The sequence below is a fragment of the Eschscholzia californica genome, unplaced genomic scaffold (assembly GCF_041429995.1).
Source record: "Eschscholzia californica isolate CP2 unplaced genomic scaffold, dmEscCali1.0.p SCAF_5, whole genome shotgun sequence".
NCBI lineage: Eukaryota > Viridiplantae > Streptophyta > Magnoliopsida > Ranunculales > Papaveraceae > Eschscholzia > Eschscholzia californica.
In genome coordinates this window covers 28479023-28551111 of record NW_028238472.1, presented here as the reverse complement: position 1 = coordinate 28551111, position 72089 = coordinate 28479023, and the positions used below count along the sequence as shown (strand labels likewise).

Here is a 72089-nt window from a genome sequence, read left to right as displayed (position 1 = left end):
TTTTCAACATCTTTGTGTTGTTCCCAATCTTCGTATGTTCTCTGCATACTGGACCTCAAAAACTTGTTACTCCCACTTACCTTCTTGTATTTCCGAGATTCAAGATTCTCTTCATTCCTTAGGAATCAAACGTTTTGATTGCCTTGTCGAATTGAAGATTCCAACTCTTGTCTGCTTTAATCCATCGACGGAATTCTGTAGCATGAGTGTTTTACTAACTTCTGAAGTCATTAACCCTTTACTTTTATAATCTTATTAGGAAATAAAGTTTTGACTTTCTATGTCAATACAGACAAAACTTAGATTGAAAAGGATTTCGTTCATAGTCTCATGGTATGAACTTGTGATCTTTATCTCTTTGTCTAGTTTTGGGAAACCCCAATGTTCCCATCTTTCTCAATTTTCTTCTCTGGAAAAACTAATTTCGTCGAATGGGTTTTACTCCACTAACTAATTATCAAGTTCTAAAACTTGATGGGATATGGATTCCATGATATTTTGGCTTCAACCCAAAATACAGAGTTGATTTCCGTCTCTGCGCAGGTCTATGACTTTTATCTTCTATCAGTAAGATCTCAATCTTCTGAACTTGTTAGATAGCTATCGTGACCTTAAGGGCTTATGAACAACACCTCGGAATACTCTCAACTTTTAAGATATATTTTCGTTTGAGCAACTTTCAACTACTTGAGAGTTCTCTTGCGAATCTAATTCGTTTTGTACGGTAGGTATTTAGAGTTAATCTATTTTTTTACCTTTTATTTCCTTTTAGGAACCGCGATTAACTGTTCTTAACAGTTTGTTGCTCTTAGTCGAACTTATTCGACCTACACTTTTCTCATGACTTCCTTACGAGTCTTCTCATGGTCGAACTAATTCGACTCGTACTTTTCTCCCACTTATTCTTCTAATAATTAACGAAGCACTAATTATTAAAATAATACCAATATCATGAGCAACAAACACTTTGTTCTCTGATCGGTTGTGAAAAAACCCAAATTTCTTCTTAAGAAATTGCGCCAGACTAGCTAATTTTGTATCTTTCTAAAACGTTTTTACATAAGCTTAGATTTTAGACGGATTTGGTTTTGTGTGGGAAGTTGTGTCTAGACATACTGTTTTTGGAGGACAGGGCTTGATCCATAGACTTCAACTTTATCCTTTTGGATGCTCCAATTTGGATAGGTTAGAAGTAACGATCAACCTCTGTGTTTGACTCAAGATTCTTTTTTCTTGTCAATCGATTCACCGCTTTGTTTGAAAGAAAACGGTTTTCTTTCATGAAGCATTCTTGATTATTTTGGGCACTTTGTCATTATCACTTTTGAGGATGTTTCTATTTTATGAGCCACATGTATCTTATGATGCTAGATCATTAGATTCGTTGATGTGTCTCTTTTAGAGTTATAATCAAGTTTGAATCGTCGGTATAAATTGTTGATACAGCATTTAGTAACATCTCAATATAGAAATACACTTCTTTATTGACTCTCCATAATACTTAGTACAAAGATGATGTTCAACGAGAAAATTAAAATTAATTTAGACTAGTGTCTAAAGAAGACTTCGATCTCTTTCAGCATCCTTAGCTTGCTTGGCTACTGCTCTCTCTTGGATCTTTTCTTCTTTAGCCAAATACTCAGTTCCCAGTCGCTTCCGCTCATTCACAATGATAAGAGCATTAGGTGTCTTATACCAAAGTGGGATATTACATTATTTGTCAAATCAACAGTCATTGTTTATACCTATACCGAAAACCATTATTCCGTTCTTCTTGTCTTCCAAGAACTTAGGGCAATTTCTTTTCCAATGTCCTTTGCCATCGCAACAAAAACACTTGGTGTCAGATAGGAGGACCTTTGTCCTTGGATTTAGCAACTTGTTTGCCTTTTCCTTTGGACACCGCTTTCTTCTTCTGTTTTCCACCTTTCTTGAACCCTTTGTCCTTCTGAACCATAAGAACCTCTTTCTTATGTTCCAATATCGCTACATTCTATTCGGTTGTCTGAAGCATCTCACGAAGTTCCTCCAATGTCTTGTCCCATCTATTCATGTTGTAGTTCATCTTGAATTGATTGAAACCACTATGGAGGGAATGAAGGATAGTACCGGTAGCCGATTCTTGACTATAAGGAAAACCCAGCTTTGCTAACTTGGCAATTAGCCTCATCATTTGTAGTACATGAGGCCCTACTGGTTTTCTATTCTCGAGGCGCAAACCTCTCCAATCTCGACTTCTTTTGGAACAAGTCCCTAAGTTGTTAAATCATAGTGTAGGCATCCATGTCAATGAAAAGCTACTGAAGAGTAGGTTCCATGATTGCCAACATCTACATGTTACTGGTTCTAGCCTCTTCCGAACAAGTTTTTCATGCTCATTCTTTTCAGTAGTCGAATTAGCATACAATATCGGAATTAGAGTGTCTTGAACATTCAGCTAGTTTTCCATCTTAAGAACTATTCCCCGGTTCCTCTCTCGTTCGAGGAAATTGTGCTCATCCAGTTTCTCCTTGTCGAGGAGTAAGCGAAAGTTGAACCCACTTTCTTTTGTCTCTTAAAACTACATGAAAGAATTGCAAAGTTTTAAACTCGTTATCTGTTTTGGAAAAATTCAGTTTTCCCACTTTATTCAATATAAAAGTGTCCCCAATTGAATAATGTGATTCCAAGATCCCATTTCTTCGGTAGTTAAGCGGACTATGCCCTTGACCCTGTTGTCCTGGGTGAGTGAACTACTTCACTGGTCATACTCTTATGACTCTTGGTTGATAAATTGCATTAATTAATGCCTAATCCATCCTTTTGCCTCGAGTATCCAAAACTCTTTTGCTGATCTCGTTGAGTAAAACCATTTAGACATTTAGACATCTGTTATAGGTCTATCCGCATTGTCCCAAGATAAAAGATAGTGCCCTTCCCCGACAGATCCACCATTCCATGATTGAGGGCTCAACGAGTGTCTTAGGCTGGGTAGGCTATTTACTCAAAATTACTTTTAGGGACTTTTACGTTTTGTCTAGTATGCGTGATAGTGAAATATTTAGCCTAACTAATCATCCCCAACACAAACTTAAACAAATAAGTAAATGCGCGCGAGTAAATAAATCAAGCACATATGGATCCTAGTATGACCCCTAGTCCTAAGAGATCTAATCTTCATAGGATTCTTCTTGCTTTCGCCTTTGTTCGCCTGGATCACCATCCTCGAACCTCCGTTGATTTCTCCCACTCGAATCAGGATCCTATCCTTGATCTTCTTCATCATAAACCCTAAACTCTAATTACAAGACTCCAACGATTCGCAGATCGTATAAAACTTGAAATTTAAATTATTACAACTTGCACTCATCCATGCTTAAACAAGAATGGAAGAAATAAATTTCTGTGGCCATACTAGTTTCCGCATTCACGTCACATGCATTCATATAATATTTAAGGTTAACAATTATATATGCATGATTATCCGGGAGATACTTTTGTCGACATCTCTATGTCACATGCGGACCTTAAGTCTATTTCAAAAAATTTGCTAATGATTTGGATGATCAATTTTAAGAAAAAACCTCCGTTTGGGCCTTCAGAGGCTCGGGTTAATTTCAAAAAAATTGGTTTGACTTTTAATGATTTGCAAAATCAATTTTAAGATAACCCCGTTTTGGGCTCGGAATAATTTCGGTAAAATTTGGTGGAACCGGGAGAAAAAATGGACTTTCGTCGGAAAAACTCTCACTCCGGTCAAGCCCAGAAAAATCTCGGCATGCAGTAGTGCATAAGGTCAAGGCTTAATAAGTTTGCCTGGGCCAATAGCCTAGGTAGTGCATAGATCCGGTCCAAGCAGTGTTCGGCTCAAGGCCAACAGCTTGGGCAGTGCCTAAGCACGGTCTGGCCGAGACCAAACGTGTATAGGCATAGGCCAGACGCATCTGAGTCTCAGTCTGGGCTTGGCCGCATCATGGCCCTAGGCCAGAACTAACCTATTGTCCAGACGCGTTCTAGACGTGTCTAGGCCAAGACCGAGCCTTCTTGGACGTCTCAGCCAAGACCGAGACGTCATATACCGTCCCAGACGCGTCTGAGACACACTTCAGTTTACCTGGGGCGTGTCCTGGATGCGCCCTTAAACCCAAGACGCTACTGTCTCGGACAAGAAGTCCGAGCAGCGTCCAGGACGCGTCCGACCAAAACTTTGGCAACTTCTATTAAATTTTTTTCTTGTGCTTCCATAGCTGTTGTTCCATTGGTTTAGAAACTTCCAACAAAAATCCCAAATTTTGGTTTTAAACAACTTCTAAAATTGATTAAAACGACTATTTTGAAAAACTTTTCAAACCCAAAATAAATCAAAATTGAACTTTTTCAATAATCAACTTTGAAATCAACTTGAATAACTTTAAATCATATTCAAAACTAATCAAATTGAGATGCCTAAAACACTTTTGGACACAACTATCTATCTAAACAAGCATAGATTGGTCCGAAACTTAGCAAAAATTAGCTACGTGCAAGAGGTTGTGACACCACTGTGGGTTATGGAGTCTCCTAGTGTTGGTAGTGGAATCTCAGACATCTAAATTCTAACACTAGTATCCCCAGGATCTCATGCATAAGCTAATGATTATAACTAAGTTAACTAGTTTAATGATTACCTTAATCGTTAGTTTTCCCTCGAACCTTTCCAATCGCTTTTGAGAAGACCAAGAATTCTAATTGTAGCTCCTCTACTTGGGACATCGAGGAATCATCTTGATCTCCCACCTTGTTGTTAGCTAGAACTCCAATGGTGGTTAGATTTAAGAACACTTTTTCTTTAACTAGATAGGTAGTATTGGGAATTATCTTTCTTTCTTTCTCTACTTGATGTTCTAGAGCTAGAAAGCTCTTGAGATTTTTTTCACCCCTTATTCAAGTCTAAAGAGACATTATATAGAACCCTAAGTTAGAGTACAACCACTAATTAGGTTTCCTAAAAAGCCCTTTTGCATAAGATTTAGGGAATAGTAAAAAATAACAACTAGTTGCAATTTTCTCCCTCCCTCTCTCTTGGCCGACCATAACATGCCCCTCTTGGGGAGATCTGGCCGGCCCCTATAGGGGCACATGACAGAGCATGGCCGGTCCTCTTTTTGGCCCAATGTATCCTTTTGGTGCCCGACCCAAGTTCCCCTTCTTTGGGCCTTTTGTACTATCTTTGCCTAAACTTATTTTAGGCGTTTTGGACATATCTACGGGTCTTACCCATCCATATATGTCTCATCCCTCTAGTCATATACTTCGATCAAGTTGACACTCTTTGTGTAACCCGATGTAGGATCCGGACGAAGTTAGCCGCGAATCGCTTCGTGATGCGATGATCGTACTTGGTTCTAACTAAACACTACGACCCCTAAATCATCCGGTCTTGATGATCTCCTTCATCAGTTGTCATATCCGACAAATTGTTCGCGTTGCATCTTTGGTCGAAGGACATCTCCTTCAGTTGGATGTTTTTGCTATAACCAAAATAATTATAGCAAATGCTCTGACTCTTATTGTTATTTATTTTAGATGATATTGATCGGTTGGAATAACTTTTATATGATAACCTTTTATCAGAAAATATATGACATAATTTTTTCAATGACATGCCATGAAACTTACATATTATGTTTTGTTGATAAATGAATCCTAATTTGTAATATTCTCCATATACAGAGACCATGACACCAAAGAAATACAGATCTGGGTATTCCAACCGACAAGCAAAAGCAAGAGATGTACAAATGAAACAATCACAAAGAGGAGCTCTTGATAGGTTTCTTGTTAGAGAACAACCAAGTTTAGTTAAAGAGTTAGTACTTGAACAGAATAATGAAGAAGTAAATGAAGATTGTGCACAGAATGAAAAGGATATCCATGGTAACGAATCTAGTGATGGCATAGACCATAGTAAGAGACTCAATAGTTACTTTGATGATGAACACTTAAATGATAAAATTCTTATTGATGAATCCCATGGAAAGGAAAATGATCCAATATTTGATAATATATATGATCCAAGACTTTAGGATACTCTAGCTGCAAATTAAAGATATCAATAATAGAAAAGGTCTTACAAGAGATCTATCAATAACGTTTGGTCCCAATGATGCATAAAAAGTCATTTTCTTCAAAATTTTACACTAGACACATATGAAATGAAAAAAAATATGACCAAATTGGCTTGTGATGAGGTCTAAATTTGGCTTTAGGTTATCATTCAGGATGAGAGACAACTTAGTTGAATCTCGAACTGCTCCTCAAGAACTGGAGGAGCAAAATCTGTAAGGAACTCGCAAAACCTCTCGAACGCTCAGAACAGTAAAGGTGCTATTGTTGTCGGCTTCCTTTTCCATTTCTCAATGATGAAAAATAAAAAATCAAATTCAACTCCTAACAAATTCACATTTGAAACGGATTGCTATTGCCTATGAGTAAAATATGGATGACTAGAAAACCTACAACTCTTCCTTCTATACGTCGACAGTAGGCATCGGATTTATGAAAATTAGGGTTTCATAAAGAACTAAAAGATTATGAACACAAGCTTGTTTACCCTTCTAAATAGAAAAGGAGGGCAAACAATAATTACAAACATACGCTTGCTTTCTTCTATATGGCATGGAAATCAAGTGACTCGTGTTGATGTCTTGTTTCTGAATCTCTTTGACTAGCACAAACTTATGAACAAAAAGAATAATATTTGAGGGCTTGAGTCGAACTCTCTATGTGGAAAATCATGACTCAAATCAAATAATAGGATCGATTGAGATGGAAATCAAATAACTCAAATCATAATTCAATAACAGTTCCAATAGTGAACGGATAAAAAATTAAGATGGATGGACAGAAGCTTCCTCGATGGAGATGTGGAAATGAACGACTTCTTCGATGGATATGTGGAGATGAATATCAGCTTCTTCGATAGATGAGAAGAAGGAGAGATGGAGAAGGATATCAGATCAAGATATTTAGTTGGAGAAGAGAAGGAGAGATAGAGAAGAGAGCGGATCGAGAGATTGAGATGGAGAAGAGAACGAGATGGAGAAATCGCGGGGTTGGGAAGAATGTGGAGGGAGAAAGTGAAGAAATAAGAAATTTAAGAAAATTTTGGAAGTGAACCGAGTAGGGAAATCTTGAGAAATCGCGGGTTTGGAAAAGTTTTAGTGGGAACTATTTTCCCAATAATGATGGAATTTCATTTTCCCACGCCATTAGTAATAGTAATAGGCGATGATTTTCAATCTGGCGTTAATACCTTAATGCAAACACCTGGTTTTTTCTTTTCTTTTTTCCTTGTAGTTCCATTGTAAAATAGGGTTCTTGCATGACAAATTTGTACTAAACCATTATAAAAAATGGCAATTGCAGACAGTTTTTAATATCCGTCGGTAATAATCCTTCACTAATAACCTGCTTTCTTATAATAATTTATATTAAAATCAGACTGCACACTTCTGTTCTAAACATATGATTCTAAAATGAAATCACTTGTGTATTTTTTTTTGTCTTTGACGAGCTCATTTTATATTACATTTTATATTACATAAGAACAACAAAAATATAAGAATACTATAACAAACCACTTCATTGATCATGGTAAAGATGCACAATTGTAATTACAATCAAAATTTGCACTGAAAAAGATTAATTAACGTAGTTAGAAGATTTTCTACTTTTTTCCACCATCTTTAGTTGAGCCAATGTTACGGTTTTGTCTTTCAGTGATGTGGAATTGAACGGAATTAAGAACTCTCACATCTCGGAGGTTCGACCCACATGAAAGTTGTGGGATGATCATTACTAAAACGACAATTCTAATACCTTCTTGTTGGACTTGCATTTGATGCAGATACTCTAATTTCCATGTTGCCACCACCACACGAAACTGTATATTTGAATTTCTCTTCTCCATGAACTATGATTCACTACATATGAACATTTTCAAAATCAGACAAATATATGAAACAATAAAATCCGGGACGAAGCAATATCAATAAAATTTAGGCACAATTACCATCCAAGGTAGTTATCAAATGGAGAAAGACAAATGGAGGTGACGATCAATGAAGAAATGAAGAAATATCAAATCAGAAATGAAGAAATATCAAATGGAGGTGACGATCAATAACCATGTGAAGTAGTCTATGCAAACAATCCTATATAATAAAATAGCTCAGTTGGTTAAGAGAGGTATAAGTTTGACCGTCTATTTTTATTAGAAGTTTCATAGAGATCACATCCACGGTTGATATAAATCATATTCATGTAAATTAAATCAAAATAGAAGAATATTAGTGTAAATCGACCAAAATCGGTTAGGATATCCCTACAATAACTACTACCCACGTATTTCTCTCTACCCACGATTTTGTCTCACCATTTACAACTTATTTATGAGTCAGGTAAATATCCTTCCCTATTTCTCCTACTTATCTTCTTTATTACTCATTGTTATATGTATTTTCAATCTCCAAAGGATTTTTATTAGGAATTTTGATTTAAATGTGAATGAGAATTAAATGTCATTTCCAGCGTTAGCCAAGAGGGATCTGTCGCGTCCGTAAGATGCGGCGGAAATCCAGTAACATAAAAAAGAAGCCATGTCAATGGAAGTCTATGCACAATAACCAAAGGAGGTAGTTTATGCACACAATAAAATCAGAAAAGAAGCATTATCAATCGACGTCTGGGGACGATAACCAAATGAGGTAGTTTACGCAAACAATAAAATCATAAATGAAGAAAATATACCTGGGTAAGAGCATCTACGACACTCCATCTCTAACACTTAGAGTACCACATATGACTTTTTGGAGTTTTTGTTAAAAACCATCTCCAATGGGACACTTTGTTAGACACTCTATTATGAGGTGGACACATTTATTATAGATTGTCTAGAGAGAAACTCTAGAATTAGAGTTTTTCTTTAAGACTCTCTAAGTGTCACTTTAAAATTTAAACCAATAGAAACATTTTCTTTTCAACTACTTTTTCCATATTCAATTTAAGAGTGTCTCTATATTGACACTTAGAAAAGAGAATCTTTATTTGACACTTGAGAACTAGTAAAGTTTTTGTTAGAGTGCCCCATTGGAGATGCCCTAAGTGCTTTGTTATCACTGTAAACTCAAAGTTTTGAAGCCTAAATCCAAAAACCAGCTTGAAATCATACTTAAACCCAAAAGAACTGTTCCAGATCTTACCGTAAACTAGAAATATTTTAGTGTCAAACCCTTAGAACAAGTTCAATGTCTTACCTAAACCAGAAAATTTTAACGTGAAACCCTGAAACTAGTTCGAAGTCTAATTAGAACATATTGATATACATGTCACAGAAAATGTTAGAAACTCACACATACTGTTGTATAAGTCATGAAAACAATAGAATTAAAACAACAGTCCGCACTAAATCTATATACTGGCCCTTTCATATATCGAAAAAATTAGAAGGCTATATTGATACAAATTGAAACAAACTTACCCTAATCTTATTGATTATAAGTGGTTCGACGTTGAACATTCGATTTTAGTTTCTACAAAGTAGAAAGGAAGTGTGAGTGTAGTGTGTGAAGACAGTTGCATGTTTTTAGTTTGTACAAAATAGAAACGGAGTGTGAGTGTGTGAAGAATACTTGTAGTGATATATACCACTCAGTGACGAGTCCTAACAGAGATCTTACGAAGAATATTGGAAAAGCTATGAGGGTTTCTCTTGGCTAAGGCCCTAAGAGCATCTCCAACCCCAGTCGGTTGAGGCCGAAAACCTGGGTTGGAGGCGGCTGAGCTGAGGCTCAACCCCGACTCTCCCCTTCAGCTGACCCATCATATTGGGTCGGCTGAAGGGGTGGTCACATGACCGTTGGGAATCCCAACTGTCATGTGACCATTCCATCTTGGCCGTTGGGTCACATCCAACGACCAGATCTTGTCTGATTTTTTTTTTCGAATTTATATTATCCTTGAATTTTATTTTTTAAATTAATTTTTTTTTAAAGATGATTACTAGTCACACATTAATAATTGAAATTACTAATTAAACTTTTGCATTAATAATTCAACGATCCAAAATACATTACTAATAGTCCAACGACCAAATTTTAGGCTTCAAACGAGGATAGGGTTGGATTTGAATTTTTGAGGCTTCTAGATGAAAACGTATTTTTTGGGCATAAGCCAGGATGGAGTTGGAATTGCTCTAAGAGCATCCCAAGGGTACACTAAAAGAACACAAAAAAAAGAATCTCCACCAAATCCCACCAAATTATTATTATGTTATATTTTCAATTTAATACTATCTTTTACTTTGTTGTTTTTGTATTACTATTTTGATAACATATTCATCACACGAAATTTCATTTTTATCATTTTTAGCTCTCATTTTTAAAATAAGGAAATCTGGTCAAAACTCCCTATAAATTGATTTGGTGAAAAAGAATCAGTCAATTTTTTTTGTCTCCAGCTCTCTGGGTATTCTTTTAATTTGCAACGCCTTGTGACAACTTTGCAACGCCTTGTGACAACTTTGCAACGCCCTTTGAAACGATGACTCTTATTAAGTGGGTCGGATTCTTGGTCTTAAATGAATTTGAAACCACCTTAGCTAGCTCTTTCTGCAAGGCCACGATTTTGGTGAATAAAGAAAAACCTTCGGAGAATAAATTCTCCGAGGAATCCATGTGTTTTTGTAAAATAACCATGATACTCTTTCCTATGGGGAATACAGAAAAAAATTTACAAGTTACAGTAAAAAAATTAATTTGTTTTATTATAAGTCTTTCCCCCTCCTCTATCTTCTTGTATGGAGAAAAACTCATCCATCTTATCTCCTCCATAACTTCTAGCCAAACTTTTTGTTCTTCCTTCTGTATCATTTCTCTTACTTATTCCCCAGATATCCAAGCCCTACTATCCTTAATTCTCTAAAAAACTAAAAACAAAGTTAGAGAGATAAAGATGAAAAAATACATTCTAAACCCTGCAAATCATCAAATAAAATCTCTTGCAACACTTAATACATCTTCAATGGGATGCCTAAGGTGAGTTTCTTCATTCATTTTTTATGTTAGTTTTTTCTTTTCTCCACGTCGTCTTGAATGGGTAACCAAGGGAGTAGAAAACGGAATAACATATCATTTTAGATACAAAACTGAGAAGAAGATTGGAAACTTTCACTCTTACAGGTTAAATCAAGTCATAATTGGGATGATTTCTAAAAAAAATAAATCATAATTGGGATGGACGACAGATATTTCAATCCTATATGTACCGCTTCAAAATCTAGATTAGTTGTCCACATCTATGTGGCGTCTCCTATGGCTCTGAATATTTAAAGAAGATATTAATTAGGTTGACATGACACAACTATCAAGAATTTAATCATTTTCTCTTAATCAAATCAAACTGCTAGTAAGTGTTAATCTGACGGTCTTCGGAAAAACTCCCAATAACCTTGATTCACAAGATCAAAACTTTCATCGGAATAAAGGGGATATCATCGCAGAAGAAGACCGAAACTCGAGATTGGTGTCCTACTCTCTTTGGATTTCTCAAATGTAGTAGACCTTTTCTCCTTATCATAAAAAAAGCCTAACAATTCACCATTCCCCTTTGTACTCGCAAAGTTGAATTTGTGAATCTAAAGATCATTAAAGTATAATCCATTTGGTACCTACCGCGTTAGACCCTAGGAATTAAGTCATCTCCTACTGTAATACTTTAAGAGGCAGTTTGTGTGAGAAGAGGCGGTTTGGTGAAGGCGGTTTGTGTGAAAAGAGGCGGTTTGGTGAATCCAAATCCTTTTCCAAATTGGATTTCCAATTTGGAAATTGCTCAAAATTGGAGCATAATAGTCGGCTTATACTATATATAAATATGGGGGTTTGAGTGCTTTGATAACATCAACAACAAACACAACAACTATTCTTTAGAGAGAGCTAGAGAGAGAGCAAGTGAGAGAGAAATTTTATTCATAGTTTTGAGCGGTGTTTAATTTCTCGGTCGTCGAAGATCTAGTATAGAAGGTTAAATTTCTATACGGTACCATCTTGGGACGAACTTGCGGGTTGTGTGAGTCGTCTTCATCTATCCTTCAATAAAGTTTTCTTGTTCCCCCGAGGACGTAGGTTTTAAGCTGAAGCTCGTTAAATTCTGTTTACATATTTAGTTTTGGCATAGCTTTTCGATTAATTTTCATAATCGGATCAATTTCTAGGACAGGTTTGATAGCTTCCGCGAATTTTTAGTACTAACAATTGGTACCAGAGCCTTGTTGAGATTGAACGAAGAGAAGATGGGATCGAGAAGTGGTACGGTCAATTCAGGGAAATATGAGATAGAGAAGTTCAATGGGAAAAACGATTTTTCTTATTGGCGGATGCAGAAGAAGAATCTGTCAATCTCGCAGAAATTACACAAGACGTTGACGGGAAAGAAACCAAGAGATATGTCAGATGAGGATTGGGAGGAGTTAGATCTCGAAGCACGGACAACCATTATGTTGTGTCTTGCGAGGGATGTGGCGTTCCTAGTAGACGGAGAAACAACGACGGCGAGTGCGTGGTTAAAGCTAGAAAACAATTTCATGACGAAAACTTTAACGAATCGGGTCTAATTAAAATTTCACGTAAAGAATGGAAGAGGGTTCTTCTATTCAGGAATATGTGAACAGGTTTGACAAGATTATCTCAGATTTGAAGGATATTAATGTTAAGGTTGAGGATGAGGACCAAACCCTCATATTGTTACTTTTATTGCCTAAATCTTATGAGAACCTTGTTCAAACTTTGATGCTTGTTGGTGATAGTCTAAGCATGGAAGAGACGCGAAATTCGTTATTAGCGGATGACCTTCGTAAGGTTGCTACTAGCAGTATGACGTCGGGTGGAGTAGACAAGGATCAAACACAAGGGTTGTTTGCAACAAGGGGGAGGAGTAATGAAAGAGGAAAGGGAAAGGGCGGGAAATTTAGATCCAAATCTAGAGGCTCTTTCAAGAAAACGTGCTTTAGTTGTGGTGAGCTTGGCCACTTTAAAGCAGCTTGTCCAAAGAGAAAGTTGAAGCAAAAGAACGAAGGCTACAAGGGGAAACAAGAGATGCAAGAGGCGGGATATGTGTCAGAAGACCCTGACGAATGTTTCTCGGTGACAGAGGTGTCTAAGAAGATCTCCGATAAGTGGATGTTTGATTTAGGGGCGTCACACCATATGTGTCCAAATAGGGAGTGGTTTACTACCTATAGGAGTATAGATGGTGGTACAATTATAATGGGTAATGATAATATATGTAAAGCTGTGGGACTCGGAACAATACGTATCAAGATGCACGATGGAGTGGTGAGAACATTGACGGACGTAAGACACATACCCGATTTGCGGAAACATCTAATTTCCCTCGGTGTGTTAGAGCGGAACGGTTGTAAGATAATTATAGAGAATGGCTCCATAAAAGTTGTTAAGGGTTCTTTGGTGGTAATGAGAGGTACTCGTTACGGTAATTTATACAAACTTTTGAGGACAACAATAACAAGAGATGTAACAGTAGGAATCAGTGGAAGGGATCCAACGACTAGTACGAGGCTTTGGCATATGCGCCTTGGGCATATGTCAGAAAAGGGTCTATCTTTGATGTGCGGGAAAGACTTTTTAAAGGACATGAAGAAGTCTTGCATGGAGTTTTGTGAGCATTGTGTGTTCGGAAAGGCACACAGGGTGGTGTTCTCTACAAGCAAGCACAGGAGCAAAGAGGTATTAGACTACGTACATACCGATGTTTGGGGACCGGCAAAGTTAGCTTCCAAGGGTGGTTCCAGGTATTATGTTACATCGTTGATGATCATTCGAGATTTGTCTGGCTTTATTTTCTGAAGCATAAAAATAAGGTAGTCAACACAATCCTGGAGTGGAAAGCATTGGTTGAGAACAAAACTGGTCGAAAGCTGAGGACGTTAAGATCGGATAATGGGACAGAGTACACGGGGGCATTCAAGGAGTTTTGTAATCAGGAAGGCATTGTGAGGCACTGGACAGTAGTAAACACACCTCAGCAGAATGGAGTCGCAGAGAGATTGAACCGTACACTATTTGAGAAGGCTAGATGTATGCATTCCAATTCAGAATTAGGCGTAGAATGGTGGGTAAAATCTGTTGCTACAGTATGTTATATTGTGAGCAGGTCTCCACATTCTTCTTTACATTGCGGCATACCTTACGAGGTGTGGTGAGGTGAACATGCAGATTACGGGAGACTTAGGGTTTTCGGTTGTACGACCTATTACCATGTTAAAGGTAACAAACTTGATAATAGAGCAGAGAAGGCAATTTTCTTAGGATACACTATAGGAGTCAAGGGTTATCGGCTATGGTGTACGGAAGACAAGAAGTTTGTAGTCAGCAAAGATGTGGTGTTTGATGAGTCATCTATTGTAGCTATGGCGAAAGCTACGGTGCCTAGTTGTGGTGATGTTGGATCTACTAAAGCTCAAGTAGTGGAAGTAGAAGCCGAAGACCAACGGATTTCTAAGAACCATGATCAGATGGAGGATCAGGATAGTACTCAGGATGAGGAAATTGATGAACACAATCATGATGAGGTTCAAGGAGAAGGTACATAAGTTTTACAGCAATAGCAGGATGTTTCGGTACACACTAGGCCGAAACGGTTATATAAGCCGATACAGTGGTTAGGGTCAGACAAACCTCTTAGGCATTACGGGCAGACAAATGTGGTTGAATATGCACTCTCAGTGGAAGACGACGAGCCGGTCACCTTCAAACAAGATATTACTGCGGAGGAAAGAGAGAGTTGGTTGGTTGCTATGCAAGAAGAGATGGAGTCTCTTCACAAGAACAAGACATGAGAGGTTGTCCCATTACCCGAAGGGAAGTCTGTTATTGGTTGTAAATGGGTGTACAAGAAGAAAGAGGATTCTTCCGAGATCAAGGGTACAAGGTATAAGGCAAGACTAGTGGCCAAGTTATGCACAGAAAGAAGGGGTCGACTACAATGAGATTTTCTCCCCGGTCGTGAAACATACTTCTATTCGAGTGCTATTGAGTATTGTCGCTCACAGTGATCTTGAGCTGGAACAACTCGATGTTAAAACCGCCTTCTTGCACGGTGATTTGGAAGAAGAAATTTATATGGCTCAACCTGAGGGATACAAGGTTGAAGGCAAAGAAAACCAAGTATGTCGTTTGAGGAAGTCTCTTTACGAATTGAAACAATCCCCTCGCCAATGGTACAAACGATTTGATTTTTTCATGCTAAAGCATGGTTTTCGCAGAAGTGACTATGATTGTTGTGTATACATCAAGAAGTTTCGCGAAGGTGACTTTATTTATCTTCTTTTGTATGTGGATGACATGCTTATTGCTTCTAGAAGCATGGTGGAGATAGATAAGTTGAAATCTCAACTCAGTCAAGAGTTTGAGATGAAAGACATGGGCGCTGCAAAGAAGATACTGGGAATAGAGATTAAGAGAGAGCGGTCAAGTAAGAAACTGTACTTGAGTCAGAAAGGTTACATCGAACGAGTAGTTTCTCGGTTCGGGATGCAGAATGCGAAGGCGGTGTCAACACCTTTGGCACCACACTTCAAGCTCACGGGAAGACAATCTCCCACTACTACGGTGGAGAAGGATCATATGAATCGTGTACCGTATGCTAGTGCAGTTGGCAATTTGATGTACGCTATGGTGTGTACTCGTCCGGAAATTTCACAGGCGGTCAGTGTGGTTAGAGCATGTCCAACGTTGGGGGGGCTGGGGCTCCCAATTCAAATTTTGGGAGCCCCAGCCCCAGCCCTCCAACCCGGGAGCCCCGGGGCTGGGCTCCCGGTGGGGCTGGGCTCCCGGTGGGGCTGGGAGCCCCATGCTCCCGGGCTCCCAAAAGGGAGCCCGGGCTGGGGGCTCCCAGCCCCCAAAATATGGCTGTTGGGGCTCCCAACGGCCATATTTTGGGGTGGATCCCCTAAAAAGGGGATCCACCCCACCTTATTTTATTTTTTTTTAATTTTTTTAATTTTTTTTTTAAACTAATTTTTTTTTTAATATTCTTATTATTTTAAATACTACTTGTTTAAGTATTTTTCTCTAATTTTTATTTTTGTGTTTTTTTTGTGTTTATCTTTTTGAAATTATCTCTCTCGAATAATATCACATTTTAATTCATAGTCGAAATCTAATAATTTATAGTCGAAATTTAAAATCAAAATTTCGCACACATACTTCGCACACGTATAATATATTGATTTGGGAGCCCCGGTTGGGAGCCCGACGTTGGAATTGAGGAAAGCCCCGAGGCTCCCAAAATTCAGGGGCTCCCAAAATTGGGAGCCCGAGCCCCACGTTGGAGTTGCTCTTAGTAGGATTATGGCAAACCCGGGGAAGACACACTGGGAAGCTGTGAAGTGGGCCTTGAGGTACTTAAAAGGTACCGTTGATACGGGTTTGTGCTTTGGTGGAGACACATGTCAGGTAAGCGGTTATGTTGACTCAGATTATGCTGGCGATCTAGATCGAAGACGATCTACTACTGGTTATGTATTTAGGGTACATGGTGCTCCAAATAGTTGGCGATCGATGTTACAATCTACAGTTGCGTTATCTACTACGGAGGCTGAGTATATGGCTATGGCCGAGGGTGTGAAGGAAGCATTGTGGTTGTGGGGTCTTCTGGATGATTTAGGGATTAAGCAGGATTGCGTAGATGTATGGTGTGATAGTCAAAGTGCGATCCACTTGGCGAAGAATCAGGTTCATCATGCTCGTACTAAGCATATCGATGTCAGGTATCACTTCATACGAGATGTCGTAGAGGAAGGTGATGTTTCTCTCTTGAAGGTTCACATAGATGAGAATTCCGCGGACATGTTGACCAAAGTGGTGATATGTAGCAAGTTTCAGCACTGCTTGGAATTGTTACAAATCGGCTCGTGTTAAGTTGCCCGAAAGGGCGTAATGGTGACAAGGTAATCTTTAGGTGAAGGGTTGGTAGAACTACGGTAGGCTTGATCCTGTAAAAAGGTACGTAGGCAGCCATGGTCATATGGTGCAGTCGGATGAAGTTACAAGAAGCAGATATATCTTACAAGGAGTATCTTGGTGTTCGTCCAAAATTTTAAGTATATCAAATTGTGTACGAGGTGGAGAATTGTAAGAGGCGGTTTGGTGAATCCAAATCCTTTTTCCAAATTGGGTTTGTGTGATAAGAGGCGGTTTGGTGAATCCAAATCCTTTTCCAATTTGGATTTCCAATTTGGAAATTGCTCAAAATTGGAGCATCAATAGTCGGCTTATACTATATATAAATATGGGGGTTTTGAGTGCTTTGATAACATCAACAACAAACACAACAACTATTCTTTAGAGAGAGCTAGAGAGAGCAAGTGAGAGAGAAATTTTGTTCATAGTTTTGAGCGGTGTTTAATTTCTCGGTCGTCGAAGATCTAGTATAGAAGGTTAAATTTCTATACGGTACCATCTTGGGACGAACTTGCGGGTTGTGTGAGTCGTCTTCATCTATCCTTCAATAAAGTTTTCTTGTTCGCCCGAGGAGTGATGAGACATGAAAATGTCCCATCTGAGTCTCTTAATTTGGACAAGTTAGTCTATCTAGGGCAAGCTACTCTCATGAATTATCTCTTTTTCTACTCAGGTACCTTTTTCAGAGTTATATGTGCAAAACGGATAAAAGTCGGAAAAACGCAGACGAGGGGTATTTTGGTCATTTGTTGATTCTGATATCGAGATTAGTGCTCGGATGGAAAGTAGAGATCAAGACGAACCCGTAGGCGAAAACGAAAGTCAAATCGGAGTCCGGATGAGCAAATTAGAGCAAGTCAAAGTTCGGGTCAAAATAGGTGGACCATGAGTCAAAGCCTCTGATGACGTCATCATGACGTCAGCATCATCACCTTCATCACCAATTATTCAGCTTAAAACCGAGACTTCCCATTTTTTTGGGAGTTTCCATTTTTTTTCTTATTCGACTCCATCAAAAACCGACTTCAACAATTCAAAATAAGAAAAAGGAAATAATGAGAAGAGAAAGGAATGTTTCACAAACCGAGATTTAGAGAGATAATCTCTCGGCTAAACCGAAATGGATAGAAGATATTCAGAGAGAGAGAAGATGAAATCTTTCTCTTAACAGTAGAAAGAGAGAGCTGTGTTGATGAAGACTTTCCTAACCGAGGAGATCAATGAAGGAAAGTTTTTAAATGTTTAGAAAGAGAGAATGAAAACCGACAAGGAGATAGTTGGGTTTATTATTTCTTACCATGTTCAAAGATTTGAGAGAGAGGGAGTCGGCCATGGAATATAAAAAAACAGAGAAGAACAACTGATGGATTATCTCGACTAGGGGGTCTTCCTCTGGTAGCTCAACCAAAACAGGAAATTACAGAGAGAGAGAGATAGAGAGAGAAACCATCATCAACATCTCGGATGGGATGAAGCTCTCGAGCTCAAATTGAATCGAAATATTAGAGAGAGAGAGAGAGAACAAATCATCACTCGGCTGGGGACAGAGAAGAACAGTACACCATTATCATAAAGGAGAAACTCAGCTTATCCATCATTATTGATCATCTCTCCACCATTGAAGATTAAAGCCGAGAGCTATAGAGAGAGAAAGAAATTTGCAGTTTTCTGTTTCTTTTCTTTTCTTCTTCTTCTTCTAGTCCTTCTCTTAGTGAGAAAGAGAGAGTTAGATTAAGAGAGTTGAGAGAGAGAGAGAGAGATATTGTAGAGAGAGAAAGATTGAATCAAAGTTTATAAAATCCATCATCATCTTCTTCTTCTTCTTCTTCTTCTTTCTTTATAATCACTCGGTTATAAACATTAGAGAGTGTTCATAGTTTGTTTAGAGAGAGAAAGAAACAGTATAGAAAGAGAAATAAAGAGAAAACAGAGAAGGAGAAGAAAAACCAGGGAAGGAAAATTATTTTCTCACCTGGAAATCGTTTCCGGGAAGACGGGAAAATAATTTTCCCTAAGGGTCTGTTTGGCAGAATTTTTTGAAAACAGAAGGAAAATCTTTCCCTAAGGACCTGTTTGGTTCTGAAATAGCAAAAAAAGTTAAGTTTTCTTCTCCCTCTCCTTACTTTATTTTCCAATTTCTTTTATTTAATGTCCATGAGTAAATAATTCTCTATCTAGGGTTTTAGATGAAGTTTCAATAATTATTCTAATGATTAATTTATTACAGTTTTTATTATTTTAACGATAATATCTTCCGGGTTTTTAGACCATCCATGGACTGAAAACCTGAGTTATACAAAGAACAATCGAATTAGACCAAATTAATTTGTCGTTAGAATTGTTAGGAAGACGGATTCAGAAAACCCTAGGCTCTCCCCCATTTGAGTTCCTTGTATCATTTGTAATTATTTTCTTTCCATCATTTTATTTTAATATTTTATTCATTTAAAAACCAATACCAAATTATTTTAAAATCTTCTTACTTCCAAGTCTTAGAATAGGTTTCACTTAGTCTCTGAGGAACGAACCGGTCTTACCGGAATTTATTATAACTTGACACCCGTGCACTTGCGGGTGTAGACCTAATTAGGGTAACCTACTAGGCTCATCAAGTTTTTGGCGCCGCTGCCGGAGTGTCAAGTTGTAATAGTTTCCGGTAAGACCGGTTCGTTCCTCAGGGACTAAGTGAAACCTATTCTAAGACTTGGAAGTAGGACTTGTTTGAAAATGGTTTTGGTTTTGGTTTTAAATTAAAATAAATAAAATAAAATTACAGAAAGAAAATAATTACAAATGATACAAGGAACTCAAATGGGGGAGAGCCTAGGGTTTTCGAATCCGTCTTCCTAACAATTCTAACGACAAATTAATTTTAGTCTGATTAGATGGTTCTTTATATAACTCAGGTTTTCAGTCCATGAACGGTCTAAAAACCCGGAAGATTTTATCGTTAAAATGGTAAAAACTTTAATAAATTGTCGAAAAAATGATTAGTTCAACTTCATCTAAACCCGAGATAGGAAAATTAGTTACTCATGATAAAGGATTGAAGCTTAAATATATGGAAAAAGAAAAGAAAAATGGAAGAGTTGAATTTCTTACTAATTTTCCAGCCAAACAGAGCCTAAGGAATTGAATTTCTTCTGTTTTTCTGAAATCTGCCAAACGCACCCTCTGGGAAAACGATTTTCTCGTCTTCCCGGAAATATTTTCCTTGAGAGAAAATAATTTTCTCACCTTCTTCAACCTCCTGTTTCTCTCTTCAACCTTTCTGTTTTCTCTCTCTTTTCTTAATATCTCTCTGTTAAGTCTCTTTCTCTATCTCTCTCTCACTAAGAAGTAGAGGAAACAATAAGAAAATCAAAAATCAAAAGAAAAACTCCATTAAACAAGCTCTCGGTTTTCTCTCTCTCTCTCTACAATCTCCTTCTCTGTTTTCTTCTCTAACTCTACTTTCTTCTCTGTAATCTCTCTCTCTCTCACTAAGAAATTAAGGTTACAATTCAAAGAATAAAATCAGAAATCAAACAGAAAAAGCTCTCGGTTCTCTCTCTCTCTGTAAACTCTTCTCTCTCTGTAAACTCTTCTCTCACTAAAGAGTTACAATCAAAAGAAGATGATGAAAGATAGAAGCTGATGAGGAGTTCTCTCAATTTTTCTTGGCCGTGAGAGATGATCTTCTCTTCTTCCTCTCTCTCTCTCTCTGGTTTTTCTATTTGATTGAGCTTAAAGAGAGGATGGTTCTCCCAATCCGAGATGATGATGATGGTTTCTCTCTCTATCTCTCTCTCTCTGTAATTTCCTGTTTTGGTTGAGCTACCAGAGGAAGACCCCCTAGTCGAGATAATCCATCAGTTGTTCTTCTCTGTTTTTTTATATTCCATGGCCGACTCCCTCTCTCTCAAATCTTTGAACATGGTAAGAAATAATAAACCCAACTATCTCCTTGTCGGTTTTCATTCTCTCTTTCTAAACATTTAAAAACTTTCCTTCATTGATCTCCTCGGTTAGGAAAGTCTTCATCAACACAGCTCTCTCTTTCTACTGTTAAGAGAAAGATTTCATCTTCTCTCTCTCTGAATATCTTCTATCCATTTCGGTTTAGCCGAGAGATTATCTCTCTAAATCTCGGTTTGTGAAACATTCCTTTCTCTTCTCATTATTTCCTTTTTCTTATTTTGAATTGTTGAAGTCGGTTTTTGATGGAGTCGAATAAGAAAAAAAATGGAAACTCCCAAAAAAATGGGAAGTCTCGGTTTTAAGCTGAATAATTGGTGATGAAGGTGATGATGCTGACGTCATGATGACGTCAGCAGAGGCTTTGACTCATGGTCCACCTATTTTGACCCGAACTTTGACTTGCTCTAATTTGCTCATCCGGACTCCGATTTGACTTTCGTTTTCGCCTACGGGTTCGTCTTGATCTCTACTTTCCATCCGAGCACTAATCTCGATATCAGAATCAACAAATGACCAAAATACCCCTCGTCTGCGTTTTTCCGACTTTTATCCGTTTTGCACATATAACTCTGAAAAAGGTACCTGAGTAGAAAAAGAGATAATTCATGAGAGTAGCTTGCCCTAGATAGACTAACTTGTCCAAATTAAGAGACTCAGATGGGACATTTTCATGTCTCATCAAACATCCCCAAACTTAGATTTTGCTAGTCCTCGAGCAAAACAGAAAAATAAAACTAAACCTAATTCACCACTTTCGTAGGGAAACACGATTGCACTTAGCACGTGCAACAAGCCGTTAAACCTCTAGGTTACCCTAGAGGACGAGTTTCGTCTCGTGAGGGTTTGCAGTGAATATACCCACAAAATTCGAAAATCTCAAAAATGCAGAAGGGTCTAAATATGATATGGACTAAAAAATGTTTATCCGGTAGATTTTCAAAAGTTAATAAAAATGAAATCTAAGTCGACCAAACCATACAAATGCTAAAAATCCCTTCACTAGTAATCAAGACTCGAAGTGCACGTGACCAGCCAATATGAGTATCATTTCGGTTCCAAACAGACAAGACCTCGATTACCTTCTCAATACATTTCGCCTCGACTGCCGCCTCGCGGTCATACACTCAAAAATTAAAGTCACTCAGAAATGTTTCACTCAATGTGCGAGTATGAGCATGAAGAAAAACTCAACACATTACAAAAGACGGACTAAATTTTTGGTAAACGACTGATCTCAAAGAAGGAAACAACCACTAATATGGAATGGGGAAGCTAACTAACTCTTCTCACCTGATCTACTATCTAACAATGCTCCCTAGAGGTCGATAGACACTAATGAGGATATGACTAGAACTCATGAGAACTTGACGTCTTCAAATCTTCAAGAGCTAATTCAAGGGATAAACACTTAAAACACACTTTCTTTCTTTTTTCTTTGATTTTTCTTTGATTTTTCTATTTCTTCTTTTTTTTCTCTTTTTTTTTTCTCTTTTTTTTTTTTTTTTTTTTTTTTTTTTTTTTTCTAATACGCTGCTGGTAATAAAACTCAAGATACACAATATACTTTCTTAACACTTTCCTTGGGGTATAATTCTCTCCACTTTGCTTCATGCCTCATTCTCAGGGTTCTAAATGATGAGGTTCCTATCTTCCTCTAGTTGACACTGTTTTCAAGTTTCTCAGACTACAAGAGAAAGGTTTACTTCCTGATGACATCCCTAGTGGTTGTAAAATTTGAACTCAAGAGATCAACTGAGCTCTAATGAATATTGCGAGGTTGAGTAGCTCTTCATTCTACTCAGAGTTAGCTCAGAAGAGATCACTCAAAACAAAAAGAAAGGCTCAGAATCTCACATAGGTTAAGTCTCCACTAATGATCGATTAAGTTCTCTTAGAAATGTCCACTCTTCACCTATCTAACACTCACATGGCTAGTGCACAAACAACTTCAAGACTCGAAATTCGTGGAAAAACCTTTAGAAAAAGTGTAGTACAACCAACTAGACTCTATAACTATTAACAAGCAAAAACAACTAGACTCACATTTTCAATCCAAAAATTTTGAAATTTTGAACCCTTTTGAGTTTTTGAAATAAGGACTTAGCAAAAATTCATTCCCCTATCCCCAAACTTAAACCGAACATTGTCCTCAATGTTCTGAAGACTATGCAAAAGTAACAGGATGAAGGGAGAGATATTACCTGATTCGGAAGTCCTAAGCGTGGGTTGCCTCCCAGAAAGCGCTAAGTTTAACGTCTTCAGCCAGACGAAACAGATGACTCGAAAAAATAGAAGAATTATACCTACTGGATTACAGATATGTGATTAACTGTAAACCAATAATCGATACATCTGTGGGTCCACCCAAAACACAAAGTTTTCGGTGAACGATAGTCTCACATTTTTTTGAATTGCAGAGAGTGCATGTGAGACTATCAAAGAAGAGGGGCAATCCCCAAACTTAGTGGATGCACAGTCCACTAAGTAACTATAAATACTCGGACCAATGACTAGAAAGTCATCAAAAGGATCGACATAACAATGAAGGGCCAATATATCCGTCGAAGGCAGAAAGTCATCTGCAAGCTTAGTGGATAGAATATCCACTATTTCCATAGACGTTCTCGAGGAGACATCTGAAGTGTCCCAAAAGGGATCAACAACCGAGTCTGAGACCATGTGAAAGGTCAAACTAGACTCTAAGGGTAAGGCAATATGCTCGGGGACCAGGTCAAGGTCCATGGTTTCCTTAGGTACACAGTCTGACAAAGTATCTAACATGTCTCTAACGTTATCAATGTCCTCAAAGACATCTGAAGCCTCGCAGTCAGGTATAATATCATGCCTTCCTAGAATTTCATCTAAGGCTGACTCCTTACAAATCTCAAATGTCGGAAAGTTCAGAATAGTGTCATTCCCAAACTTGCTCATAGAGCCATCATCTTGAATATCAATGTCTAGTGTAGTCCTATCATGGTGAGATGACATAGGTGGAGGAAGCAAGACAACAAGGTCATCAGACCTTTCAGGCTCTAGGGTATTATCAGTAAATTCATCGACATTTAACTTAGTACTAGGGTTAGACGTATTAACCTCGTCATCGTACCTAGTACCTTCCTGAGTTTGGGGTGGTGAACCCCCTTCCTCGTCGGCGAATAACTGCGACTTAAACATTTTCATCTGTTGAGCCAAGGACTCAGTATCCTGCTGCATTTGAGTCGCAAATTGTGACATAATCTCAATAAGACGACTCTCGGACTCTGATCGAGATCTATCTTCAAGAGTCTCCTCATAATAAGGTTCGCTAGTGTAATTAAACGTAGACTCTTGATAATAACTTCCTCCGTACATATTAGGATCATTCCTGTCTCTAAAGTCATTGGTCTCAGAATAGTGTGGACAATAAGGTCTCTCATATATATTTGGCGTCGGACCATATCCATCGCTAATCGGACCATCTCTACACATTTGCTGATAATCTCCTAATGTCATATGAGATCGATCAGGCTCATATGGTCTACTCCACTCACTAATCGGACTGTTTCTAGACATTCGTTTATAATCCTGAAATGTCATACCCGGTCGGTTAGGCTCGTCTCTACACATCTGTTGGTACTCTCCTAGGGTCATACCAGTTCGGTTAGGCTCAACTAGCCTATTCCCCTCGTTAAGTCGTTGACAATCTCTTAGAGTCGTACCACGTTGGTTAAGCCAGTCTTTACGCAACTGTTGGTATTCTCTTAAGGTTATATCAGTTCGGTTGATGACGGGTCCCTTTAGATCAAGGTCATCATCATCAACAGGGTACGTCCAACCATTAGAGAAATGCGCCATGATGGTCAGGCACGATCACAATATGGGAATTGACACTTGCAAAAACTACACTCGATTCCTTTTTATTGGTCCGTTTTTTTTTTTTTTTTTTTTTTTTTTTTTAAAAACACGAAAACCGAGGAAGCACTACGAAGATCTTATGAAAAGTACCCACTAACAGGGGATTCGTGGGTGATTAGAGAAAGTTACCTCCCGTTCGAGACGGGCGACGACCTTTGCAGACGACCCGGGCCACTCTCCCCGCGAGTGCTCGAACCCGAGGCTTCGTTTGATTTTCGGTTACAATTTAAAAGCCCTCTAATTTAGGGTCAAAACTTTAAAACATAAGAAGAAAGTCTAAAAAGTCTAAAGTCTCTCTTTCTCACCAAAATAAATACAAAAAATAAAAACTGTAAATTTCTCCTTTTGAGGTCCTCCTCCTTGTTGCGCCTCCTCTTCAGCTCCTTAGTGTTCTGCACACCAAAAACAGAGAAGCAAGTCAAAATATCCAAAATTCAAAACTTACCAAAAATAAAAACTTTCCAAGATTAGAATAAATTTAAAACATAGTCCCCGGCAGCGGCGCCAAAAACTTGATGGGCCTAAAAAGTTTCCTAAATAGGTCTACACCCGCAAGTGCACGGGTGTCAAGTTGTAATAGTTTCCGGTAAGACCGGTTCGTTCCTCAGGGACTAAGTGAAACCTATTCTAAGACTTGGAAGTAGGACTTGTTTGAAAATGGTTTTGGTTTTGGTTTTAAATTAAAATAAATAAAATAAAATTACAGAAAGAAAATAATTACAAATGATACAAGGAACTCAAATGGGGGAGAGCCTAGGGTTTTCGAATCCGTCTTCCTAACAATTCTAACGACAAATTAATTTTAGTCTGATTAGATGGTTCTTTATATAACTCAGGTTTTCAGTCCATGAACGGTCTAAAAACCCGGAAGATTTTATCGTTAAAATGGTAAAAACTTTAATAAATTGTCGAAAAAATGATTAGTTCAACTTCATCTAAACCCGAGATAGGAAAATTAGTTACTCATGATAAAGGATTGAAGCTTAAATATATGGAAAAAGAAAAGAAAAATGGAAGAGTTGAATTTCTTACTAATTTTCCAGCCAAACAGAGCCTAAGGAATTGAATTTCTTCTGTTTTTCTGAAATCTGCCAAACGCACCCTCTGGGAAAACGATTTTCTCGTCTTCCCGGAAATATTTTCCTTGAGAGAAAATAATTTTCTCACCTTCTTCAACCTCCTGTTTCTCTCTTCAACCTTTCTGTTTTCTCTCTCTTTTCTTAATATCTCTCTGTTAAGTCTCTTTCTCTATCTCTCTCTCACTAAGAAGTAGAGGAAACAATAAGAAAATCAAAAATCAAAAGAAAAACTCCATTAAACAAGCTCTCGGTTTTCTCTCTCTCTCTCTACAATCTCCTTCTCTGTTTTCTTCTCTAACTCTACTTTCTTCTCTGTAATCTCTCTCTCTCTCACTAAGAAATTAAGGTTACAATTCAAAGAATAAAATCAGAAATCAAACAGAAAAAGCTCTCGGTTCTCTCTCTCTCTGTAAACTCTTCTCTCTCTGTAAACTCTTCTCTCACTAAAGAGTTACAATCAAAAGAAGATGATGAAAGATAGAAGCTGATGAGGAGTTCTCTCAATTTTTCTTGGCCGTGAGAGATGATCTTCTCTTCTTCCTCTCTCTCTCTCTCTGGTTTTTCTATTTGATTGAGCTTAAAGAGAGGATGGTTCTCCCAATCCGAGATGATGATGATGGTTTCTCTCTCTATCTCTCTCTCTCTGTAATTTCCTGTTTTGGTTGAGCTACCAGAGGAAGACCCCCTAGTCGAGATAATCCATCAGTTGTTCTTCTCTGTTTTTTTATATTCCATGGCCGACTCCCTCTCTCTCAAATCTTTGAACATGGTAAGAAATAATAAACCCAACTATCTCCTTGTCGGTTTTCATTCTCTCTTTCTAAACATTTAAAAACTTTCCTTCATTGATCTCCTCGGTTAGGAAAGTCTTCATCAACACAGCTCTCTCTTTCTACTGTTAAGAGAAAGATTTCATCTTCTCTCTCTCTGAATATCTTCTATCCATTTCGGTTTAGCCGAGAGATTATCTCTCTAAATCTCGGTTTGTGAAACATTCCTTTCTCTTCTCATTATTTCCTTTTTCTTATTTTGAATTGTTGAAGTCGGTTTTTGATGGAGTCGAATAAGAAAAAAAATGGAAACTCCCAAAAAAATGGGAAGTCTCGGTTTTAAGCTGAATAATTGGTGATGAAGGTGATGATGCTGACGTCATGATGACGTCATCAGAGGCTTTGACTCATGGTCCACCTATTTTGACCCGAACTTTGACTTGCTCTAATTTGCTCATCCGGACTCCGATTTGACTTTCGTTTTCGCCTACGGGTTCGTCTTGATCTCTACTTTCCATCCGAGCACTAATCTCGATATCAGAATCAACAAATGACCAAAATACCCCTCGTCTGCGTTTTTCCGACTTTTATCCGTTTTGCACATATAACTCTGAAAAAGGTACCTGAGTAGAAAAAGAGATAATTCATGAGAGTAGCTTGCCCTAGATAGACTAACTTGTCCAAATTAAGAGACTCAGATGGGACATTTTCATGTCTCATCAAGGAGGTAGGCTTTAAGCGAACCTCGTTAAATTCTGTTTACATATTTAGTTTTGGCATAGTTTTTCGATTAATTTTCATAATCGGATAGGTTCGATAACTTCCGCAAAGTTTTATTACTAACAAATAGCACAATCAACTCAAAATCAACCCTAACCATTGACAATAGTCAAAGCCTTTAGACCAGACCACTAAATATTTTAAGAAAACATCTAAACAAAAAACCTGGTCAGAGAAAATGATACCAGAGATTGGAGATATAGTTAGAAGACTAGATCCTCACCATATTTATCTGATGGTTCTTACAAAGAAAATCAAGCTTCTTGTGCTGTAATACCTCGAGATTCGGATGGAGTTATTTTGGGTTCGAAGAGGAAAGTGGTTACGCCTAAATCTCCCATGTTCAGCGTGATGATAGGGTTAGAAACGGCTCTGGACTTAGCAGAAGAATTAGGATTTCACGTGTTTATAATCGAAGGAGACGCCCTAGTGTTCCTTAACCTAATCTCATCCGTTGATGCTGAGGTTCCTTTGCGGTTGATTGATGAAATCGAAGGACTAAGAAGGAGGATTAACCAACACCAAGTAGAACTGGTGTATTGTAACAGATCACCCAATAAGGAGGCCTACGATCTTGCGACTTCTGTTTACCTCCTCTGAAAGTCGAAACATTTGCATTTGATCCTCTGCAGGTAATGTTGTTATTTTTAGTCCTGACTTGTAACGATTTTATGTGTTTTTTGGACTTTTTGTAACTTTATTCAGTTTATAGACTATTTGGTTCTAAAAAAAAAGAGAAAAAATAAAAGTGAGAGGATAGTTTTGGAATACAAAAAATATATAATATAAAGGGTTATTTCCCAAATGGCCCCCAACTTTGTGACCAGCTTCCTGCCTAGTCCCCTACTTTAGCAAATATTCCCATATGGTTCCCTTTTTCCGTTATCTTTAACTGTTCGTTACTCTCACTCCTCCATCTCATTTCCTCTCTCTGTCAAGTCACCTAACACGCCACATCATCATCTTCTCCGGTAGGGGTCGCCGGCCGGTCAAATTTCCGACCGGCGACCTTCAAACCTACATCAAACTGGCATGCCCAGTAACTCATATGTGGTATTTGAAACGTCTTCCTAGTTATATCGCGAATCTTTTAGATAAACTTCTTAAAGAATTAGAAGGCCTAGTATACTGCGATGTGTGATTTGATCAAAATTATTATTTTACAGATTGGGAATAAGAAACTGTCATCCCAAAAAAAAAAAAAAAAATCTCTTCTTCTTCCTCTCCCTCTTGCTTTCTCTCTCTTCTTATTCCTCTCTCTCTCTCTCTTCCCCTCTCTTCTCACTCTCTCTCTCTCTCTCTAAAATGGTCGGCGAAGGGGGGGAACCCTTCGCTGGTCGTCGGTCTGGGTCCCAGATCTGAAGGTCTGGGAAACCGAAGGATTCCCCCCCAATTGGATCTACCACTATATGGAACGGCCAGTTTGATTTTGGAGAACGTTGTAGAGAAAGCTAGACAGTGAAATATGGAACGGCCAGTTTGATTTTGGTTTCTTGTTGCCTTTTTCACTCTTGGGTCTCTTTATCATTGTTGGTCCGCATGTCCCCCCAATTGGATCTACCACTATACCTCATGTACTCATCCGCTTGTACTAACATAGAATGCAACAATGTCTTTCATCGATCACTAGTTGACACGTGTTTCCGTCAACCTCAAGTTTGTCAATATTAAGAGGTACATAAATACATCCTTATAATCAAACAAAAACTAAACGTAGGTTAGCTGCTCAAGTAGTAAGATGGAGCCTATTTGACAAACAAATATGAGACTAGCCTTTTTCCTATTGTCCTTTTCATTAAAAGTCCAGATAAGTTTGAACCGCCTATAAGGAATCCTACTTATATATCCAACCAAAAATCCCAATACCCCCATGAAGACGCAAATTTGTCTATTTACGCGAGCCCTCTTTTACAGAGGGTGTAGGATACCTGTCCATATTTAATGTAAGTTTGTCCTTTTTATAAGCAAAAACGATCTTAAATGTTCCATATATGACATTGTGTTGGAATATTGTTACCTGATATGATTTTCAATGGATTTAAATGTAGAAATGAGAATGTCAACCTAAATTATCATCTGGTATTGAATTACTATTTTAAATCTACATAAGCATTTCATCACATTCAATTTTTAAATAAATACATTTAATTTACATTTAAATATAATCTTAAAAAGAAAAGTAGTACATATTTATATCAGTCAAGAAGTTAAATTGGTCCGGCTTATCTATTATACAAGTAAAGTTTTGATAGTCCTTTTGGGTTGACTTTTATATAATAAAAAGAGGAATATTGTTTAAAGAAAAAGATAGTATATTATTTGGACTAATAACTTCAGTGGAATTAGCTTATGTAGATGAGAGGTAAAAAGTAAATTTGTTCTTTTATAAGTAAGAAGATAAAGTACATCTTTTACAAGAGAAATGGGGTATATATATAGTAAAAACTAAAACACCCAAAAACTAACACTTATGGGACGGGTAATGATTATCTTCATAGTATCTGGGCACCTCATGCTCTAATACTTAACCATGAAGGTAGAAATGGTTAGCAAATCTATCTAGTTGAATTGATGAGGACACCTCATCTATTAATTAGATAACCCAATAGTGGTCAGCCACCAAGTATACTTAGTATAGATAACATAAAGGGTTATTTTCCAAATAGCCTTTAACTTTGTGACCAGCTTCCTGCCTAGCCCCCTATTTTAACAAAAATACTCATATGGTCTCATTTTTCAGTTACTTTTAACTCTCCAATAATTAGTTATCATTTCTCTCTCCTCCATCTCATTACATTTCTCTGCCACCTCACCTTCTCGCCACCTAATCATCTTCACCGGCGAAGGTCGCAGGTCGGCCAATTTTCTGGCCGACGACGTTCAACTTAAAAAAAATATTTTTTTCCCTCTCTCTCTAAATTTTTTTTTCTCTCTCTCCTTTTTTTTCTCTCTCTCGATCTGGTTCTTCAAGAACCTGATTTGGACCTTGAAGGAGGTCTCAAGGTCTCAAGAGAGAGAAAAAAAAATTTTGGAGAGAGAGAAAAAAGTTTTTTATTTTTAAAGTTTGAAGGTCGCCGGCCAGAAAATTGGTCGGCCAGCGACCTTTGCCGATGAAGATGATTAGGTGGCGAAAAGGTGAGGTGGCACAGAGAGGTAATGAGATGGAGGAGAGAGAAATGATGACTAGTTAACGGAGAGTTAACGGTAACTGAAAAAGGAGGTCATATGGGTGTTTTTGCTAAAGTAGGGGCTAGGCAGAAAGCTGGTCACAAAGTTGGGGGCTATTTGGGAAATAACCCTAACATAAAAGGGTTTGTTGAACATACAACTTACCCTTGTTTAATTAGTGATTGAATGTACCCCTCGGATTCAAGGTTTTCTTCCAATGATGGGTTAAAAAGGAACATGTGGCATAGCTTGAGGCAAAATACGAAATTAACCCCTTCTTGATGTTTATAGTGTTTCTTTTTGTTGAAAAGTCCGAATATATTATAGAGTTTCCTTTTTGGCCCTTTACTTTCTAACCATTCTTTTATTGGGCTTCATATTTTTCGTAAATTCAAAATTAGTCTCTTTTTGTTAACTTCATTAGTTAACTTTAATGATTAACATTTTTGTTGCCTAATTACTCTTCTTCTAAAAATGATTTTTCTATCCTCATTTCCTCTCTATTTTAATTCCCAAAAAACATTGAACTTCTTAAAAAACTTAGGAGCCAAAATGGAATTAATTTTCAAAATTTTTAAAACATATTAAAGCAACTTCATCTCTCCCTTTCTCCCCTCTATTTCATCACCTCTCTCTTCCACTTCATTTCTCTCCCCACCTCATCATCTTCTCCAATGAAAGTCGTTGTCCGCCCAAACTTTTCGGCGACCTCCAAACATAATTTTTTTCTTTTTCTTCTCTCTTTCTTTTTCTTCTATCTTCTTTGTTCTCTCCCTTTTTTCTTTTCTCTATCTCTCTCTATATATCTATCTCCGATGAAGGGGTTGTTCCCCATCGACAGAGATAGATAGAGAGAAAACAAAGAAGACAGGAAAGAGAGAAGAAGAAGAAGAAGAAGAAGAAGAAGAAGAAGAAGACGAAGAAGAAGAAGAAGGAGGAGGAGAAGGAGGAGGGAGAGAGAGAGAGAAGAAGAAGAAGGAGGAAAAGATAGAGAGAAAGAAGAAGGAGAGAGAGAGAGAGAGAGGGAGAGAGAGAGAGAGAGAAAGAAATAACGAGAAAAAAAATTAAGTGAACGTCACCAAAAAACTTGGCCGCCCGGTGACCTTCGTCGTAGAAGATGATGAGATGGCGAGAGAAATGAAGCGGAGGAGAGACGTGATGAAATAAAGTATAGAGAGGGAGAGATGAGGTGGCTCTAATGTTTTTTTAATTTTTTTAGTATTAATTCCATTTTCTCCCCTAAATTAGATAAAAAAAAGTTCAAATTTTCTTGTGAATTAACCCATATTTTAAATAGAGAGAGAAAAGGAGGTTAGAGAAATAATTTTTATAAAAATGATAACTATGGCAACAAAAATGTCAACAGTAAAGTTAACTAACAGAGTTAACAAAAAGGGGTCAATTTTTAATTTACAGAAAACATGAGGCCAAAAAGGTAGCTGGTCATAAAGTAGGGGGTCAGAAAGGAGATAACTCTATATTAAAACGTCAGAGTATTATATTGGCCAAAAACGGCATCTGGGCTTAATGGAGACGGAATTCGTGTTGGGCCTTCCTTCTACGCCCGCCTTCATACAACATGAAGTGTGCACCTCTAGCAACCCAGCGAGCTTGACATGGAAGCCCGTCGAGAGTTCCTCACTAGCAAGCCCAACACGCTTAGTAGGCTCAGTCAGTCTGGGGTGCTCGCCCTAGCCTACTCTTCTAGCGTGACAACCCTAGTCTGACGTGTCAACTCACTCAGACTCCGTATGGTCACGCCACCACGTGGCTAGCAATTAAAGAACGAGTCACCTCAATCCCTAACATTTCGCTATACGTTGAGGTCATGGTAGAAGACCGAGTCTTGCGCTACTTTGAGGGAGTAGTAGGCCTCTTCTACTGGTAACAAGCGGACTAAGGCGGCAGGCATCGTAGGGCTACGACGCCCCATCCAGAGATCAACGGCTACGAAGGCACTCTAATGAGATCCTACTATTCCGGATCTAACTAACCCGTGCCCATGGGTGGTTATCTTTCTCTAAGTTCTATAAATAGAGGAGGCCTCATTCTCAGAAGGGATCATCTGACTCTCACTCGAAATTACTTACTTCCTCTCAACTTGGCGTTCCAGAAACCTTTTTGCTCCAATCACATCAATCATTCACCACTAAAGCTCCGACTAGAATCCATCTACTCCGGTGACCTCTTATCTAAGTTAGTCAAAGAAGGGGGTTCCGTCCAGAAGTGTCCAGATACCTCACCAGATCTTATTAGAGGCTCTCTGTTCCTCTTCTACCTTTCTAGTCTACTCTACCGTGACCTGAAGCCTACTCTGCCATCGTCAGAAGTCTGCTCTACCATCATCAGAAGTCTACTCTGCCGCGACCAGAAGTCTACTCTATCGTCTGAGTAGACCAGAAGCTATCCGATTCATCTTTCCGTAGAACCGACCTCCGGCCACTCTACGAGTCGCGCCACCTCCGACGCTACAACGACTCCACTATCATTAGTAACTCTACTTTCGGCTTATTCATTTACGTTATCGAACTAATTTACTGACTTGACCGTCGGAGGGTCCTTGGCCGACACCATCTCCGGTGCCCCCTTGGACTTCACGGTTTTGTTTCTCTTGTGCAGGTCAACAGGTCTCTAGTACCCGCTTCCTACCCAGACGTTGGTCTACCAGTAGCCATTCTCTACTCGGACGTTTGTCTACCCATCTACCCGACCACCAGACCCGACCTTCTGCCTGTCCACCAGTCTATTTGAAGGCCTGAAGCCTAGTTGCTGGTGTCCACCTAACGATCTCTCTAACCGTGTGACTTTCTACCCGTCCATAGTTTGGCGCCCACCGTGGGGCCTCAACAACAACTATCAAAGACGACTTTTGCAACGGCAGATGACATGGTAGCCACTCCGATCGATGTTTCAGCCCAGATAGCCGCTCTCACAGCCTAAGTACAGGAGAATGCCCAAACGTTCAAAGCTCTGGAAGAAGATAATTCTCTGATGAGAAAAGAAAACCAACTACTTCAAGAAAAGATCACTGAGCTCTCCTTACCAAGAACAACAGGAATAAGGTTCCGAGCTCTAGTTACTTCAATGCAACCTTTCACTCCAGAACCAGGAAGCTCTTCCAGCCAACCAACCATGCAATCAACTACCATCAGTGGTTCTACAACACTACCTGCTACTGAAGCTGGCTCTGCAACACCTTTCATAACGACTCTACCTTCATTCCAAAGCTCTGCTCTGCCCCTACACTCTACTCTTCCCCTACATTCTACTACTGCTCCTCTCTTTTCCTCTTCAATGTGTACCATTCCCTCCTCCCACACTGTGGCAGGGGGGACAACGCTTAATTCACAAGCTGACATTCTAAACTTGTCTCCTACAGGTATTCCTCTGGAGCAGATCATGACTAGGAAACTCGCAGAGATGGAGGCAATGATCACTAGGATCCCTGGAGTTCCAGCCCCACTAAGGAAGAGTCTGCCCCAGAGTTACGCAGACTCACCTTTCGTCGATGCTATTGCCTTGGTAGAAATGCCTAACAAATTTTCATTCCCTAACATTAAAATGTACGATGAAACATCCGATCAGACGATCACATCGCTTCATATAAGCAGAGGTTGTTCACCGCTGCAATACCCAGAGATCTCAGGGAGGCGTGCATGTGCAAGAGTTTCGGTTCAAGTCTCGTAGGTCCAGCTTTGCAGTGGTACACAAACCTGCCCAACAACTCGATCGCTTCCTTTGCCCAACTCACAGACACATTTGTAAAGCAGTTCGCCAGCAGCAAAAGCTAGAAAAACTAACTTGCGACCTCTACCGAGTCAACCAGAGAAGAGGCGAGCCACTCAGGGACTTTGTGGGGAGGTTCAATCGAGTGAAAGTATCGATTCCCTACTGCAACGAGGAGACGGTAGTTGACGCATTCCGAAAAGGTTTGCTACTAGAAGGGGAGTTGTACAAGGAGCTTACTAAATTCAACTGCACTACCATGGAAGATGCCTTGGCTCGCGCCCAGGTAGAAATTCGGTGAGAAGAAGACGAAGCCCACCGAAGCAAATATTATTCTTATGATGACAGGAACAGGGACCGTCGCTCTAGACGAACAGATCGGAGAACAGATAGCAGACTAGGGGAGCCCCACCCAACTTCCAGACATGGCCTGCCTAGGGAGAACAGAGGCCACTTGATCCTCCATCAGGTCGCCCAACAGAGAAGCCTCAAGGACCCATTCGCACCAGAATTCCAGAGTACAACTTAAGCATTGAACCAGTCGAACTAGTAGCAGTTATGAAGGGCATGGGAGGTACAGTAAGATGGCCAGGAAAGATAAAGACTCCTAGCGAGAAGAGGGATACAACCAAGTGGTGCGAGTTCCATGGAGATCATGGCCACAACACTGCGGATTGCATAGCCTTAGGCTAGAAGTTGCAGAGTTGTTGAAAAGAGGCCACCTTACTGACTTGTCGACAGATATAGGGAAGAATACCTTGGCACATCGCGACACCCAGATCAAGGAACCAGAGCAACCGATTCCTACGAAAACGTGTCTAGTAATCTCAGGAGGTTCTGAAGTGAGTGGAGTCAGCCACTCTGCCGCCAAGAGGAGTGCTAGAATTGCAACCATCCCTCTAGCCCACTCTACAAGAGCTACTCCTCATGCTTACACCAACCAGACAATAAGCTTCGTAGACAATGAAGCCACATGGCTCGTCAACCCTCATCATGACGCTCTTGTCATCTCTCTTAATATCGCAAATGTTTTAGTTAAGCGTATTTTAATCGATAATGGTTCGTCTACTAATGTTCTTTTCTTGAATGCTTTGCAAGGTATGGGTTTAGATGAATCTTGCATCTGTCGATGGTCTACTGTCCTGGTAGGGTTCAGTGGAGAGCAAAAGCACACATTAGGGGAAGTCACCCTTCTCGTCTACGCAGGAGGAATCAACCTAAACACTATGTTCGTTGTACTAGACTTCCCTTCTGCCTACAACATCATACTTGGCAGGTCATGGATCCACAATATGAGGGCATTGCCATCCACTTTTCACAAAGTGCTCAGGTTCCCAACTCCCTGGGGTGTAAGGGAGATCAGAGGAGAGCAGAGCACTTCGAGAAATTGCTACAAAAATGCAATGAAGGCGCCAAAATCAGCCTTGTAGCAATTACAGAAGGAGAAGTTCGGTAGTACTGATCCAGACAACCCAAACATGGAAGAGCTAGATGAAATCCAGATCCACCCTGACACCCTGGATCATAAAGTGCAGATTGGGTCCAAACTCAGTCCTACGCTGTGGAGCACGTTAATCGAGTTCCTTACAGCCCACTATGATTACTTTGCCTGGTCCCATTCTGACATGACAGGAATCGACCCTGAGGTAATGGTACACAGATTACAGGTAGACCCGGATCACCCTCCAGTAAGACAGAAGCGTAGAAAATTTGTTCCAGAACGCAACAGGATAATAAATGAGGAAGTTCAAAAGCTGATCCAAGCAAGATCTGTTCGAGAAGTTAACTACCCCGACTGGTTGGCCAACGTAGTCGTGGTGAAGAAGAAAAATGGGAAGTGGAGAGTCTGTATTGACTTCACAGACTTAAGCAAAGCTTGCCCCAAGGATTCATTCCCGCTACCCCACATCGACATGCTTGTCGATGCCACTGTAGGCCACCAACTACTCAGCTTTATGGACGCTTTCTCTGGCTATAACCAGATACTAATGCACCCGGCAGACGAGGAAAAGACTGCCTTCATCATAGAAAGAGGCATCTTCTGCTACAAAGTAATGTCGTTCGGGTTGAAGAATGCAGGGGTAACCTACCAGAGACTGGTAAACAAAATGTTTGCTGGCATGCTGGGGGACACTATGGAAGTCTACATAGACGACATGCTAGTCAAATCTCTGGTGGTCGACGAGCATCTCAAACATCTCCAACAAGCATTCGACGTGCTAGAAAGGTACAATATGAAACTTAATCCTACTAAGTGTTCCTTCGGTGTTTCTTCAGGGAAGTTCCTAGGCTACATGGTGACTCACAGAGGAGTAGAGGCCAACCTAGACCAGATCCAGTCTGTGATGAACATCCCTTCTCCCACATGCATCAAGGATGTGCAGAAGCTAGCTGGTCGAGTGGCAGCACTTAGTCGTTTTATCTCACGTTCTTCAGAAAAATGGCACCATTTCTTCTCTACTCTGCGAAAGTCCAAAGAATTCACATAGACTCCCGCTTGTGAAGAAGCACTCCAGCAACTAAAACAGTACCTAACTACCCCGCCTTTGCTATCGAAGCCTCAAGATGGCGAAAACTTGTATGTGTACTTAGTAGTCTCTGAAACGGCGGTATGTGCAGTTCTAGTGCGAGAAGAACAAGGTAAACAACTACACATCTATTATGTTAGTAAATCCCTGCTAGATGCAGAGACACGTTATAGCGAACTAAAAAAGCTTGCGCTAGCCTTGGTGATGACTGCCAGGAAGCTAAGACCTTACTTCCAGTGTTACCCGATAGCTGTAGTTACAACATTCCCGTTAAAAAATGTACTTCACAAACCAGATTTATCTAGTAGACTAACCAAGTGGGCAGTCGAACTTAGTGAGCATGATATATCCCAACCTCGTACTGCAATTAAGTCTCAAGTGTTGGCTGACTTTATAGCCGATTTACGCCTGGTACTCTAATTCAAGCCGAGAAGGAGTTGTTGTGTCTTGCAGAGCAGAAGAAGATGAAATGGACGTTGTCGGTTGACGGTTCCAGTAACATGAATGGAGTTGGACTAGGCATAGTCCTCCAATCCCCCGAGGGAGACCAAATCCAGCGTGTCATCAGATGTGAATTTAAAGCTACGAATAACGAAGCAGAGTACGAAACCCTAATCGCTGGACTAGCTCTTGCCAAAGACATGGGCGTCTGAAAGATAGAAATAAAGTCAGACTCCCAACTGATAGTCAACCAGATGCAAGGAGCATACCAAGCCAGAGATGCTAGGATGACCGCTTACTTGACCATGGTAAAGGAAATGCTAGCTGACTTCAAAGAAGCTGATATAACACAGGTACCCAGACTAGAGAACGGGCACGCTGATGCCTTGGCCAACCTAGGCTTGTCAATCCCAGCCAAGGCAGAGCAGACAATTCCACTCGTCATCCTCCAATGGCCAGCTACGTGGAAGAACTCCACATTGGAAGTAACAACTGTAAACTCCACCGATAACTGGATGACACCCATAATAAGCAACCTGATAACCGACCAACTACCAAAAGACAAGAATGAGGCTCGCAGACTAAGGGCAAAGGCAGCCAGGTTCACTATGTTGGAAGGTCAGTTACTCAAAAGGTCCTACTATAGACCGTATCTCAAATGTGTCACTCTAGAGGAAGCCAAATACGTGTTAGCTGAGCTTCATGAAGGGGAGTGTGGAAATCACTCAGGGGGTCGTAGTCTGGCCAGTCGAGTCCAAACAGCTGGCTACTACTGGCCTACCATGCGAGCTGATTGCATAAGTCATGTCAGAAGTTGCGACAGTTGCCAGAGGTTCGCCAACTCTTCTCATTTACCTCCAGAGAAACTCAACTCCATACTCTCACCATGGTCGTTCATGAAGTGGGCTATGGACATCGTAGGAAAGTTGCCCACTACTCCAGGGCAGCGAGTCTATATGCTAGCCGTAACAGATTACTTCACCAAGTGGATCGAGGCTGAGGCATTCCACCAAATCAGAGATCGCGAGGTAAAAAATTTTATTTGGAAAAATGTCATTTGCAGGTTCGGAGTACCCAAGGAGATCGTTACCGACAACGGTTCCCAGTTCATTAGCTTCGATTTCCAGGACTTCTGCAAGGAATAAGTCCTGCTTCCAGCACTGCTTTTGCTCCTCTGCTTCTGCTCCTCGTTCTTCTACTCTTGTTCCTCTGCTTATGCTCCTCGCTCCTACCTTTTGACTCCTGCTCCCGTTCCTCCTATAGCCCTCCCATGGTCCTGAACGATAATGATTCTTCTGTTGAGAACTTGTGCATGGAGGTCGTCGGTGAAGTCTTCATTGACATCCTTCTTCCTCGAGACCTTCTGGATGATGACAATCTTTCTGCGTTGGCCATAGCCCATCCTCTCTAACCCCTGGTTTACTCATTAATCGGCGTCACAAGTGCTTATGAACCTGCTTTTTTTTCGACCGTTGAGTTTTTGGTTCGCCGTCGTGGGGATGGTCGGTTACTTGCCGTGATTATCAAAGCCTCAGTGGTCGTTGGCGGCTCCTGCTGCTTCTTCCTCTTCTTCCGATGTGCCATAGTTGTTCATGAATGATGTTTCCCTGCATATATATATATATATATGCGTTTGTATGTATGTATATACCAAAACAATCAGTCAATTTGATTAGTTTTACGCTTACTAATGTAGTTTCCCTAATCTCACCACACATGCTCCAAATGATCGCCCCTGCAAAAAGAGTAGCTTAGATTTATTCTAGTATGACCTATAATTACTAATTCCTTTTGCAAAATAGAACCCGAATTAGTGTAATTGTATAGCTTTGAATACTTTTCGAGTCTGGATTTTGCCCCCTGATCATGGCTGCTGCTCCCATGGTTGTTTTTCGTTGGCTTTAGCACTTCTCCTTAAAACCCTGATCGTGGCTTTCACTACCAGGGCTGGTTTCGTTGGCTTGAGCGCAACTAGTTTAACTAGGACTTCTCCTTGGACCCCTGGTCGTGGCTTTCGGTACCAGGGCCGGTTTCGTTGGCTTGAGCGCAACTAGTTTAAGTAGGACTTCTCCTTGGACCCCTGGTCGTGGCTTGCACTACCAGGGTCGGCTTCGTTGGCTTGAGCGCAACTAGTTTAACTAGGACTTCTCCTTGGACCCCTGGTCGTGGCTTTCGCTAATGGGGCTGGTTTCGTTGGCTTAAGCGCAACTAGTTTTCACCGGGACTCCTCCCGCACCCCCGGTCATTGCTTTCGCTACATGGGTTGTTTTGTCTGCCTAAATATGACTAGTTTCGCAAGGACTTCTCCTTATACCCTCGGTCACCTTTGCCAGGACTGTGGTTGACTAGGACTTCTCCTTAGGATCCTCAGTGGGAACCGCGTTTCACTCGAGTAAAGTGAGTTTAACTAGGACTTCTCCTTATAAGGTTTCTGGTTATCGCCGTAGCTACCAGATCTGCCTAATTTGTCGGCTTGAGCACAGTTAGTTTAACTAGGACTCCGCCTTGAGACCTTGGTGAAGGGTCAGTTTTACTCGTGTAAAGTTTCAGTTTAACTAGGACTGCTCCTTAAGGCTTCTGGTCGTCGCCTTAGCTACCAGAACTACATGTTTTGCCGAAGCAAAGTGAGTTTGACTAGGACTCCTCCTTTGATAGCATCGCCTTTTTGCTAAAAATATTTTGCTTATTCATAAAATAAATATGTAGCTTGTAGCGCTACTTCTCCTGCTTAACGGCTTTATTCGCAAAATTACTAAAAGAAAATAAAAAAGTGATGGTAACCTACGTGGTCCTTGCTTGTCAGTCCTGCATGTCTGCCTTGGGATCTCCGTAGAAAACTTTGTCTCCTCCGACGGTAGTCGGGTTAGTGGTTTCTTCTTCACAGCCCTGAGCGAGATTAGGTAGCACTTTCTTGCTACTTCTTGATTCCCTCTGACCGTTCCTATGAGATTTGTTCCCGGGATTTGGACTTTCATCTTGAGGTGGTTCATAGAGATTATCGCCCCTAACTCTCTCAGGAAGTTCCTACCCAGTATGATGTTGTATGCATGCATCTTATCGACTATGGCGAAATTTAACATTATTGCTTTCTTCGTTTCTCCTTCTCCTATTAGTACGGGTAGCAATGTTATCCCATCGATCTCGACTTGGTTGTCACCGAACCCTGTCAAGCAAGACTTATATGATTTGAGATGGTGAAGACCTACCCCGAGTTTTTGAAAGCATGTTCGGCTCATAACTTCGGTCGAGTTTCCTGTGTCGACTAGGATGCGCCCTACCCTCCAATTGGCTGCGACCGCTGTTATCACCAGGGGGTCCGCGTGTGGGGTTATTACCCCCACTAAGTCATCGTCGGTGAAGACGATGGGTGGCATTTCCACACTGGGATTGATAAACAGAACTGGTGGGTTTTTTTATCTCGTTGACATATCTGCGTTGTTCTCCTTTGGTAGCTCCGCCGAGAGTTGGCCCTCCCGAGATAGTATTGATGTTTCCCATAACCCCGGCTGGCTCCTCTAGGCTTATGGTAGCTTTCTTGTTTGCTGGGCTCTGTTCGTCAAGTCTAGCCCAGATCTGATTCCTGCTCTGTTCGATGACCTTTTATTCTTGTACTCGTAGGATCGTTGCCCCTTCTTCGATAAGGTTCTTGAGATGTCGACAATTATCAGTTTTGTGACCATAGCCTCGGTGAAAGGCGCACCACGCGGTAATGTCTCTGAACCCGAATTATTCCTTATCATCGTTGGGTCTGGGAAGTTCTGCTTTTCCTTTCGCTATTAGTAACTGCAAAATTTCCTCCCTACCTTTCACCAACGGGGTATAGGTGGCAAAGTCAGATCTGGGTCTTCTATTTCGTTCTCGTTCCCTGTGAGGCCTAACATCCTCTCGTTCTTTCTCTCGGATCGGTTCACTTTCATACGGGATGTTTGCCACCTCCTTCATCCGTTGGTAGTTTTCTTCTTTCGTGATGAATTGTTGCACCCTCTCTATTTGCACTGCCAGGGTATCTGGTTCCTTGCCAGAGATGTCCATGATGACATCATCCTGCCTGAGGCCTCTCAATAGGGCGGCGAAAGCAACCTTTGGCTCTAGGTGTCTTTACGAAGTTTAGTGCAAAAAACGAATAAAAACGAGAGAAAGCCAAACTTAGGGGCATTTTGGTAATTTAGAGATGATGGTGTTCTAGAAATCTTAGTGCTCAGATGGAAAGTAGAGTTCAAAACGAATCCAACGGCGAAAGCGGAAGCTAAATCAGAGTTCGAATGGGAATGTTAGCCTTAGTCAAAGTTGGAGTCAAACACAGGTGACCAAGTCAGCATTAATACCAAAGAAGATAATCCAGTACTTCATGAAGTAGTGTTTTCAGTGGCCTCGCTCAATCTGATGGCGCGGACGCGAGGATCTGCTAGAAGATGGATTTTCCCGATACCAAATCCAGGCGCACAAAGGATACCGAGGTTTGCTGATCCTGTGTGTCTGTTTTACTTTCTCAAGGTAGGCCCGCGCAATCTGACGGTTTCTGTTGTACCCAGACACGTGGCGTCATCTTTTTAGCTTGTTTCATCCTGTTTCGCTGGTCCGTGACACAACAACACAGTCGCTCTTGACAGCTCACACGGTCATCTATTATGGCTTTACAAGGTTGGTCATTTATTCCCAAGTTTTGTGGGAAATGTTATTCTTCCTCTTTCTTTGACCTTCTTCTATTAAAACAGAAAATATAGTAGAGAGAGAGAAAACGAAAATAGAAGTAAAGAAGATTAGAGATATTGAAAGAGAGCGTGAGAAGGAAAGAGGGATATTCAGTGAGGAGATTTGTTATCTACAAAAGGAAAAGATTTTGCTGGAGATGTTGATTTAAAGAAAGGAAGATTGTTGGATTCGGTTTTGGAAAGGACAGATAGAACTTCCCGATTGGGATTCGGTTATGTTAATTTTAGAGAGATGAAATCAAGGGCAAGATATTAACAGGAAGGAGGGATTTGATCGAGATTTCTTTGGGAGAGAGAGTGGAGACTGGTCGAATAAATCTAGAGAGAGAGGGAAGATATTTTCTCTCTCTAGAAATTTAAACAGAGAGAGACAACCACTGATATGGGAATTTTCGGTTTTTCTTCCTCTACCTCTATAAAACAGGGAAGTCGTCATCAGGACATGTTATCTCATCTATGGAAGGGGACAGGAACTAATAGAAGGGGGCTCGGTTGGAGAATTAGCTGGGGAGTTCTTCTTCTTCTCTGAACTTCATGAGTATCTAAAGAGATAGAAGAGAATAACAGCAGAGAGGAAACAGGGATTCAACATCACTTCTAGCTTCATCTTCTCTGCAAAAACAGAGTGGCTTCATTATTTACTTATTCTTTGTGAGAGAGAAAAGAGTGGATAGAGAGCAGGAGAGAAACAGATAGATTATTTCATGGAGAGAAAAGAAACAGAGTTATTAATCTCTTGTATTCATTATTGAAATCGAATTGTAGAAAGAGTTTGGTGAAATTTACTTTTGTGAGAGAAGAATATTATCATCATTCCATCACCATCGTTAAGGAGTCTATATATCTTTGGGTGATTTCTTTTAACATTACTTTTGATCTTAACTCTTGCAATGAAACTCTCCATGAAATGTCTAACGATCATGTGTAGCTAGAATTCCTATCTAGGGTTAGATGAAACCTTTCATGTATATTATATAGCTTTTTCATCTTGAAAATTTTAATGTGCTCTTATCATAATCATAGTGATTTATGTTTCATTGTTTATGCTTATAACTTGATCCATCATTATTAGATTAGGTTCTTTTATGATTGATACTTGATAGAGGTGATAGGCAATAGTGAGAACTCCTTGATGTGATGTTCGAGTTCGATCTCATTATGATATAGTTTTCATGGTTGTGCATCCGATTTGATCCACCATCATTATATTAGATTCTTTTATGGTCGATGCTTATCATATGTATGTCATTAGTTGACTTATCATTCGAGAAATCAAATTTGTAGTGTCATTGATGACTAAGATTTTATTTTACCATGATTAGGCAGATTCGAAACCCTAGGTCATCTCCCCCATTGCTCTGTTTACCGTTATTATTCGTTTTAATATTTTAATATTGTTTAATCACCAAAAAACCAAATCATTAAAGGAAGCCCGTTACTTCTAATGTTTAGAATAGGTTGACTTAGTCTCTAAGGATCAACCACGGTCTTACTGGGTTTTTACTACTTGACACCCGTATACTTGCGGGTGGAGACCTTTTAGGGTAACCTTCTAGACCATCAAGTTTGTGGTAAGTTTTGAATTTTCGAATACTTTGACTTACTTTTCCATTTTTGGTGTGTAGAACGCTAAGGAGCAAAGGAGAAGACGCAACAAGGAGGAGGAGGAGTCGAAAAAGAAGAAATTTACAGTTTTTATTTTTTGTATTTATTTTGGTGAGAGAGAGACTTAGACTTTTTAGTACTTTCTTTTGTTTTAAGTTTTGACCCTAATTTAAAGGGCATAATTGTAATCGAAACCAAAGAAGCCTCGGGTTTGAACACTCAAGGGAAGAGTGGCCCGGGCCGTCCTTAAAGGTCATCGCCCGTCTTGAACGAGATGTAATTTCTTGATCACCCACGAATCCCCTGTAAGTGGGTAGTTTTGTGTTTGTTTTCCTATATGATCTTCGTAGTGATTCCTCGGTTTTGAAAAAAAAATTATTAGAAAAAAGAAAAAAATGGTTTCCTGATGAGACATGAAAATGTCCCATCTGAATCTCTTAACTCGGGTTAGTTAGTCAATTTCGAGCAGTTACTCTCACGAATTACTTGTTTCTTTTGTCCAGGTGTCTTTTACGGAGTTCAGTGTGAAAGACGGATAAGATCGAGAGAAAGACATACTTGAGGGCATTTTGGTCATTTGGAGGATTTTAGAGAAAAGAACAGGAGAGAGAGAGACAGAACCGGAGCTTAACATTTTTTATTTTTCTTGATTTTTGATTTTTCTTTTGTAACCTCTGCTTCTTAGTGAGAGAGGGAGAGATTACAGAGGAAGAGAGAGAATTAGAGAAAGACAGAGACAGAGAGATTAAGAAGAGAGTTATTGTAGAGAGAGAGAAAAACAGAAACTCGGTTTTAAGAAATCATTATCCTTTTCTTGCTTTTGATTTTTCTTGTTGTTTTCTACTTCTTAGTGAGAGAGAGGGAGATTACAGAGAAAGAGAGAGAGAGATTACAGAAAGAGTGAAAAAGAAACAGAAAGAAAGTACTTTCAAGAAGACGAGAAAATAATTTTCTCTCAGAGAATTCATTTCCGGGAAGACGAGAAAATCGTTTTCCCAGAGGGTGCGTTTGGCAGAATTCTTGGAAAAACAGAAGGAAATCACTTCCTTAAGGCTCTGTTTGGCTGCAAAATCAGTAAGAAACTCAATTTTTCTACTTTTTCTCCCATATTTTATGTAATTAAACGTCTATCTATCATTATGAGAAACTAATTTTTCCATCTAGGGTTTAGATGAAGTCTATAACGAGAATTTTATCAATTCGATTTATATGCAAGTCAATTTTTAGATTAAATCTTCATATCTTTTAAAGTTCTTATTGCTTTTAATGACAATATCTTCCGGATTCTAGAGCGTTCTCATGTGATAAAACCCGAGTAAAACAAAGAACTTAGTTGACTAAGACAAATACATCGTCTTTAGGATTATCATGTGGACGGATTCGAAAACCCTAGGTTCTCCTTTTCTGAATATCAACTTATTTGTTTTCTTTTGAGTTATATTTACTATTCTTTTTATTTGAATTATATTACCAATCAAACCAGTTTTGAAAATCACAATAGTTTTAAGATTAAATTGAGTTTGACTTAGTCTCTGAGGAACGAACCGGTCTTACCGAGAAATTACAACTTGACACCCGTGCACTTGCGGGTGTAGACCTAGTTAGGGTAATCTTTTAGGCCCATCATTTCCTTGTTACCAAAAACTCTAGCAGTTGACCCGTTGGAAGCATTCTTGGCCCATTTTAGCTTAGATTTTGACGAGGAGAGCAGTATCAATGAGGTGAATGCTTTATTGGATTCAACCCCATTGCTGGATACTGCAAAGTGGGAAGCTAAAGCGGAACTCCTCATAATCTCATAGCCAATTATACTGTCACCTTTAGAGGCACCTCAATTATCATCAGAAGAGGGTTCTAGTCAGTCTAACCTAGAGTCGTCTCCATTTATGGGGGAACCAATAGGGTGGTCTATGACAGACCAAAAGAGTATAAGTTCATCTGACCCTGAGAGTCCTCTTGATGTTAATGCATATGGTCCCTTGAGAATAAGTCTAGACGTTTTTGCAGTTCCTCACCCACTTTTTCATTTATACATAGACCCTTTTGACCAGGTCTCTACTATTTTGGGTGTAGTACCAAAGTTAACAACCTTAATGTCGTCTAAGTTTGGGGATTGCCTTTCTTTTATGATATTCTCACATACACTATCAGTAATTTACAAAAATGTGAGACTACCGTTCACTGAAAACTTTGTGTTTTGGGTGGACCCACAGATGTATCGGTTATTGGTTTACAGTTAGTCACATATCTGTAATCCAGTAGGTAGAACTCTTTCTATTTTTTTCGATTCATTTGTTTTGTCTGGCTAAAGACGTTAAACTTAGCACTTTCTGGGAGGCAACCCATGCAGAGGACGCTGAATCGGGTAATATCTCTCCCTTCACCCTGTTATTTTTTTTTTTTTGCATAGTCTTCAGAACATTCAGGACAATGTTCGATTTAAGTTTGGGGATAGGGGATTGAATTTTTTGCTAAGTCCTTATTTCAAAAATTCAAAAGGGTTCAAAATTTCAAAATTTTTGGATGGAAAATGTGAGTCTAGTTGTTTTTGCTTGTTAATAGTTATAGAGTCTAGTTGGTCGAGCTATCCGTTTGCTAAGGGTTTTTCCATGAATTTCGAGTCTTGAAGTTGTCTTGGCACTAGCCATGTGAGTGTTAGATAGCTGAAGAGTTGACTTTTCTGAGAGAACTTAATTGATCATTAGTGGAGACTTAACCTATGTGAGATTCTGAGCCTTTCTTTTTGTTTTGAGTGATCTCTTCTGCGCTAACTCTGAGTAGAGTGAAGAGCTACTCAACCTCGCAATAATCAAAAGAGCTCATTTGATCTCTTGAGTTCATATTTTACAACCACTAGGGATGTCCTCAGGAATGTGAACCTTACTCTTGTAGTCTGAGAAACTTGAAAGCAGTGTCAACTAAAAGAAAAATATAAACCTCATCCATCATTTAGAACCCTGAGAATAAGGCATGAAGCAAAAGGAAGAGAATATTACCAAGGAAAGAATAATGTCAAGAAAGTATTATTTGTATTTTGAGTATAGTACTCGTGTACTGAAAAAAATAAAATAAATAAATAAATATATAATATTGTTTGTTTCTGTTTAAGTGTTTATCCCAAAGTAGTTCTTGAAGAATTGAAGACGTCGAGTTATCAGGAGTTTTAGTCACATCTTCATTAGAGCCTATTGACCTCTAGGAAGCATTGTTAGATAGTAGATCAGGTGAGAAGAGTTGGTTAGTTTCTCCATTCCGTATTAGTGGTTGTTTCCTTTCTATGAGATCAGTCGTTTACAGAAAATGTTAGTCCATCTTTTGTAATGTGTTGAGTTTTCTCCATACTCATACTCACACATTGAGTGAACCATTTATGAGTGACTTTCGTTTTAGAGTGTATGACCGTGAGGCAGTAGTCGAGGCGAAATGTATCGAGAAAGTAACCAAAGTCTTGTCTGTTCTGAACCAAAATGATACTCATATTGGCTGTCACGTGCACTTCGGGTCTTGATTTTTAGCCTTTGTATGGTTTGGTCGACTTGGATTTCAATTCTATTAACTTTCGAAAATTTACCGAATAAACATTTTTAGTCCATGTCATATTTAGACCCTTTTAGATTTTGAAATATTGAATTTTGTGGGTATATTCACTGCAAACCCTCACGAGACAAAACTCGTCCTCTAGGGCAACCTAGAGGTTTAGCGGCTTGTTGCACGGGCTAAGTGCAATTGTGATTCCCTACGAAAGTGGTGAATTGGGTTTAGTTATATTTTTTTGTTTTGCTCGAGGACTAGCAAAATCTAAGTTTGGGGATGTTTGATGAGACATGAAAATGTCCCATCTAAATCTCTTAATTCGGGTTAGTTAGTCCATTTCGGGCAGTTACTCCGATAAATTATGTGTTTCTCTTTCTCAGGTGTCTTTACGGAGTTTAGCGCAAAAAACGAATAAAAATGGGAGAAAGACAAACTTAGGGGCATTTTGGTAATTTGGAGATGATGGTGTTCTGGAAATCTTAGTGCTCAGATGGAAAGCAGAGTTCAAAAAACATCCAACGGCAAAAGCGGAAGCTAAACTGGAGTTCGAATGGGAATGTTAGCTTTTGTCAAAGTTGGAGTCAAACACAGGTGACCAAGTCAATATTAATACCAAAGAAGATAATCCAGTACTTCATGAAGTAGTGTTTTCAGTGGCCCCGCTCAATCTGATGGCGCGGACGCGAGGATCTGCTAGAAGATGGATTCTCTTGGTACCAAATCCAGGCGCACAAAGGATACCGAGGTCTGCTGATCCAGTGTGTCTGTTTTACTTTCTCACGGTAGGCCCGCGCAATCTGACGGTTTCTAATGTACCCAGACACGTGGCGTCATCTTTTGAGCTTGTTACATCCTGTTTCGCTGGTCCGTGACACAATGATGGGCCTAAAAAGTTTTCTGAATAGGTCTACACCCGCAAGTGCACGGGTGTCAAGTTGTAAATTCCGGTAAGACCGGTTCGTTCCTCAGAGACTAAGTCAAACTCAAATTATAACTTTAAAACTATTGAGATTTAAAAAAGTGAATTGATGATGGTAAGATGATTAAAATAAAAATAGCACATAAAACTCAAAAAGAAAACAAATAAGTTGATATTCAGAAAAGGGGAACCTAGGGTTTTCGAATCCGTCCACGTGACAATCCTAAAGACGATGTATTTGCCTTAGCTAACTAAGTTCTTTGTTTTACTCGGGTTCTATCGTATGAACGCTCTAGAATCCGGAAGATGTTGTCATTAAAAGCAATAAGGACTTTAAAAGATATGAAGATTTAATCTAAAAATTAATTGACTTATATATAAATTGAATTGATAAAATTCTCGTTATGGACTTCATCTAAACCCTAGATGGAAAAATTAGTTTCTCATGATGAAAGATGAAAGGTTAACTATATAAAATGTGGGAGAAAAGTAGAAAAAATTGGATTTCTTACTGATTTTGCAGCCAAACAGAGCCTTAGGGAAGTGATTTCCTTCTGTTTTTCCCAGAATTCTGCCAAACGCACCCTCAGGGCAAACGATTTTCTGGTCTTCCCGGAAATGGATTCTCTGTGGGAAAATAGTTTTCTCGTCTTCTTCAACTCTCTTTTTCTCTCTAACTTTCTGTAATCTCTCTCTCTACTATAACTCTTCCTTTCTATCTTTTTGTCTTTCTATCTAATATAACTAAAAAAAATGGAGTTACAGTAATGAAATCAATCAAAATAAATAACTTTATAAACCTGAAATCATTATGAATTTCTCTCTGTAATCTTTCTCTCTACAATCTCTCACTCTCTCTGTAATCTCTCTCTCTCTCTCTCTCTCCGTGATCGCTCTCTCTCTCTCACAAAGAAAAGAAATCCATAAGAAGAAATTGAAACTATAGATGATATGATGATGACTCTCGGTCTGTTTTTCTCTCTCTCTCTCTCTCTGTTCTCAATGGTCCTCTCAAAAACATCCTGTTGCCTTCGTTTTATAGACTAGTAAATCAGCAAATCTCGCCCAAACCAATCTCCCCCCAAATCCAAACAACCCTCTCGGTTGTTATCTTCGATTTCAATTTGAGAAGATAAGGGAGGGAGAAATCACATACCTGCTCGGTTTGGCCTCAAGAGATCCCGTGACCTTTTCAACACAGCTGTTAGAGGAGAAACTTCGCTGCTGGTCGGGTGCATCGAAATCAGATGGAACATACGTCCATCAGTTGGATACCAGGTCACTCACGTTTGAACCGTTAGATGCTTGCACGGAGCGTTGAAGCCGTGATACGTAAAACATGGAATCATTTCACCGAATAACCTAAAGTGTCGTCCTGCTATGCCCGATTTCATACCGAAATATCAAAATTTCTGTTCTGGATTCGCGCCACGTGTTCAGAAGGATTTGATTTTTACCGAAACTTTAACTTGCACTCTTTTGTTCATCCGGACTCCTATTCGACTTTCGTTTTCGCCATTGGATTCGTCTCGGACTCTACATTTCATTAGAGCACCAAAGTTGACCAAATAGCCAGACTTCCATAATTTCCAAATGACCATAGTACCCTTGACAACTATTTCTCCCAATTTCATCTGTTTTTCACACTAAGCCCTGTAAAGACACCTGAAACAAAAAAACAAGCAATTCATCAGAGTAACGGCTCGATATGGACTAACTAGCTCCACTTAAGAGATTGAAATGAGGCATTTTCATGACTCATCAAACATCCCCAAACTTAGATTTTGCTAGTCCTCTGTATCGGTCAACATCTCTAAAAATGGTTTTAGCCGTTGTCCATTCACTTTGAACACACTACCATTTCTGTCTTCAATGTCGACCGCACCATAAGGATACACAAACTTGACCGTAAAAGGTCATGACCATCTAGAGCGGAGTTTACCAGGAAATAAATGCAAACGTGTGTTATATAATAAAACTTTCTGACCCGGTGAAAATGTTTTTCTTAAAATAATTTTATCATGCAACATTTTCATCTTATGTTTATATAACCTAGCACTCTCATATGCATCATTTCTCAACTCCTCCAACTCACTGAGTTGCAACTTTCTCTCTCTACCCGCCTTGTCAAGCGAAAAATTCAATTGCTTGATAGCCCAATATGCTATGTGCTCTAACTCAACGGGTAAGTGACATGCTCTGCCATACACTAGTCTATATGGAGAGATTCCAATAGGGGTCTTAAACGCTGTACGGTAGGCCTATAGTGTATCGGTTAGTCGTAAAGACCAATCCTTCCTATTGGTGTTAACCTTTTTCTCCAGAATGCGTTTAATCTCCCTATTCGACACCTCGACTTGACCACTAGTCTGTGGATGATATGGGGTAGACACTTTATGGGTAATACCATATTTATTCATCAAAAGCTTCAACTGCCTATTACAAAAGTGTGTGCCCCCGTCACTAATAATTGCCCGCGGTGTACCACAACGTGAAAGTATGTTTTCCTTCAAGAAAGTGATCACAACTTTGTGATCATTCGTTTTGCAAGCAACCGCCTCTATCCACTTAGAGACATAGTCAACTGCAACTAGGATGTACAAATTTCCAAATGAATTTAGGAAGGGACCCATGAAATCGATGCCCCACACATCGAAGACCTCAACTACCAAAATAGGATTAAGGGGCATCATCTTCCTACGTGAAATGCTTCCCAACTTTTGGCATCGTTCACATGCCAAACAATATGCATGGGTATCCTTAAATATAGACGGCCAGTAAAAACCACATTGTAGAATTTTGGCAGCCGTCTTTTTACTACTAAAATGCCCTCCATATGCATGATCATGACAAAAGGAAATGATTTCGATTGTTCCTCATCAAGAACACATCTCCTAATGATCTGGTCGGGACAATACTTGAATAAGTATGGGTCGTACCAGAAGAACCGTTTTACCTCGGATAAAAATTTATCACGATCTTGCTTGGTACAGTGTTTGGGTATTTGACTAGTAGCAAGATAGTTCACTATATCAGCAAACCAAGGTAATTGGGAGACACTAAAGAGTTTCTCATCAGGAAAGCTCTCTCTCATGGGTAACTTGTCTTCTACAGATTCGACTACAAGTCTAGACAAGCGGTCTGCTACTAAATTTTCGGAACCCTTTTTTGTCCCGAATTTCTATTTCAAATTCCTGTAGCAGCAGTATCCATCTAATCAGCCTAGGTTTTGCATCCTTTTTAGAAAGGAGATATTTTAATGCAGCATGATCAGAGAATATGATGACCTTAGACCCAACGAGATATGATCTGAACTTCTCTAGGGCATACACTACAGCTAACAACTCTTTTTCAGTGGTAGAGTAGTTTAACTGTGCATCATTCAACGTCTTACTGGCATAGTATATAACGTGAAGAAGTTTATTCTCACGTGGACCTAACACAACTCCAATGGCATAATCAGATGCATCACACATGATCTCAAATGGAGTACTCCAGTTGGGAGGTTGGACAATAGGGGTGGAAGTCAGCATAAGTTTAAGTTTCTCAAAGGCTTCTAAGCAAGGACCATCAAAGACAAATTTGTTCTCTTTTGCCAAAAGATTACAAAGAGGTTTAGATATCTTGCTGAAATCTTTGATAAACCGTCGATAAAATCCAGCATGTCCTAAGAACGATCGAATATCTTTGACCGTTTTAGGGACCGGGAGGCTTTTTATCAACTCAACTTTTGCTTTATCTACTTCAATGCCTTTTCAGAAATGACATGTCCTAAGACTATTCCGGAGCGAACCATAAAGTGACATTTCTTCAAATTAAGAACTAAGTTCTTCTCTTTGCATCGAAACAACACGAGTGTGAGGTGATGCAGACACTGATCGAATGATGAGCCAAAGACTGAAAAATCATCCATAAAGACCTCGAGAAACCTCTACCATATCTGAAAATATGCTCATCACACATCGTTGAAAAGTGGCGGGTGCATTACACAACCCAAAAGGCATCCGTCGATAAGCATAGGTTCCAAATGGACAGGTAAAAGTGGTTTTCTCTTGGTCTTCAGAGGCTATTGTGATCTGATTATAGCCAGAATAGCCATCTAAGAAACAGTAGTAGCTATGCCCAGCTAGTCTCTCTAACATCTGATCAATGAAAGGAAGAGGAAAATGGTCTTTCCTCGTGACCGTGTTCAATTTCCTGTAGTCAACACAAACACGCCACACAACGGTCATCCTGGTGGGTATTAACTCATTTGACTTTTTCTTGACTACAGTAATGCCTGATTTCTTGGGTACAGTTTGAACAGGACTGACCCAAGTACTATCTGAAATAGGGTATATAATACCCGCACCTAATAATTTCAGGACTTCAGCTCTAACAACCTCCTTCATGTGAGGGTTAAGTCTACGTTGCATTTCCTTTGACGGTTTAGCATCTTCCTCTAGGTAGATATGGTGCATGCAAACAAAAGGACTTATACCCTTTAAATCAGCTATTGACCACCCTAAGGCCTCTTTGTGGTTTCTAAGGACATCTAGCAGTCTACTCTCCTGTTCTTTTTCTAACTCAGAAGCAATAATGACAGGTAGAGTTTCAGATGGGCCTAGAAACGAATACTTTAAGTTATCAGGCAAGGGTTTCAATTCTAAGGAAGGTTGTTTTTCTGTGGATGGAGACCCCTCTGGGATAGAAGGACCACTGGACTCATTGGTAGATGATATTTGATTTGTCTCTAAAGTTGGCAAGTCAATTGGTTCTGACAAGATGAGGGGTTCAACTTTCGCTTTCCACTTATCAGTATCCAGTAATGGGGTAGAATCCAACAAAGCATTTACCTCATTGATACTTCCCTCCTCGTCAAAGTCTAAGCCAAAATGAGCCTATAGTGTTTCTAAGGGATCCTCGGATAAAGTTTCAGGTAAAGAATCCTGAACGAACATATCTATCAGATTCAACTCGCTAAAATCATCAACATCATCTGGGAAAAGTCCAGCTTTATAGATGTTCATCTCTACAGCCATGTTTCCAAAAGACAATCTTAAGAGTCCACTCCTACAATATATGATAGCATCAGATGTAGCTAAGAATGGTCGTCCTAAAATGACGGGAATTTGACTTTGGGAATTTGACTTTGGGTATCACGAACTGGTTCTGTATCCAAGATGATGAAATCCACAAGAAAGATGAATTCACCAAATTTTATCAAAATATCTTCCACTATTCCACGTGGTCGCCTAATAGACCGATCCGCCAACTAGAGAACTACAGAAGTGGCTTTTATTTCTCCTAAACCTAACTGTAAGTACACCGAGTAAGGAAGAAGGTTAACACTAGCACCTAGATCTAACAATGCTCGTTCGATCTCATGTTCCCCTATGGTGCATGGTAATGTAGGACTTCCTGGGTCTTTGTACTTAGATGGAAGGGTTTGTCGGATAATAGAGCTCACTTGATTAGTCAAGAAGACTTTCTTATGCACGTTCATCTTACGCTTTCTAGTACATATATCTTTCAGGAACTTAGCGTAAGCTGGGATCTGTTTAATAGCATCTAATAATGGAATGTTATTACTAACCTGTTTGAACATTTCCATTATCTCCTCAAACTGAGACTTCTTCTTAGGTTCTACCAAACGCTGAGGATAAGGGGCTCTAGAAACATATGACTCAGACACAATGGGTAGGTTTTCAGACTCAGGAGTCTTCACAGGCTCTTTACTAGGGGTACTAGTTGGTAAGGTTGGTGGTTCAGAGTTTGGTTCACTATCTTCGGGAACTCCTACCTTATGTTCAATTGCCCTAGCACTTCTAAGGGTGGTTACTGCATTGGCCTGGTCCATTGACATTTTACCCTTCGGATTTGGCTCTGGTTGACTAGGAAATATACCCTGTTCTCTCTGACTAAGAGCTTCTGTAAGTTGACCTACCTCGGTTCTTAAACTAGATATAGTCTGGTTGGTCTGTTTTGCAAACTCCATTTGGGCCAAAGCTAGCTGCTTCATGGTTTCCTCTAAAGACTCCTTGGTATGAGAAGGATATTGGGTACTAGATTGACCCTGATTTTGAGCATAAGGATTGCTTATGAGCATTAAACCCAGGAGGGTTCATTGAACTACTAATCTGACCCTGACCCTTTGACCAAGAAAAATTGGGGTGATTTCTCCAACCCGGATTATAAGTGTTCGAATAAGGATCATATTTCTGACGGGTATCTTGCCTAGAGTTTCGATAAAGAACATTTGCATGCTCTTTTTCGTCAGGAACAAAGAATAGGGTAAACTTATTTCCAGTATGAGATGGGTCTCCACAGACAGAGCACGGATAAGAGATGGATTCATTTCCAACACTCATGGCTTGAGTGGGATCCTCCCTAAATGCTTTAGGCTGACCAAGTTCTAAGGCTCCTATCCTTCTCGTCATGGCGGCGAGTTTAAGATCTGACTCATCAACTCTATAGATGCCACCTTTATTCGGAGTAGGATTACCCCTAGTATGAGGTCCTCTAGAAGTTTCTCATTGCTGGGATTTCTCATCCAACTCTTCTAGAAATGCCATACACTCATCGGCGGTTTTACTGATAAACCCGCCACTACAGAATGATTCTACCATGGATGTAGTTGGGTAATCTAGTCCGTCATAGAGAATCTGTACTAGTCTTATTTTTTCAAAACCATGGTGTGGACACTGTAGTAAGATTTCTTTAAATCTCTCAAGATATTTATAGAGAGACTCTCCTTCTTGCTGCACAAAATTGTTAAGACTTTGCCTTAAAGAGGTAGTTTTGTGTTTCGGGAAGAATTTCAGAAGGAATGAACTGCTCAATTCTTCCCATGTAGTAATGGAATGGGGTTGTAAGGCATACAACCAAGATTTTGCTTTCTCCTTCAGTGAGAATGGGAACAACCTAAGTCTCATTATTTCGTCAGGCATATTGGGGAAATTCATAGTCCCACAAATTTCTTCGAAATCCCGAACATGGTAGTAGGGATTCTCGTTCTCAACCCCACGAAAAACAGGGAGCATTTGAATAATGCTCGGCTTCAACTCGAATTGAGTCGTGCAGTGGAGTAACTGTATGCATGACGGTTGACACGTTTTAGTGGGATTCATGTAATCCCTGAGTGTGATAGGCTGATTTCCATCCCTGGCTTGGTTTAGATTTTCACTCATAGTGTCACTCAAAGGACCTCTCTTATCACGATATCTATTGGGCATAAACTAGAGCCCAACGACCAAGGATATTCGAACCAAAGAATCACTACGAGGAACCTATAGGAAAGCAAACACAATCAGGTTGACTCCACCAAGCAACCTAAACAAAATCTAGACAATAGACAGGTTTGTCAGATTCACCCTACAAATCTAGACAGCTCCTACTTCGTAACAAAGCTTGAACTATAATGTTTATGAGGGTTACTCCGTCCAAGCTGGAGACAACCAACGATGAACGTTGTGATAGCCGTCCAAGCTGGTAACGTTTCCTCTTCTCGAGGCGACCTTATAAAGAGTTGTGTAAACTTTCCCTTTAGGAATGCCCAAATAAATATTAAGTCCCTAAATCGTTTCAAAGATCCTATGAGCTCGAGACCTTAGGGGCTAATGTCTAAATCAGATTTTAGCTTTTTAGGTGAGGTTTAGGATCGTGAATGTTGTTACCTATGTGGGCAAGAGAACGGTGATGAAATCCGTCTCCTATCTTGTAACTGGGTTAGTGCCCTTACTAGATTGATTACACTAAACAGTCCGGTCACAGCAATTAGGCACACGAATTCACACAAATACCCATTGACTGGAGATTCGTGAGTGTTCAAGAAATTTACCTCCCGTTCAAGACGGGCGACGACCTTTGCAGACGACTCGGACCACTCTCCCCGCGAGTGTTCGAACCCGAGGCTTCGTTTGATTTTCGGTTACAATTTAAAAGCCCTCAAATTTAGGGTCAAAACTTTAATCCAAAAATAAAATTCAGAAAATAAAAGAAATTGTAAATTTCTTCTTTTGAGGTCCTCCTCCTTGTTGCGCCTCCTCTTTAGCTCCTTAGTGCTCTACACAGCAAAAATAATAAAGCAAGTCAAAGTATTCAAAAAGACAAAACTTACCAAAAATAAAAACTTTTCAAGTTTAGAAAAATTTAAAACTAGTCCCCCGGCAGCGGCGCCAAAAACTTGATGGGCCTAAAAAATTTTCTGAATAGGTCTACACCCGCAAGTGCACGGGTGTCAAGTTGTAAATTCCGGTAAGACCGGTTCGTTCCTCAGAGACTAAGTCAAACTCAAATTATAACTTTAAAACTATTGAGATTTAAAAAAGTGAATTGATGATGGTAAGATGATTCAAATAAAAATAGCACATAAAAATAAAAAAGAAAACAAATAAGTTGATATTCAGAAAAGGGGAACCTAGGGTTTTCGAATCCGTCCACGTGACAATCCTAAAGACGATGTATTTGCCTTAGCCAACTAAGTTCTTTGTTTTACTCGGGTTCTATCACATGAACGCTCTAGAATCCGGAAGATGTTGTCATTAAAAGCAATAAGGACTTTAAAAGATATGAAGATTTAATCTAAAAATTAATTGACTTGCATATAAATTGAATTGATAAAATTCTTGTTATGGACTTCATCTAAACCCTAGATGGAAAAATTAGTTTTTCATGATGAAAGATGAAAGGTTAACTATATAAAATGTGGGAGAAAAGTAGAAAAAGTTGGATTTCTTACTGATTTTGCAGCCAAACAGAGCCTTAGGGAAGTGATTTCCTTCTGTTTTTCCCAGAATTCTACCAAACGCACCCTCAGGGAAAACGATTTTCTCCTCTTCCCGGAAATGGATTCTCTGTGGGAAAGTAGTTTTCTCATCTTCTTCAACTCTCTTTCTCTCTCTAACTTTCTGTAATCTCTCTCTCTCTCTCTACTATAACTATTCATTTCTATCTTTCTATCTAATATAACTAAAAAGAATGGAGTTATGGTAATGAAATCTATTAAAATAAATAACTTTATAAACCTGAAATCATTATGAATTTCTCTCTGTAATCTCTCTCTCTCTCTCTCTCTCCGTAATCTTTCTCTCTCTCACAAAGAAAAGAAATCCATAAGAAGAAATTGAAACTATAAATGATATGATGATGACTCTCGGTTCTGTTTCTCTCTCTCTCTCTCTCTGTTCTCCACCGTCCTCTCAAAAACCTCCTGTTGCCTTCGTTTTATAGACTAGTAAATCAGCAAATCTCGCCCAAACCAATCTCCCCCCAAATCCGAACAACCCTTTCGGTTGTTATCTTCGATTTCAATTTGAGAAGATAAGGGAGGGAGAAATCACATACCTACTCGGTTTGGCCTCAAGAGATCCCGTGACCTTTTCAACACAGCTGTTAGAGGAGAAACTTCGTTGCTGGTCGGGTGCATCGAAATCAGATGGAACATACGTCCATCAGTTGGATACCAGGTCACTCACGTTTGGACCGTTAGATGCTTGCACGGAGCGCTGAAGCCGTGATACGTAAAACACGGAATCATTTCACCGAATAACCTAGAGTCCCGTCCTTCTATGCCCGATTTCATACCGAAATATCAAAATTTCTTTTCTGGATTCGCGCCACGTGTTCAGAAGGATTTGATTTTTACCGAAACTTTGACTTGCACTCTTTTGCTCATCCGGACTCCGATTCGACTTTCGTTTTCGCCATTGGATTCGTCTCGGACTCTATATTTCATTCGAGCACCAAAGTTGACCAAATAGCCAGACTTCCATAATTTCCAAATGACTATAGTACCCTTGACAACTATTTCTCCCAATTTCATCTGTTTTTCACACTAAGCCCTGTAAAGACACCTGAAACAGAAAAACAAGCAATTCAGCAGAGTAACGACTCGATATGGACTAACTAGCTCCAGTTAAGAGATTGAAATTAGGCATTTTCATGACTCATCATACAACAAAACAATCCCTCTTGACAGCTCACACGGTCATCTGTTATGGCTTTACCCGGTCGGTCATTTATTCCCCAAGTTTTTCCTCGAACCTTTCCAATCGCATGGTAAGATCAAAACCTCCAAACGTAGCTCCTCTACTTGAGATACCGAGTATGTTAACTTGATCTCCTTTCCTTAATGTTTGCTAGAACTTAATGGAAGGTTGAGAAGAACCTTTCTTCTTGACTAGATAGATAAAATGTGAGCCTTTTCTCTAGAATCATTTCTCCCTCTTAACTGTCTGAGAGAGATGATTTTCTCTATGAGAAAATTCCACACTTTTTCTGTTCTCTAACCGATCCTTATATAGAAACCCTAAAATAAGAGTATCACTCAAATTAGGTTTCTATTTGGACCCACAGAAAAGATATTATCCAAAACGCCCTTTTAGGGTAATTAGGGTTCCCCTTTAGTGTGACTGGCCAGAGTAGGCCACTATGGGCTTGGCTTGGCCTGGCCGACCCACTCACCTTAGTCGGCCATCACATGGCGAACCCTTTTGAGCCTTCTTTCGGGCACCCTTTTCGAGCCCAGTTCTTTCTATCTTTGTTCTGAATCGCCATTCGAACCCTTTTGGCCTATTTAGTGAGATCTATCCATTTTAAGCCTAGCTCCAACTAGTTAAATCTCTCTGATCAAGTTACCACTCTTATGTGTAACCCGTTGTAGGATCTGGTCTATGTTAGCTGCGAATCACCGAAGTAAACTGACGATCGTAAGCGGCTTCTAGCAAAGCATTACGATCCCTAATTCGACCGGCTGGATGATCTTCCGGATTAGGTCATCGTTATCCTCGCTGACAAATTGAGCGCATTGTTACCTTGGTCGAAGGACGTTCCTTTAGATGGACATCTCCTTCAGACTGAACTGATATATCCTTCAGTTTCTTCCCTCTAATGAGAGACTTCCCGAAGAACTATCAAAATTACAATTTTTTTTATAAGATTTCAAGCAATGGGGCTCAACAACAATAACAAAAGAGATTTCTTATGAAAATGCAACAAAATCTAAGTGGAAAATTTTGTCGGTGCACATGATTTATAACAATCTAGATGAGTTTTAGAAGAAAACACATGAAAAAAAAGTACCATACTAAGAAGAAGAAGAAGATGGAGTTGCAAGAAAATCAATTTAGAAGGACAAAATCATCAAATTTTACAGATGTTTGAACTTTAACAAAATTTTGACTTAAATCTTTAACAAAATATAATAAATTTAATTACCTATTTAAAGACAGACAAGTAGATGTAGTCGCTGCAAAAACGTAAACAAAATTAAGATTAAAACTGAAAGATATTTTAAAAAGGAAAAATTGGAGGGAGCCCCAAAAAGTCATGGATTAATAAGATTGCTTAATTCCGTTGTGGCCCCCGATTTGTGACCAACTCGCCGTTTTGGTCCCTATAAGTGTCCGACAGTTCGTTTTGGCCCCAAAAATTTTCTAATTGGCCCCAAATTTTTTTCAACCTCCCAATTCTACCCCCATGGCATTTCTGTAATTTTTTTTCTTTTTCCTTGTCCACCTCATATAACAATTACCACATCACCATTCTTCTCCTGCAAAGGTTGCCGGCCGGAATAAAAAATTTCGCCCGGCCACCTTTACCAAAAAAAAAAAAAAATTCTTCCTTTCTCTCTCTTCCTCTGCTTCTCTCTTCTCTTCATCTTCTTTCTCTCTCTTCTTCTTTACTCTCTCTCTCTCTACCAAATCCGGCGAAGGGGAAGATCCCCTTCGCCGGACGTCTGGTTTCCAGACTTTGAAGGCATGGAAACCAGGCCGTGAAGGTCTTGTTTCCAGATCCAGATGAAGGTCTGGAAACCAGACGTCCGGCGAAGGGGATCCTCCCATTCGCTGGACTTGGTAGAGAGAGAAAATAAAGAAGAAGAGGAAGAGTGAGAAAGAAGAAGAAGAGAGAGAGAGAGAAAAGAAGAGAAAGAAGAAGAAGAGGAAGAGAGAGAAAGGGAGAAATCTTTTTTTTTTTTTTGTAAAGGTGCCGGCCGAATTTTTTTATTATGGCCGGCAACCTTCGCAGGAGAAGAAGGGTGAGGTGCACAGAAGTGATGTGGTAATTATTAGATGAGGTGGACAAAGAAAAAAAAAAAGAAATTACAGAAATGCCGTGGGGGTAAAATTGGGAGGTTGAAAAATAATTTGGTCCAATTAAAAAAATTTTGGCGCCAAAAGGAACTGTCGGACACTTAAAGGGGCCAAAATGGCGAGTTGGTCACAAATTGGGGGCCAAAACGGAATTAACCCATCTGACATGTAATGCAGCCCTTGTTTAAAGGAAAGTTTTTGTCACCCAATTGCAAATGGGTGAAAGTTATTTCATTCCACTTAATTTGGAACTCCTTCCCAAGATTAGTACCTTTGTCACATCTGACGTGGAGATGTACACCCGTTTATCTCTCTCTCCCTCCCCCCTCTCTCTCTATATATCTTCTCTTTCCTCTTTTAACATTCTAACTCTTTTCAATCTCTATCTTTTAAATTTAATGCTTCTCTTTTCTTCTGAAATTTACTTACCCTTTATAGAAGAAGATTTTTCACAACTGTTAATGCTTCTTTTGAATTTGGACACTTCTCTCTCTCTCCCTCTTAATTAGTTGCCATCTTCCTCTGTTATTCCACCACACCTACTCTTGATTTGCTTCTCTATAAAGATACAAGTTTTACTGCAACTTCAATTACTCTGTTATCGGTTTTGAGAAGAAAGATTGAATCTTTTACTTGTAAAACAAGGAAAAGAACCATGATGATTCTCCAAAAGGGTACTAATCTTCGCAATTTGATTCAGCTCTCAGGATTCAGTTGTACATCTTTAACAGAGGTGTGTTCTGATTTTCTTTATTTTGTATTTGCTTATATGAACATGCAGAGATTATTCTGTCAATTTCCTCTTAGGATTTTTATTGTCTGAAAGATTTAATTGAGGTTTTAAGTTTGGGTTTATGATATTGAAGCTGATCATCATGTATCTCTCCCAAATGTTCTGTTTTTGGGGTTCCATAGGAACTTGTTTAAAAGGAATTTTGTTACAACCAGTTAGAGAGAGAGAGAGAGAGAGAGAGAGAGAGAGAGAGATGATGATGATGTTCAATGACTTAAATCTTGTTTTTTTTTTCCAATCTAATTGCAGTTCAAATCATTCTTTGCATCTGAAGCTGCATCTCCAATGCCTGAACCTACTGCTTCCAGGTGATGTATTTCAATTGTTTGGTAAATGAATCTATGTTCGGGCTTTGGGTCATCCAATATATTGTTGATGATAAAAACTTGACCCATTTGACTTGGATGCAACTTTACTTTTTAGTCCAAAAAATTAATTTATTAACTTTTTACCCCTAATTTTCACCTTGAACCCTCCCTCCGACCACATCTGCTTCCAACCACAACCACCATCTCTCTCTCTCTCTCTCTCTCTCTCTCTCTCTCTCTCTCTCTCTCTCTACCCAAACCAAGGCAAACTGATCCGATTTGGACCTTTCTTCCCAACCGGATTGACTGTTCCAACGAAAGACAATCTTTCGACAGATTAAAGAAAGAGTGAAAGGGGAAGAGAGATTAGAGGGAGACGGAGAGAAGAAAGAGGGACAAGTGGTGGAAGAGAGAAAAAGGTGGTGATGGTCAGAATTGGCGGTGGTCAGAAGTGGCAATGGTTGGAGGTAGTGGGTGATCGAGGTGGAAGATGAAGATTAGGGAGTAAAAGACAAACAACACGAGTTTTGGAATGAAAACAAGATTGTCCCTTAGGTCAAATCTAATTGACCAGAGTCATTATCCGTGGAAATAAAAATGTATTATATATTAACTAATGTGTTTAATAAAAAATCAGTAATATTTGTCCACATAGGAGACGGTGATTTAAATCTTAAATCTAAAGAAATAAACATTTATTAAACCAGAGAATGAAATTGAAATCTTATCTTTCTAAAAGATGGAATTGAGTTATATCTATGTTTTGTTAGTATTAGAACTAATATTTGGAGGGGAAAAATATAATTCAGGTCTGCTGAAGAGTATGCTAATGTGAAATGGGATGAGTTAGGGTTTGGGTTAGTGCCAACGGACTACATGTACATCATGAAATGTTCAAAAGATGATAGCTTCTCAAATGGTGAACTGAACCGCTATGGTAACATTGAGTTGAGCCCTTCTTCTGGCGTCTTAAATTATGGACAGGTAAGACCACTTTATTCAACCTACTCTCTCATAGATGTGTCATTAAAGACTACAAATGAAGTCTATAGTCAGGTGCGAGAGGATCGAAGGTCCCAGGTAGTTAATATATCTGGTGTTTCTTACAACGACCAAAAATGTAATGGAACGATGGAATTAGAAAGTCTTTAGATTCTTGAGGGATTGCTTTAGATTTGAGCTCAGATCTCTCACAACAAAAACTAGTTCAAGAGGCAAGACTTTTTTCACACGTGAAAATTCACCCCTACCCTTTCCACAAACAACAATTAATGTGGGATTTTCTCAATAATCTTTTCCTCACATTGACTTTAACTTCAAGATTTATTGGGCAAAGACTTGTTATATTTAGGCTCTGATACTAGTGTTGGGTGGTTTTTGGTTCTCTCTCTCTCATCCCAAACGCTAACTCAAGGGTAAGAATTTTTCCACATTTATAAATTCACTCCTACCCCTTCAACAACCAATGTGAGATTATCACAACAATATCTCCCTCACACACTGGTTTGTAACTTCAATAGTTATTGAGGCAAAATTTGTTATACTTAGATTCTGATATCAGTTTTGGGTGGTTCGACACTTCTTTACTCTAAAAGTCAGCTAAAAAAGTGAAGTTTTCTCAACGCTTATAAACTCATCTCTTGCCCCGTCCACTATCGAAGTGGCTATGATACCGTTCATCATCTACTATTCATGTAGAGATATTAAGCTATGTTGGAGATCGGGTGTATGAGTCACATTCTACAAAATTCTACAAAATCAATTTAATCATTTTGCTTGTCTCAATTTTCACTTCTCCTATTTTTACGATTTTCTAGAAACCTAAGTTTTCTATCATGACTTTGCCAAAGTCACCCATTCCATAAGATGTAAGGACACCTTTACATCGAGTAGCTACTAAGAACCTAAATCAACTAGTAATGTTATTTTCAGTTTTGACTCAGTCATACTTAAGCAAGCGTCTTCACGATCTGATAGTAAAATAATATCGTCAACTGATGCAACTACTGGAATACTTCCTTATTTTTCATATCTCTTTTATTTTCTTTCTTATTATCATTTTAACTTACATTCTTAAAGGCATTAAATATTATTACCTATTAACTGAAGGTCTTTGGTACAGGGACTTGTCTCTTGTGTATTGGGACTCAAAATAGACATTGGTTGTTTTAGTAAGTAGATATTTTTTCCGAAAAAGTTAACAAATCATCATATATTCACTTTAAAACGATTATATTGAAAATACTTTTATATTTAAAATCAACCCATTAAAAGACAAAACATATTAAATAGTATCTCTTTCTCTATCTAAAGAGTTGGAACAAATAATAGAATAAAATTTGGAAGAAATATTTCTGACAATGTAATATAAATATGGCCAAATTTTTTACTACTATGGTCGAAATATGTCCAATATTTCGATTACAGTGGCCGAAATATTTCATCTTCACCAATAAAAAGTGGTCGATATTTTGGCGACAAAGAAAATAAATAAATATAATTGTCAAATTTTTCTATGTTTTGGACAAATCTTCACTGACATTTTCTGTAATAGGGTGAAATACTATGAAATTGAGAAATAGTAAATAAATATTTTCCATTGGTGAAGCATCGCCTTAGCATCATTTATATATTTAGAAATTAGAAATGAGTTACATAGAAAAGAGAATATTATGAGTTCACTAGAATATAATGTTTATAAATGGTGGTTGTTTTGAAGAAAAGGTTAAAAATAAGATTTTGTGCTAGCTAGAATTCGTCGATAGACATAGGAGCATCCATCTCTAATAAGCTACCTTATGCCCAACATATCACATCAAGGCTTGGCTCCTTGAATAGCTCAATCCTCCTTATGGAATATGCTAGCACGACGCACGCCTCGCCATGGCATATGAGAACATGTAACACGTCTTCCAAAGGAACCCGCAGTAACCTATCTCCAGGTACTGTCCCGAGCCACTATCACTAGGCTCTTGGAACACATCTTGTAAGCTATCAAGCTCTAAGTCCATCCATCACAAGGACCAGAGCAACATACTCGTTTGCCTATTGTCAAATAGGTATCAGAGTGTAGCGTATTTCTAGCCTGCACCTCTTCAGGCTCTGATACCAATTGTCTGAAGAAGAACATGAAAATAAAAGAAAACACTGATTCTTGTATTATTTTAATTCTTAGTTTTTATTTCATTAAAAATTAATTACTCTATCTCAGCCTCTAAAAATATTTTCTCCTTTGTAATTAGTAGAAGGACTATAAATCCAAAAAGATGATATGTAAACTATGTCCCGTGCCATTTAGCAGGATCCCTATACTAAAGACTTACCCAAAATAGGAAAGCCCTGAATGTAAAGGGGCCTTATACTAAGTTTTTTTTAGTTGAAAGGCCCCAATCCCCGTACTAAGTTCGCCTCTACTAGAGTGTAAGCCGTAAAAAGAATAATAAGACGGTTTACTGTCATTGCTGACATTTTTACCAATCTGATTAAGAAAAAAGGGTTTTTGAGTTTACCTCCTTAACACTAATTAGTAATTGAGTTTACCCCTTCAGTAATTAGTAATTAGGTTTACCTATTTGAATTTAATTTTTTTACAAAACTACTAAAGACATGTTTGACATGAGATAATAAAATTATAAATTAATTAATGTCCAAAGGAAATCATATATTCGCTAATCATATTACCGACTAAATCAAACAATAAAATAAGGTGGAACAACTACGAAGAACCTTATTGAAAGACAATTGCTCTTGATAGTCACGTTTACTTCGCGTACGTCAAACACAACTTTTGTGTCTTTGTCAAAAAATAATAAATCTAACGAGTGGACTCAATTACCAATGATGGAGGGGGTAAACTCATTTTACTAATCAGTGATGTCGGGGTAAGCTCAATGTATGTGTGGAATCATTTTGGGCGGAGATGTTGCTAGCTGCAAATCATATTTTCCTTAAATAAAAGAAAAAGATTTGATGAAACACTGAAACAGGGGTTATTTGAAGGACTAAAAGCATACAGAAAAGAAGATGGGAGAAGCCTTTTACTATTCCGACCAGAAGAAAATGCTCTTCGCCTGCAAATGGGTGCTGAGAGAATGTGCATGCCCTCTCCATCTATTCAACAGTTCATTGATGCAGTGAAGCAAACTGTTCTTGCTAACAAGCGTTGGGTAATTACCTAATAATACAATCTGTTTCTTGATTTTGATTCTTGGGTTTTTACTTTAAATTTAACCTAACGATTTGGGTTGAATATAGGTTCCACCACCAGGAAAAGGGTCTTTATATGTAAGGCCATTGCTGCTAGGAACTGGACCTGTTCTTGGTTTGGCTCCAGCTCCTGATTATACTTTTCTCATTTATGCTTCCCCTGTTGGTAACTATTTCAAGGTGGGGTTTTTGAGATTTTTGTTATTAGGGTTTATGCATTGCTTGATCTTTTAAATGAATTATAGATGGTGGTGGTAATCTTGTTCATCTTTATTAGGAAGGATTAGCTCCATTGAACTTGTTTGTTGAGGAGAATTATCATAGAGCTACCCCTGGTGGAGCTGGATGTGTCAAAGCAATTAGCAACTATTCACCTGTGAGCAACTACATTATAAGTTAACTTTCTTTTTTGTTTTCTTGGGTGCTTTCATTATGTGTTTCTCAAAAGAAATGTATGATTTGAAATAATTACTTTTTTTTTTTCTTCCTTTCATTCATAAAGTTTTAGTCATAAACTTTTAACTTGTTTGAGACAATATTATCGGAACCTCTACTCCTATAACCAGATTCCCCATTTTGATTTGGTTTATTGTTCGATTGAGTATTATGAATTCGATATACCAAAAGCTTCGCAGCTCGAGTCTGAAGGAAAACTATGGGGTATTAACTAGTTGAGTAGTTAACTAGATAAAATTGTTAAGATTGAAGTTTTATGTAGGTGTTATTATTTGAGAGTGTATTTTGTTTTAGCCGAGAGTAAGGACATTTAAGTATATGTACATCGTAGAAACTATATAAGGACAAAACTAAAGAGCATAAGACATACAAAAACCCAAATTTAACATTCCGAAGACGTATACCCCTAAAATTCTTTACAATGATAATGGTAGCTTACTTCTTCCATATCATGTACCAAAGCAATTCCAGTTCCAGATAAAATTGGTTTGCATTTCCAATTACATTCTTGGTTTCTTTTTTCTAGGGTTTAACTGTAATGCTTAATTGAATCGTATGTTATGTAGAATGGTGAAAGTTTTTTGAGCATGTGAAAATTAGGCATGTTCATCTTGGTTGTCGTTGATACATTTTACAATAGTTTCATTTTTCATGAATATGTAGGTTTTTAAACCGATAACTGAAGCAAAGAGTAAAGGGTTTTCAGATGTTTTATACCTTGATTCAGTGAACAAGAAGTATCTGGAGGAGGTCTCTTCTTGTAATGTTTTCCTTGTGAAGGTAGTATATATGTTTATGTTTCAATACTCTACACATAGAAAAGATCCTCGGAATTCTTGTGTGTATTGGTGTCAGAGCTTGATCTTTTCGTCGTACTTACAGTTAGACTCGTCACCACTATAACCTTCATCCTATTGCAGGGGAACAAAATATCAACCCCAGCTACGAAAGGAACTATTTTGGCTGGAATTACTCGGAAGAGTATCATCGAGATTGCTACTGAGGAAGGTTACCAGGTAATCGACGGTGCTCAATCTTTCATGAAACTTCATTTTTTAGTTCTGTTGAGTGGTACTCATTTTCTCTCATCTCATGCTACCCCGATCTTTGAAAGCAATTTATCTACAAATGTTTATTTGATTCTTTTCCCCTCTATGTAACAAAAGTTTCTACATGTATTCTCGAACGATTAGGTTGAAGAACGCAAAATTGAAGTAGACGAGTTGATCGAAGCTGACGAAGTTTTCTGCACAGGAACTGCAGTGGTTGTTGCACCTGTTGGCAGTATAGTGTACCAGGGTAAACGGTAAACAAACGACTCTTTTATATCCCAGTCTTCCCGTATCAAACAAGGTCGAGGAATTACTTACCCCATACTACAAGAATCAGGTTATGTTTGTTTTCTCCTAGTCAAATCTGAATTCTGATTTGAGTTTTGAATTGACTCGAGTAAGATTTCAGAACGTTGGTTTTTTCTGACTCCTGATGTCTTACTTCTCTTAATGGCTGATTTGGGTTGATTTTGGGTCCATTTGAGTCGGACAATTCAGATTCAGATGAGTCAAACGAGACAATGAGAAAAAACAAACACCATCGCAGTCTGAAGGCCGAACGTGACCCCAACCCTTAAAGAAAAATGGGGACGTCGACTGGCTCACAACATAACTAAATCATCTGATTGTAAAATAAGTTATACGCTCCTATGCCAGAGTGACCACTCCTCGTGGGAAACCTATAAAAAATAATTTACCTCCTTAGAAGATAAACCCTTCATCATATGATCGAGGTGGATGCCTAACTGTTAGCAAATTTTAATACCATCTAACAGAGCTCGGGTTTTGTGGATTGATCATACTCAAATATCAAAATAAACACAAAATTGGCATCTTTTCCCCATATTCTTTGATTATATAAATATATATCTTCTCGCATTAATCTTTTCGGCAGGTTTGAGTTCAAGATCGGAGTCGGAACAGTGTCCCAGACACTGTACTCAACCCTAGTAGGCATTCAAACAGGTGTTGTAGAAGACAAGATGGGCTGGACTGTTGAGATTGAATGAGCTATTTCAAAAAGGGCTTTTTGAATCATGGTGGTATTTTAGATGTAGAACCTGGAACAATGTTTATAATAAATCAAAAGTAAATTAATGATCTCTCAGCAGTTAAAAGTTTATGAATATCCATGGCCAAGGACCCAAGGTTTTTCTTTCTCTGATCCATTTATTAAGTTTGTTGGCTTCAAACTCAAAACCATTCCAAAAGAAGGGCAAGGCAATCCTTAGTTCCGTTACTACATAGTTTTCGGACTATTCTTTGTCTTTGTAAAACTATTCTCACCGCCACTGATTCACAAAGAACAAGATGAGGGAGCCACAGTTTTTTTCGTTTACATCTATTCCTCTAGTTTAAACTTCTAGAGTTCACTCCTACTTCGTGTCAAGAATCTTGTCAAAGATTCTTTGTACCCTTAGCATTTTCCAAAAGCAAAACCATAAATCGTGAAAGGCACTTGTGGAGTAACACTTTATTTTAGTTTCTCCAATAGCCTTTTTTTTTACTTTGTCCGAGGAATGAATCTGGGCCTTGTGGACGGTACTAGTTCTTGAAAGTCCATCTCTCTCTAAAGGCACCACAGTAATTTCAACCAAATTTTAAGTATCATCCCCATTTTTTTTTCAAAATAGTAAAATTATAACTCTGATCTCCCAAGTAATTATACATTTTACTGGTAAACCAAAGCCAGCTTCACATCCTGACAGTGTGATACTGTACGTCTATACCATCAACAAAATTCCGAGATAAATTCTTCCAGAAAATATGTGCGAGCACATTAGAAATGTATATTCATCTTTTAATCTCTCTTTATGTTTTAATGAGAGTTTCGTCCTTAATAAACTTTTTTTTTCACATATATGTGCCATTGATAAAAGTCCTGTAATGAACTATTATCAATCATTAATAATATTAATACTATAATGATAAGATATATCATACTAAGAGAAAAAAAAAGTCTATCTGAAAGTCAGAGCATCCACCAAACACTTAGAAAATATAAATTAAGTTGATGGACTGACAACACAATCTAAACTTCTCTTCCTTCAAAAGCTATAGAACCATGATTTTGTGGCTTAGATATCATTTGGACATTGTGACATAATCACCCAATTTTGGTCATGAAGAGTGAAGGATAAAGGTCTTCACAACTGTAAAACATTGTGACATAAAACTAAACATGTTCAGTGTATATATATTTTCTTTATGTACTTTGTCAATCTTTTTTTCTAAATGATGAGTAAATTATATTCTTGACTTTCTTTCTTTCGACAACGATGTATTGACGGACCACATCTACATATCCAGATTAATCACTAGAGTATAAGTGAGAACTTGAAAGGTTTAATCCTAGTAAGCGACGGAGACCTAATATTTACTTGTTCGACCCATTCTTGATTTGATTGGACAAAGTTGGGTTAAAGTTGATCATTTCTTACTTGGTAATATATAATTTATGTAAAACCCATATGGTTACAATAATTGTGACTCCTAGTTACAAACTTAATTTTACATGTAAAAATGATAAGAGTGGAGACTAGATTTGGAAAAATGGACAAGTTAATTAAGAAACTAGTTAGGAGTATACGTTCTGGACTTATGGTTGAAAGATATTACTACACTAATGTGAATGGCTTAATGCTTCCTCTTGAATTGAGGAAATCTTTAACTACTCATTGGCATATGGAATCAGAGCTAGGCAACAAGAGGTATGCATACCATATTTGGTGAAATACCTAGTTACAAATCCTTTGTTCCTTTCACAAGCTTACTCCCAAAGAAGATATTTGATAATGATATATACGTTGATGACAGTGACAAGAATATTGAACCTAGCCTTGGGGTAGCTTACCAATATATAGCTATTCTTTTTAGAGGAGTTTTATTATGTAACAGTCTGTGACTCTGTGTTCTTAGGAGTTATTCATATCGTCTCTGCTTTGCTATTGAATATAGGTCCAAACTCAATGTGTATAAGATTTTGTTCACACTTAGTATAGGATTAACTTATACCTTATACTTTTCTTTTTGGAAAGAACAAGATTGGAATTCTAATGTCTCAAGTGGGAAACACATATACTATTATAATTATCATCCAATGAAATTAGGTTTTCCACTTATACTATCTACACTATATCATCAATACATTATTCATTTAGAGTAGCTTACATATAAATCAACCTCCCCTATGAAGTGTTTTTTGTTGCAAATCCTATGAAGTTGTTTTGGCCATTTGAAGGAACATGTGAGAAACATAACTTCAATTATTTGTTAATTAGTTCTTGAATATGCCCACAAACATAATACAACTCATTAATCCTAAGAAATTTTTGCTCTCATGCCCAAAAATTGGGCCTTAATAGTCCAATATTGAGACAAAACCTACAAAAAGTCTACAACTTTGAATTTTTGGATTCGCCTAACAAATCATCTTTTGTACGATACTATAATTTGGGATTCACCAAGCAAATCATTTTTGAATGACACTGCTTTCTTACTTCATTAAACAAAATGTAAATAACTCTATACCTTTTACGGTTTAATTTCATACAACTTATTTCTGTTGCGTAAAAAAATAAACATGTATCTAGACCTCACTAAACAATTCACACATCAATGATGCATTTGTATGTTTCCATGAGGAAAACCTGGGATTCAAAAAATTAGACTTCTTACATAACTTTTATGAAGTTGGAACCTTAAACCTGTTATATATATATATATAGTTTTTTATTTCGGGATTTGTCGCTCACCAACCCTAGCCCTAAACAGGTTGCAAGGTAAATAATAGCCCTAAAAAGGTTGCAAGGTAAATAAGGTGTTTTTTTAGGGAAATCCAGTGATCTCAAATATAAGTCAACTTCTATTTTTTTGCTTTTGACAAGTTTGAGTAAATTTTGCGTATATCTGAATCTTGCATGTTCTATAGTAAAATCAAACTTTAAGTCAAGTCTTATCACCAAATTGAGACTCATTTTGTAGCTGAAAACACACACACACTAGGTACACATACTTGTCTTCATATCTAACTCATTTGAAATGATAAAATTATATTAAAAAAAAAAAAAAGATAAAATTTACCGATACATTTGACTTAGATTTGAGATAAAAGGATTATTTAGCAAAAAAGGCCTAAATAAGTTGGTTTTGGGAAGGACATGATATCCTATCAATTTATGAGTACAACGTAGACTAACATTGACCAGTTAAACACTAATATACAGTTAATATTTATCTAACACACTAACAAATGCCAGTTAGAGTTAATTGTCATTTAATGTTTATAACCTAAACTTAATTATATTATTTTGTTCAACAAAAAAAAACTTAATTATATTATTTATAAAGCACCCTAATTCCCTAAAGCAGAATGAAATTACCAAGATTTATCAAACAAATTAAATGAATCCATTGTTATTGTGTTAATTACTTTAAAAAATTAAATAGAATTATGAATTAGAAATTTAGAGTAGCTAACATATAAATCAACCTCCCCTATGAAGTGTTTTTTGTTGCAACCCTATGAAGTTGTTTTGGCCATTTGAAGGAACATGTGAGAAACATAACTCCAATTATTTGTTAATTAGTTCTTGAATATGCCCACAAACATAATACAACTCATTAACCCTAAGAAATTTTTGCTCTCATGCCCAAAAATTGGGCCTTAATAGTCAGTCCAATATTGAGACAAAACCTACAAAAAGTCTACAACTTTGAATTTTTGGATTCGCCTAACAAATCATCTTTTGTACGATATTGTAATTTGGGATTCACCAAGCAAATCATTTTCGAAAAACACCGGTTTCTTACTTCATTAAACAAAATGTAAATAACCCTATACCTTTTACGGTTTAATTTCATACAACTTAGTTTCTGTTGCGTAAAAAAATAAACATGTTCCAACATGTATCTAGACCTCACTAAACAACTCACACATCAGTGATGCATTTGTATGTTTCCTTCCATGAGGAAAATCTGGGATTCAAAAAACTAGACTTCTTACATAACTTTTATGAAGTTGGAACCTTAAACCGATTATATATATATTTTTTTATTTCGGGATTTGTCGCTCACCAACCCTAGCCCTA

At 38.6% G+C, this 72089-nt stretch overlaps 3 protein-coding genes across 3 annotated transcripts; 2 read left to right on the top strand and 1 right to left on the bottom strand.

The window, feature by feature from the left end:
- Positions 1-22445: 22445 nt before the first annotated feature.
- LOC147538108 (uncharacterized) lies at positions 22446-26405 on the bottom strand. Its single transcript, XM_086644351.1, has 2 exons — positions 25884-26405; positions 22446-25243 (listed from the first exon to the last, which is right to left on the bottom strand). The coding sequence occupies exon 2, from the start codon at positions 24789-24791 to the stop codon at positions 23283-23285; it is 1509 nt and encodes a 502-aa protein (XP_086500477.1). The 5' UTR covers positions 24792-25243; positions 25884-26405; the 3' UTR covers positions 22446-23282.
- A 7663-nt stretch (positions 26406-34068) lies between these two features.
- On the top strand, positions 34069-35804 carry LOC147538107 (uncharacterized). The gene is made up of 3 exons (XM_086642957.1): positions 34069-34306; positions 34419-34671; positions 35057-35804. The coding sequence occupies exons 1-3, from the start codon at positions 34069-34071 to the stop codon at positions 35802-35804; spliced, it is 1239 nt and encodes a 412-aa protein (XP_086499083.1).
- Positions 35805-60543: 24739 nt separating this feature from the next.
- On the top strand, positions 60544-68126 carry LOC147538106 (branched-chain amino acid aminotransferase 1, mitochondrial-like). Its single transcript, XM_086643609.1, has 10 exons — positions 60544-60917; positions 61227-61285; positions 62095-62269; positions 65272-65451; positions 65540-65671; positions 65769-65867; positions 66611-66727; positions 66868-66963; positions 67141-67253; positions 67895-68126. Exons 1-10 carry the CDS (start codon positions 60840-60842, stop codon positions 68007-68009), a joined length of 1164 nt encoding a protein of 387 aa, XP_086499735.1. The 5' UTR covers positions 60544-60839; the 3' UTR covers positions 68010-68126.
- Positions 68127-72089: the final 3963 nt, after the last annotated feature.

Excerpts from the sequence above, each read along its gene's own strand:
- LOC147538107 (XM_086642957.1), top strand. The coding sequence starts at position 34,069 with ATGGAGGCAATGATCACTAGGATCCCTGGAGTTCCAGCCCCACTAAGG. Across the intron at positions 34,307-34,418 it reads GATCTCAGGGAGGCGTGCAT|TTCGCCAGCAGCAAAAGCTA; the intron begins GTGCAAGAGTTT and ends TTTGTAAAGCAG. Across the intron at positions 34,672-35,056 it reads CGCGCCCAGGTAGAAATTCG|CCTTAGGCTAGAAGTTGCAG; the intron begins GTGAGAAGAAGA and ends CGGATTGCATAG.
- LOC147538108 (XM_086644351.1), bottom strand. The coding sequence starts at position 24,791 with ATGGCGCATTTCTCTAATGGTTGGACGTACCCTGTTGATGATGATGAC.
- LOC147538106 (XM_086643609.1), top strand. The coding sequence starts at position 60,840 with ATGATGATTCTCCAAAAGGGTACTAATCTTCGCAATTTGATTCAGCTC. Across the intron at positions 62,270-65,271 it reads GCGTCTTAAATTATGGACAG|GGGTTATTTGAAGGACTAAA; the intron begins GTAAGACCACTT and ends ACACTGAAACAG. Across the intron at positions 65,868-66,610 it reads CAATTAGCAACTATTCACCT|GTTTTTAAACCGATAACTGA; the intron begins GTGAGCAACTAC and ends ATGAATATGTAG.